Source organism: Neomonachus schauinslandi, chromosome 2 (genome assembly GCF_002201575.2).
Source record: "Neomonachus schauinslandi chromosome 2, ASM220157v2, whole genome shotgun sequence".
NCBI classification, from domain to species: domain Eukaryota; kingdom Metazoa; phylum Chordata; class Mammalia; order Carnivora; family Phocidae; genus Neomonachus; species Neomonachus schauinslandi.
In genome coordinates this window covers 183,469,916-183,526,195 of record NC_058404.1, presented here as the reverse complement: position 1 = coordinate 183,526,195, position 56,280 = coordinate 183,469,916, and the positions used below count along the sequence as shown (strand labels likewise).

At 39.9% G+C, this 56,280-nt stretch overlaps 1 protein-coding gene across 2 annotated transcripts; it reads left to right on the top strand.

Annotated features, from left to right (window-relative positions):
• Nucleotides 1–10,935: 10,935 nt before the first annotated feature.
• On the top strand, nucleotides 10,936–55,966 carry ZCCHC4 (zinc finger CCHC-type containing 4). Of its 2 annotated transcripts, none has more exons than XM_021679413.2 (13): nucleotides 10,936–11,062; nucleotides 11,831–11,949; nucleotides 12,731–12,813; nucleotides 25,162–25,437; nucleotides 26,119–26,199; nucleotides 35,303–35,375; nucleotides 40,015–40,165; nucleotides 41,388–41,488; nucleotides 49,097–49,218; nucleotides 49,454–49,529; nucleotides 51,241–51,292; nucleotides 51,809–51,953; nucleotides 55,588–55,966. In XM_021679413.2, exons 1-13 carry the CDS (start codon nucleotides 10,936–10,938, stop codon nucleotides 55,721–55,723), a joined length of 1,542 nt encoding a protein of 513 aa, XP_021535088.1. In that variant the 3' UTR covers nucleotides 55,724–55,966. The 2 variants fall into 2 exon arrangements, with proteins under 2 accessions (XP_021535088.1, XP_044768694.1); XM_044912759.1 differs by having other exon boundaries at nucleotides 55,597–55,763.
• The last annotated feature ends 314 nt before the right edge of the window (nucleotides 55,967–56,280 follow it).

Below are 56,280 nucleotides of genomic sequence, written 5' to 3'. Positions count from 1 at the left end.
ATGCAATAGATTTGACTTTTGTCGTTTCAAAATACTGTAAACTTACTTATGTTCTAATGTTGCGTATCTTCAATAAATGGAAAGTCTGCCACGATTCTCTTTTGACTAAGAATTTTAAATTGGAATAGACCTGTATTTAAGTACTGGTTCTGCCCCTTATTAGCTCTGTGTCCTTGGACAGAACTTGCAAATCTCCCAAACCAGCTTTCTCGCCACATGTAAAATACACAAGCTAATGGTAACTTCAGAGGTTTGTAACAAGGACATTTAAGACACATTTTGTGAAAAGTGTGAAAAATTCTGGTAGTTAGCGGCGCCTGGGTGGCTCAGTTGGTTAAGCAGCTGCCTTCAGCTCAGGTCATGATCTCTGGGTCCTGGGATCGAGCCCCACGTCGGGCTCCCTGCTCAGCTTGGATCCTGCTTCTCCCTCTCCCTCTGCCTCTCCTCTGCTTGTGTGCTTTCTCTCTCTCTCTGTCAAATAAATAAATAAAATCTTAAAAAAAATTCTGATAGTTATGGATTGGGTTTCTATCCAAGCATCTGCCTGTATGCATTAATGGCATTTTTGGATTTTCGGCTTTAGATGATGAAATAAGGCTATTTCTGTGTTTATGGGTTTGGATTATTGCATAAAGAGCGTATGTGCATGTGCAAATATATGGATTTGAAAAACATCTTTCCTGGAGCATTGGCCACAGATTTGGAATCAAAAGGCTATCTTCAAGCTCTCCGGGGTATGTGAGAGGGAAAGGCACCTGAGGTCACTGGATGAAAGTAAGCGATTTCTCCAAACCTGATCCTCTGAGAAACTAAATGACATCTCAAAAGGTATTTGTTTCAAATCCTGACGCCAAGTTCCAGCCAGTGAAATGCTCACGTGGCCGTTGATGGCTGTACTTCTGCCTGTGGGTTTTTTAGACCTAAAAATTGAAAGCATGTGAAATCAAAAAGAAGCAGCGAGTCTACTCTGTATACAAAGAGGTGTTCATTTTTCCTTTGACTCCGAGAAGCCTGGGCTGCTCCTTGGCTCTGTTACACAGTTCCCACCTGACAGTTCAGGCTTCTGAAACTACGGAGGCTTGCGGAAAGAGTGGGAAAAGCAGATAGCCCTGCCTTTCCCAAGAGTCAGACAGTCGTCCACACATTCAAGGCTGATCCCTTGGCTGCCAGGGAACTGGTTTAACCGGATTCAGAGATGCTCATGCCTGAATGCCTGTCAGGACAAATACGATGGCCTTTTATCTCAGTGGGGCTTTGGGAACCAATCCAGAAAGCTGTTCTATCCTTCAAGTGCTTGTTTTAAATTGCACTACTTAAAGGTAATCAGGAACTGTATTTAAACCAAGGTACTGGTTTAAACCAAGGTCGCCACTGCCCTAGCATAGGTTATTTTTGTTTTTTTTTTAAGATGTTTATTTATTAGAGAGAGAGAGAGAGAGCATAAGCAGGGGGAGGGGCAGAGGGAGAGGGAGAAGCAGGCTCCCGGCTGAGCAGGGAGCGCAATGCCGAGCTGATCCCAGGACCCTGAGATCATGACCTGAGCTGAAGGCAGACGCTTAACCGACTGAGCCCCCTAGGCGCCCCCCAGCATAGTTTCTAAGCGAGTTAACATCTATAGCTACACTTGCTATCCGTGCTGCGCGAGAGGAGTTGGAAATGCCGAATTCCCGGAATCACTAGCTAAAATGCTGCTCGTTTTTCTGGATGGCATCCCCCTTGATATGTTTCAAGGGTAAATATGAAGTTTCAAACATCTGTGGTTCAGAGAGGGCAAGTTTCATTGTTGATACAGAAATTTAGCATAATCTGTAGAAGAATGCAGTTAAAAAAAAAAAAAGAAAAAGCCTTTTGTCTCGGACTTGGAAACGTGTTTCATATGTAAATGCTTAGCGTGACCTCATTGTTACATTATAACAAAGTAGTCAGATGCACATGCTTTCTTATAATGAGTACACTTAGATTTAAGATAAGTAAGGTTGAAAGGTAGCAGAATAGGCCACTCCCAAATATGTCACTTTGGCATAAGGATGATCTTGAGCTGAAGGCAATTGAGAGGATGCAGATCTAAGAGCCTTCTGCCTTCCCCCTATATTTGCCTAAAAGCAGGACATAATGTAAAGATGCCACCCCCTCCCTCCCCCACACACACCTACAAGGACAGAACTTAATCAATGCAGACAATTCTAGACCCTTACCATTGTTTCCGCATATCCTTGCTTCCCCCCAGTTTGGGAAGCTCAAAGTCCTTTTCCTTTGTTTTGTCATGTCTCTAAAAATACACTGTTCTTTTGTGAAGGCGCTAAGCCCCATTTCTAACCAGCCCTTTGAGATACTCATCTCTAAGCTCCCCTGTGTATGCTAGACACACCTGCTAATGAACTTCCGCTTGCTTTTTCTCTTGTTAATCTGTCTTTTGTTAGTCTAATGTATGGGGCCTCAGCCAGAGAACCCAAGATGGGTAGAAGAAAAAGATTTTTTTCCTTCCCCTCCAAGGTCAACTAGATTCTAGTGGAGGTTCTATTCATAATTCGGAGTGGTATTTGAGTTTCCCATGCATGTATGTATGTGTGTACGTGTGAGTGTTTATCTAACAGCGCTACCACTTATAAAGTCCTTACTTTGCCATGGGCTGTGTGGAGTGTTTTTCATGCTGGACATCTTCTAATTGCCCATCCAGATCAGCTTTCCACTTTTCCCCTCCTGCTCTGTGCTCTGGCAGGCTGACCTCCATGGACGCCGTCAACAGGCACCCCCACATCTCATCTCTGTTGGTTTTTGCCAGTAGGAACCACTGACAGATGAAAGCTCTGGGGTCCGAAGGGGGAGAGTGAGGTTGGAGTATTTACCCCCAAGCTTCTTCCCTGTGGGCTTGTCATGGTTGACCGAGGTCCTGTGCTGAAGGTCATGGCTCTTGTACGCCTGCCCCTTCCATGTCTTCCCTCGGCCCTGGAGACCCAGGGTGGGAACGGCACTCTGCTGCTAATAGCCCTAAGAGAATGCACAGTCCCTGGGGAGCTGAACAGACCTTAGCCCCTAAGCTGGTGAACAGCCCCCTTATAAAACACCGCTCCACTTCCGCACTGGAGCATGTCCTCTGTTTCCTGCCAGGATCCTGAATGTCCCACACATGATCTCATTCCATTCTTCTGGCAAGCAGGAAGATTTATATTGTTACCCCATAGTATGCCAGAGAAAGTCTCGGAGATGTTAAACAGCCTGTCTGAACTTACACAATTCGTTTGTAGGTGACGGGGCAGGATTCGAAGGAAGGTCTGTGTGACTCAGTCGTGCTGCCTGCCCCTCACCCAGCTGCACGATATTGCATTACCACTGTGGTCCCAACCTTTTCCCTTTGTCTTCTTTCTGTAAAGAACGCTTTGTAGACCCCCTTGATTGTCGTAAAATGAAGTCATACATAATAGATCTACCTCAAGGCCTAATTTTAAATAAAATACATAAATTTTTTTTCTTTCGTTCTTTTCTTTTTTTAAGTAGGCTCCACACCCAGTGCAGAGTCCAACATGGGACTTGAATTCACGACCCTGAGATCGAGACCTGAGCTGAAATCAAGAGTCGGACGCCTAACCAACTGAGCCACCGAGGCACCCCTGTAAAATATTTTAAAATAAGAGGACAGTTACTCTTATTTTAAACACATATGAAAACATGTGTTTCATATGTAAATGCTTAGCATGACCTCATTGTTACATTGTAACAAAGTTAGATGCACATGCTTTCTTAATAATGAGTACACTTAGATTTAAGATAAGTAAGACAAAACTGAACTTTTTACTTATACAGGACATTTTTTTTAAGACTTTATTTATGTGAGACAGAGTGTGTGAGAGAAAGAGAGCATGAGTGGAGGGTGGGGGTGGGGGTAGGGGCAGAGGGAGAGGAAGAAGCAGGCTCTCCGCTGTGCAGGACCCCGATGCGGGACTCAATCCCAGAACCCTGGGATCAGGGCCCAAGCCGAAGGCAGGCGCCCGACCGACTGAGCCACCCAGGTGCCCCTATATAGGACATTTTAAAATCAGAGCTAATTAGGAGATTCGTGTAGGATCACTCCTAAGCTGGACTCAATTTTTTTGCTCAAAAATATTCACTCTATCCCTCCACCTCCAAGGCAGGAGAATACTTTTATTTTTCCAACCCTTGATTTTTGGGCTTGCCAATGTGGCCTGCTTTGACCAAGTGGCATAATAGCAGGCAAGACTGGAATAAGGCTTGAAAGGTGCTGTGCAGTGGGACTTGCCCTCTTGTACCTCTGCCCTGATCGTGAGAGGAGCTCCTCCCAGCTATCTGCTGGCCCTGCAGCCTGGGCCCATGGTGAGACACGTGGGGCAGACCTGAGCCCGACCCAAGTGCGGAGCCAAGCGCAGCAGACTGAGTCTGAAACAGAACCGCCCAGCTGAGACCAGCCTAGATCGGCCAACCCCCAGCCAACCCAAGATGCATGGGGGAGAATGACTGCTCTTTTAGCCACTTTGCTTTGGACTGGCTTGTTCCCCAGAAGTTGCTGACAGATATAATATGATGACTGTAACAGCTATAAAGGCAGGTACAGAGGGATTGTTTGGGGGGCACTCAGATAACATGAGCCATGTGGCTATTGTTCATGCGAGTTTTCCACAAGGGTGAACGATTCTTTTTTTCTATCTGGACAAAAGCAAAGTATAATTTCCCCCTTGATATGCACAGCAGTTGCATTCCTGGCATATTCAGGTATGTTAAAATGGTACAAAAATATTTTGTGTTTGTGTAAATCAAAGTTAGATTCTAGGTTCAAGTAAGTAGCAATATATTATTTGCCTACATACATGTCTTTCCAGATTCTAAAAAAAAGTTGTGCAAGACTTAGTGGCATGGGACTGTCCCAACTGTTACAAATCATTTGGGACCTAACCTTCCAAATTCCAGTAGGGCTCCCCCAAACCCTGTGACGACCAAAAACACCTCTGCACATTTCCAAAATGCTCCCTGGGAGGTGGCATGGCCCTTGTTGGAATCACTAGATGAAGAGACTCAGTGGTCCCTTCTGAGTCTGATTTTAGTTGTCATTTAATCAGTAAATATGTATTAAATGTCTGTTATGTGTTAGTACTGTGGATAGAAGAATATACAACCATTGCTGTCAAAGGGCTTACAGCGTAGAGGGAAACACAAGCCAGCAATCAGACAATTTTAATGTGGAGTAATCATTAAAACCACTGAGGTACATTCGGGCTGCTGCAGGAGCACCTAGGAGGAGCACCCAACCTAATCTTGGGGGCTCGGGGCTAAATAAAATCCTAAAAAAACCAAAACACGCAAGTAGCTTAAATAGATGAGGGTTTATTCTCACATAAAAGAACTGTAGTCAAACCAGTTCCTCCTATCTTTTTGCCTTCTTTCTCTCGGTTACCTCAAGGTCCAAGGTGGCTGCTGGAGCTTCAGTCATCACAACTGCATTCCACCAGAAGGAAGGCAAAGGGGCAAAGAATAAGGAGATAAATCTCCCAGTGGAGTCAGTTCCTTTAAGGGTCTTACAGGGGACGTCTTCGTAGTCTGGGGCTGGGATTGACTGATGGTGGGGTACAGTCGGGCTCCCCTGAAAGCAGGCAACGCCACGGGGCTGGTCATACACCAAAGCTCCCTGTGCATCAGGCTGAAGATCGACTCTGGCTGCAAGGACATCTCTGCCTCGGCTCTACCCTTGCCCTTTCCAGCTCCCCTCACTTCTTTACAGGGTTTTTCCTTCCAAAGGCCACTTGCAAAAGAATTTACATCCCAGGGTCTGCGTGCAGGAACTCCATGTTCATTTTTAGCCTAAATCTGCCTTCTTATAATCTCACCTGGGATCTGGAATACATGGAATTCTCTTCCTTATAGTGGCTCCCTCAAACATTTGAGCACAGCCATAAAACAATAGTGTATTAACTAATGTGTACATATCACTGGGCTGTTGACAGAGTGCTCCGTGTTCTTTTTGTCATGTCCTCCAATGCGCCCAGGCCTTGATGGTAGTCATGGTTATTTCTACAGGCGAGGACACTGACGTTCAGATAGCGACCTCCCCAAGGTCACTTGGAAGATAAACGGCAGAGCTGGGCTCTCTGGGAGGAGGACTTAAAGCACCCGATGAGGTATATTACTTTGCTAGGGCTACTGTCACAAAGTGCCACAAACTGGGGGGCTTTAAACAACAGAAATGTATTCTCTCAAAGCTCTAGGGCTGTCAGCCATGCCATGCTCCCTCCCAAGGCTCAGGGGGACGATCCTTCCCTGCCTCTTCCTAGATTCTAGCCACCCCAGGCGTCACCTGGCTGGTGGCCACAGGACTCCCATCTGTGCCTCCCCCTGTCTTCATGTGGCTTTCTCTGCGTGTCTCTCTGTGTCCTTTCTGCTCCTCAAAAGGTCACTCTTGTCAGATTCAGGGCTCACCGGAATCCAGTAGGATCTCACCTCTATCCTTAACCCATTACATCTGCAAAGACCCTATTTCAAGGTCACATTCTGAGGTTCTGGGTGGGTACAAATCTTTGGGGGAACACTACTTAACCCACCACCCATGGAGCTTTGCTTTTCATAGATTTATTTATTTTTAAGTTTCATTTCTTTTCTTTTCTTTTTTTTTTAAGATTTTATTTATTTAAGAGAGAGAGAGAGGGTGAGCGAGAGAGCCCAAGCAGGGGGAGCAGCAGAGGGAGAGGGAGAAGCAGGCTCCCCACTGGGCAGGGAGCCAGACGCAGGGCTCAATCCCAGGACCCTGAGATCATGACCTGAGCTGAAGGCAGTCGCTTAACCAACTGAGCCACCCAAGTGCCCCTTAAGTTTCATTTCTCTGTGTTCCCAGGACCAGTCACTGTCACGCACGTAAGCACACATTCTCTCCTGCCCCTTGTTCTCAGCTCTCATGCTAGAGGGGCGAGCGCAGGCAGGAAGAGACAGGTTGGTACAGCCCCTTCTGAGCTTGGAGTGCTTCCCAGGGGCTCCTTGTCTCTGCTGTTCTCTGAGGCCCCTTCCCCCGGGGGCTCCTGTCTGTCTGGCCCCAGGATGCTGGCCAAGCCCGGCACCTCAGAAATGACCAGCGAGCCTCAGTAGCTTATCCAAGTGTCCTTACCTTCAGGGTGTTTGGTTCAGCAGTGTCCTTGCTGTTTTTCAAAGATCTGAGGAAAACCGCACGAAGTCCCTTTGGATCCAAGTCCTTCCCCAACCAGGTTGTCAGAGTTCATGCTTTCCAGGGGTGGGGAGAGGTTTGGTGAGCTTTTCCCTCAGAAATCAAAGCAGAGAGGGAAAGTCAAGGGGATGCATGACTCTCTTGGTCAAGGGGTTGCCACAACAATACCACAGACCCGTGGCTTAAGCAGCAGAAAGTTATTTCTCACAGTTCTAGAGGCTGAGAAGCCCAAGATCAAGGTGCTGGTAGATTCATTCCCTGCTGAGAGCCTGCTTCCTGGCCTGTGGGTGTTATGCTCCTTCCTGTGTTCTCACAGGGCAGGGAGAGAGAGAGAGCCAGAGAGAGAAAGAGACAGGGAGGGAAGAAGAGGGAGGGGGAGAGGTATGGAGGGCGAGCAAACTCTGGTGTCTCATCCTCTTCTTATAAGGGCATCAGTCCTATTTGGGGGTTCACCCTCATGACTTCATCTAAACCTAATTATATTCCAAAGGCCCCACATCATAACATTGGTGGTTAGAGTTTCAACATATGAGTTTGGTGGGGTTTGGGGTGGGGGGGACACAATTCAATCCATAGCAATGACCCTGTGAGCAGGGAAGCTAGGATCCATAACCAGAGAGCAGAGACAGCCACGGTGAAGTCTTTGTAGATTTCCTTCGTTTTTGATGGTCTCCCCCGACAGTTTTCCCTTTAAAAAGAACGAGGTCTGTGGGGTGCCTGGCTGGCTCAGTCTGTAGAGCATGCGACTCTTGATACCAGGTTCGTGAATTGGTGTAGAACTTTAATAATAATAATAATAAAGTAGGTCTGTGTACTTACTTTGGGGCAGCAAGAAAAAGGGCAGGTGGAGAGACAGGGTTCCATGACAAGGGCCAGAAAAGATAGCTGGGGAGGAGGACAGGCAGACTGACAGGGGGTGTGGCAGGGAGAATGGAGAGCAGGGTTGGCTGGTCTTGACTGGCAAAGGGTTTCGAGGCATATTAATACACGGATACATCCATCCCATATAATGGCTACAGCCATAGAGCCATAGATTTGGCGTTCTTGGGTGGTGATTGATAGAACCAACCCCATCTCAAACTGGCTTAAAGAGACAAAGGAATTTATGACCCATATAAGTGAAAATTTCAGGCATGGCTGGATCTAGGTGCTCACATGGTATCCTCACACATTCCTATTTCCTAGTACTGCTCTGGCTTTTCTGCCAAGGCAGGTGCTCCTTAAGTGGTGGGAAACCACAACAACCATAACTACCACAAAGACAACAGCCACGTGGTTGCTGCAGTGAAAGGTGCTTCAGGGACGGATTGTACCACTGGCTTCACCCTTCACCCCCTTCTGACCCACGCCCTTTGCCAGGCTTGCAGTGCTTGCCCATGTGACTCGCTTGACCCAAAAGCATATGGCGGAAGTGACAGGGGCAGCTCCAAGCCTAGGCCTCCCGATTCTTGTCCCTTTCTCTTAACTCTTGTGCTCTGGCCATTCCCATGAGAAAGACGTTTCCAGGCTGGCCCACTGGTTCCAGGAGGGGGATGAGAGACACATGGGGCAGAGACGACTTACCCCTGCCAAGGCAACCCTAGACAAGCCAGTCACCTGGCCCAGCCAAGATGGGAAGGCTGAACCTGTGTGACACGTGACCAATCAACATGACAGATGCCACTAAGATGACAAAATTTAACTATTGTAATTTCTTTCCTAACCATTCCGGCAGAGGCCCCCAGTCATCTGCCCAAACCCAAGCCAGCCCCTCTGGCCCTTTGTATTTCTCCCACTACATGAGCTAAAACTGGGGAGGGTTGGATTTCCAAAGGGAAACTGGGGGTTGGTTATAGAATACAGAGAAGTCGCTCAGCTGTTACTTACCAAATGCTCCTTGGGCTTGAACCATTTTCTCTGCAGTAGCTTTGGAGGTGGGAGTGCTTCTACCCCACTAACCAAGTAAGGAGTGAGTCTTCCTCCTGTCCTGTGGGAAGCTCAGGGGTTTGTCCACATCCTCCAGAGGGGGAGTCGCTGAACCCGAGCTCATTTTAGTGGCTTCAGGGATTCTGCTCTGTGAGATGGCGCATACCCAGGGTCTGTCTCTGCGCTCCAGCCTCAGGGGACCCGTTTCCAGCTCTGCCACTGGTTTCCTTTGAACCTCCTGCTGATGTCCCTCAGCTTTCCTCTGCTCAAGGATTTTCCTGTACAAGTAGACAATAAAAAGAAACATTCCCAACTTACTGTTGTGAGCTCCTATTTATGCCCCTCTCAGCAAATATTCAGCATACATGACTTTTACCATATATGTCTGAATATGAGGTGAGGTGGTGTTTGTTTGTTTTTCTTCCCAAAATTATGCCCCAGAAAAGAGGGAACTGCCTTATTTTTGAAACCTTCACATTCTCTCACACTAAGGGGTACTCTCTCATTTGCCTTATTTGGGTCAACCCTTGTACATTTACTGTTTGGGGAAGGTTACCTGTAAAGCCTGCAACTCCATACTGGTTTGGCCTGCTTCTATAGGTCACCGCACAGAATCAGAGTTATTTAAGAAAGATTCAGAAAATATAGATTCAGTGACTATTTTTGGTGGTATGATTTCATGAACTCAACCACAAATTTTGTAAAGAAGTCTTTCAATGACCACAAATTTGTACCTACAAGAAATTTTTTTTAAAGATTTTATTTACTTGAAAGAGAGCAAGAGTGAGAGTGATCACAGAGGGAGAGAGAGAAGCAGACTTCCCACCGAGCAGGGAGCCCAATGGGGGGCTCCATTCCAGGACCCCGAGATCATGCATGACCTGTGCTGAAGGCAGAAGCTTAACCAACTAAGCCACAGGCACCCAGGAAATGTATTAAACTTGTACATGCACTAAACCTGGGGAGAACTGACATCTTCACTATGTTGAGTATTCTTAACGTAGTAACACAGTCTCTACATTTATTTAGATCGTTGATTTTTTTCATTAACATTTTGTTGTGTTCTCCATACAAGTCCTGTACATATTTTGTTAGATTTACACCTAAGTACTTCATTTATCTGAGCAGTTGTAAGTGGTGTTTTATTTCCAGTTTGGGTGTTCATTGCATCATTCCTAGTACATAGAAGTATGATTGGGTTTTTATGTTTGTTTACCTGGTATCTTGCAACCTTGCTGAACTCAATTTCAGCTGGAATTATTTTTGCAGATTCCTTGGCATTTTCTAAGTAGACAATCATGTCATATGCAAAGAGGGAGTTTTATTTCTCTCTCTCTCTGATGTATAAATGTCGATGGATATGCAACTATAACGTGCAACGGGTAGCGTTGCCCAAGAGGTAGAAGAGAACAGTGTGACTCTGACTTTGGGGAAAAAAAGAAGAGGATGTTTTCCGCAAACGCGGTTGCTGCAGCCATCTCTATTGTCAGGTGCTGGTGGTGGTGATGCTGCCTTTTGGTCTTAAAACCCTACCAAATCTTTTCTCCGAAGAGTCATCTCATCTTCTGGCTGTATTCTTAGGAGAGGAGGGTACTTGCGGTGCTGAGGGTAAAGCAGAAAATAGGTGAGCTTACAGCACAGATCCAGTAAATTGCCTGCAAACACCCCCAACCCCGTCCCCTACTCCCAAAACCCCTACCCCTGCCCGCCCGCCAGGGATCCCATAGGGGTAGCCAGGGCAGAAGGGACGGCTTTTCGGGGCTCAGTTCCTCCTAGGCGCGCGGGGGCGCTGTGACTTCTCTCCCGGCGCGGCGGCACTCTTTCTCAGCCTCCTCGGTATGGACTGAGGCTTTCGGGACGGTGGCGGGAAGATGGCGGCATCCAGGAATTGGCTGGGAACAGTGGAAGCAGAGGGAAGCGCGGGGCGCCAGGCGAGCTCAGGAGTGGAGGTGGTATTTCCTTCCGATCCCGCCACCCCCGCCCCGCTGTGTCCTCACGGTGGGTGTGCGTCTGGGCTCAGCCGAGCTGTCGAGCGCGAGGGGCGGAGGTTAGCCTGAAGATGCCTTGGGCTTCTTAGGGCTCCCAGATTTGTATCTTCCTCGGTTTCACCATGTGTGATGCCAAAAAACGCCCTTTCCTGGGGACGTAGTGTTTTCAGTTTACTTAAGAAACTGTCATAGAAAGTCCTCACTGTGGTGGTTTTTGCTCCGTGGCTGTTACAGTCACCCCCCCAGGGAAGAGGCAGAGTCTAGGCAAACGGGATGCATGTTACTGAGTAAATCCATTGCCGAGTACTTGGGGATTTCATTGGTTGTTTTGCTTTTTATTTTAAAAAGTTAGGGGGAAGGATAGCATGAATTATTGCTCAGAGACCAGACCTAGTTTTTCTCTCAATTGTGGAGAGGATGTGCGCACATCCGACTCCAAAAGCTCAGATTTTCATTGAAAGGATAACTGGGTGGAGGTGGCAAAGTGCTCCGTTCTCTGGATCCCTTCCATATTTTTCGTCTCAGGACCCAGATCATTCACCATGTAGACAGCAACTGACAATGGCATTTTCTTTCTGCAGAGACTAGTTTTCAAGAGTTATGCCTCAAGTAATCAGTGCCTAAATGTGATGGGGGGGAAAAAGTAAACAGAGTGGGCTTAATTATGACAAATTGTGCATAAAACCAAATCAAGTTTTATTTAAGGGCAGTGAAAACTAGGAACTTGATGTAGATGACTATTGTTTGACATGTTTTTTTTTCCCCATTCTGGAACTAGGACCTACTCTTCTGTTTGTAAAGGTGAACCAAGGGAAAGAAGAAACACGGAGATTTTATGCCTGCTCAGCCTGTAGAGATAGAAAAGACTGTAATTTTTTTCAGTGGGAAGATGAAAAGGTATATCAACTTTTTAGACATTTTTAAAAATTTTTGACGTATGTGACAATTTGAGAATGTCTAAACCAATAAAAACATGCAACTTGAGCATTAAATGAGGTAAATCTCTTCAGATAGATGAAGATACTATGCTTTTTGATTCGACAGACTGGAGTTTATACTTACTCTAAACTTACTCTGAGTGCTGATGTTGTAAACGACTGTCTCAAAGACCGTTCCCTTTTAAGACTCTGAGGTGTCAATACTGGATGGCTGATCTTTTATTTGCAAATACAAATTTCTCCCTAAAGAGCTTAGGTTGTGATCATTCCAGGCAGTGTTTTAGAAAAACATTTTTTTTTTTTTTTTAAACATTTGCATTGACCATCCATTACAGCTACTGTATAACGGATGAAGGCACTTAGAGATATAGTTATGAGCTTGGTATCCTCTTGGTATCTAACTCAGCTCCAGTTAAAGTTTCTGAAAGTTTTGTTTAGAAAAATTTCAGCTTTGTTAGGTTTATTAGAAAACCGTCTTGTTTACAACTCTTCTGCACACCTGTTAAAATCACCATGTGTAAGATAATCTCTCAGTGCTTTAATATGTTAGGTATTGCTTCATGCTCCTCTAGAACTTTCCCAGTTTAATGTGTTTTGTTTTTGTTTTTCCCGGAAACAGATGCTTGTTTACAACATGGAGCTGCTTTAATTGGCTTCTTGATGTCAGAATGTGATACCAGTTTTTCTAGGATGATAGCAAGTTTGATAGTTTATTAAATGGTGCTTTTATTCCTTTTCAGTTGTCAGGAGCTAGACTTGCTGCCCGAGAAGCTCATAACCGAAAATGTCAGCCTCCTCTGTCCCGAACGCAGTGTGTGGAAAGGTGCTGATGTGTTGTCATTTTTATTTATTATTTTTGTTTTGTTTTGTTTTTCCCTGTGCCTTTGCACTTACTTTCATTTAAAAAAAAATTTATTGTGGTAAAATATATGTAACATAAAATTTGCCATTTTAATATTAAGTATACAGTTCAGTGGCATTAATTATATCCACAGTGTTGTGCCATTTCCACAATTACCTATTTCCAAAACCTTTTCATCACCCCAAAGAGAAACTCTGTTACTATTAAGCAATGACTCCCCATTCCAATTCTTCCCAAACCGTGGTAACCTCTACTATACTCTATGGATTTGACTATTCTAGCTACCTCATGTAAGTGGAATCATATATTTGTCCTTTTATGCCTGGCTTATTTTACTTACCATGTTTTCAAGGTTCATCCATGTTGTAGTATGTGTCAGAACCTCCTCCTTTTTATGGCTCAATAATATTCCATTATACACACACACCCATCTTGTTGATCTCTTCATCCATCAGTGAACACTTGGGTTGTTTTCCTCTTTTGGCTGTTGTGAATAATGCTCCAGTGAACATTGCATACAAATATCTGTTTGAGTCTCTGTTTTCATTTCTTTTGCGTATATACTTAGGAGTGGAATTATTGGATCATATCGTAATTCTGTGTGTAGTTTTTCGAGGAACCACCAAACTGTTTTCCACAGTGGCTGCACCATTTTACATTTCCCACCAGCAATGTACGAGGGTTCCACTTTTTCCACATCCTTGTCAACACTTATTATTTTCTGGTTTTTTTGGTTATCTTAGTAGTTGTGAAGTGATGTGTCATTGTGGTGTTGAATTTTGGGTCCCTAATGAGTAATGATGTTGATTATCTTCGTGTGCTTATTGGCCATTTGTGTATGTTCTTTGGAGAAATGTCTGTTCAAGTCCTTTGTTAATTTTTTTTTTTTTTTTAAAGATTTTACATTATTTGAGACAGAAAGAGAGTGAGAGAGCACAAGCAGGGGGAGCGGCAGGCAGAGGGAGAAGCAGGCTCCTTGCTGAGCAAGGAGCCTGATGCCGGACTCGATCCCAGGACCCTGGGATCACAACCCGAGCCAAAGGCAGACATTTAACTGACTGAGCCACCCAGGCGTCCCCCTTTGTTCATTTTTAATAGGATTGTAATTTTTGTTGATGAATCATAGGAGTTCTTTATATGTTAAGGGATGTTACACCCTTAACAGATACACGATTTGTACAAGCTCTCTCCTGTCCTGTAGATTGCCTTTCACTTTCTTGATGATGTCCTTTGATGCACTAGAGTTTTTAAATTTGATGAAGTCCAATTTATCAGATTTTTGCTTTTGTTTTCTTTGCTTTTGATGATATAGCTAGGAATCCATTGTCATATCCACTATTAGGAAGATTTACCATAATGTTTCTTTTTTGAAATACTGAAAGAACTAAAACATTTTTTGGAAGTTGTGAACATCTCTTTTTAAAAAAGCTACATTGTTGAAATGCTTTATTGGGTGACTGGGAATTGAATCCTAGATTTAATTCTTTGGAGACCTGTGAAAAGCCACCTTCTCCTGTGTCATAGGCCTTGTTTGTAAATGCTGGGGGAAGCTCCTTAAGAAGGTGCTGGTCTGGGTTGCTGGTAACGAATAGGTTTTTACTCTCAAGGCAACTCCTTTAGTTACCCGGGCTGCTGTGTTCAGAAGGATTCTGAGGTCTTATCTATGTTAAGTGGAAAGGAGAACTGGGCTCTATTAAAAATACCTTTCTTGAACTTGTTACATTGTGAAGTCTTTTGATGGAGGAGGCTGTTTCTTAAGATAACTTGATCACTCCTAACCAAAGTACTTAATCAGTGATAACTACTTGCTGTATGGAAATTCAGTCAACAACAAAAAATATTTACAAGGGAATTAATGTAAATTGAGCACTACTGTGAGCCAGCTAGTATGCTGTGTTTGACAGGAGAATTATGTAATCTTGCTAAGGTGGGTCACTTAGATGAGAAAATTGAGGCCTGGAGAAGTTGAGTGACTTCATTAAGCTATCACTATTAGAATGACTTAGCAGTGACTCTGACTTATGCCTCTGATTTTAAAATGTTGTTTTTAGACATAAAAGCAGATCGTAATTAACATATGGTGCGTAATGATTTAAGGAGATTTAAGAAGATAAAACGTGAGTTACATAGAGATACAATGAGATTATCATAATGACATAAAATAGAATATCAAAGTTGTAGAAAGTAGAAAAACATCACCCATTGTTTCTCCCTTTGAACCCATCACCTTGTTCATTTTGTAGTATTTTCTCCTGGTCTTTTGTTTTACCTGTGCCAAAGTTTGTTTTACAAGATCGTAGCCATAATGTATACATAGTCTCTTGTACTTTGCCTTATGGATTTTATCTGATAAGCCTTTTTTTTATGTTATGACATAGGATATTGGTAATTCAGTTAAACTCTGTAAGAAACTCTAGGTGATCTTGTTTCCTTGTGTAATAAAATTTTAGTCGGGAGCTAAACCACTGTTCTTTGTACTGCCAGGGTGTGTTTTTTTGATAATAATTTTGGAAATTCATATTTCATGTTAACTAGAAAATAAAAACACTGGCTAAAATGTGAAGTATTAAAGAATTTTCAAAAGGTCATTTCTTGGAGGTCATACTTTCATCAGTAATCTAGTGCTGATTCTTGAGAGCAGGTCTTAATAAAATAATTCTCCATATTTTAAATCATCTGTAACCCATAACCTTGGATTTTGTTGCCCAAGCTTGCTTGCTTAATTGCTTCCTTCTTTCCTTCCATCCATGTATTCATTCTTTATTGAGGGCTCAAAAAGAACTTAAAATGCTGGTAGTGGAGTTGAGATATGCAAAGATAATGCAATGCTAAGAAGATTGTGCTAAATGTAGAAAATATTGATAGGAAAAACTGAGTGCTCTGGAAAGTCAGCAACGACGCAGCTACCTCGTGCTGTCGCCAATCAATACAGTTTAAGGACTTGAGCAGGTTTTGAAGGGTGGGGAGAAGTTGAAGCTTTTTGAAATGTATCATTGATTTCGCTGCCTCACTTTGGGATTGATGCTGTCATGCTTGCTTAGGGGCCTTCTGTGGAGAAACATTTGAAAGCAGGCATTCCTCTAAAAATTTAAACTTTTGGCTTTTTAAAATCAAAAGTTTACTAACTTACTTATTCCGTGTTACTAAGTTCCCTCTTCTCTTAGATGAGAAAATGGAGACTAGCCGTTCATCGTTGTGTGTAAATGAACCTAAGGATGATGTACTATTACTTGAGATTGTAACCGTTTTCAAAGTTAACTTTCTACAACTCATTTATAAATATCTTATGAAATAAGTAGTCCATTTGAAAGTATTAAAATGCATTTAAACATATTCCTGTTCTATAATGCAAACCTTCATCTGTCGCTGTTGAAGTCACAATAGCTTTTCATTGATAATTCCTTCTCCAAATTGTTAGAAAGGAATTGTGGTAGCTAGCAAGATAAATTGGCCCATGTTACTTGATTTTTATTATGGAGCTGGCAGTGCTCCGCAGATGTCTGTGTGCTACAGAACAGGATTTGATATTCGTTTTTTAATCTCACTCTTTGACCCATGCTTTATATTTCATGTGTTCAGTTGACAGATTTACATCTTGTGTCTGAGATTTGACTTCCTGATAGTTTTTAGCTGCCTCTTAACGCCCTGAAATGTCATTCTGTTATGTAGTATGTTGGCACCTTATTGTGACCTATGAAGTCTTAGAGAAGATATATTTTAATGCTAAAATAGGCATTAATTTATGTGCATCCATATAGTTTTGTTTAGTTGATATTTCATTTGGTTATGTTTTTTCAGAGCTCATTTAAACTCAGATTTTCAAGGTCTGCTATTAGGGAAATGCCATAAACATAATTCGTCTACTCCAAGAAAGGCAAATGGAACATCAAACGGAGATCAATAAAAATGACATTTCAAAATGCTAGCCTGCAAATTGTGAATCATGCTGAGCCATGCAGTGGAATGAATTTCCTCTGCCCCTTGGGTATGTGTAGAAAGTACAATGAGGAGAGAGCGCTGAGTAAGCCTCAGCCCTTACGCTCTCATGTTCTTCCTACCATACTTCTAAAAAACCTTGTTTCTGAATGTTAAATTTAAAGCAGTATACTTGAATGATTATGATGTGCTTTTGAGTAGAAAGAAGTATGCATGAGATCTCCGTTTATCTTCTGTCAAGAAAAGGTTAATAAACTAGCAGAAAAGCTTTCTGAGAAATGGTTTTGACAAGGCACAAAGGTATATAAGTGGAGGTTCATTTAACAGTATTCTTCTTTTCCTTTGTTTCAAAGTAATTAAACTTGGTGTCCTAAGCACCATCAGAGAGTCCTGTGTATGAGCGAATTGTACCCCAGTCCTTCATGGTTTCAAACCGTCTTTCATCTCTTCCTGGTGATTTGGCAGCTTCTCCTGCCCTCAGTGGGCATCACTTGGTGAGGGATAGGCAGTCCTTCTGATTGTGTTTAAGTAACAGAACCTGACACAGCTTTACCTATGGGGATCTTCCTTCTCTTTTTTCCTTTAAGGCCCTTGATTGTTGTTGTCATTCTTTCAAGGATGAGTGTTTGCTTCCCTAATATGAAACGTACGCTCTGTTGCTCCGTTTTAGTTCTGACTACATGTATAATACTTTTGCGTTTTGGGGACTGAAATTGTAGGTGATGGCAGTGACCCTCGCGTGTAGTTCCAACAGTGCACTGTGCCGAGTTCAAGAGATGACAGCATGAAGGCCTGGGACAGGTTTGCACGTGGGGGAACCATCCCAGCTACGTCATGACCTCTGTCTGGCTGATGGCATTACATATCATATCTCAGTGTCATAGATGCTAAAATGTGAAAGCATATGCGTCTTAGAAGCGATGAAATGGAGGGACTCCTGGGTGGCTCAGTTGGTTAAGCTGCTGCCTTTGGCTCAGGTCATGATCCCAGGGCCCTGGGATCGAGTCCCGCATCGGCTCCCTGCTTGGCAGGAAGCCTGCTTCTCCCTCTGCCTGCAGCTCCCACTGCTTGTACTCTCGCTCACTCTCTCTCACCCATGCTCTCTCTCTCTCTAGCAAATAAATAAATAAATAAATCTTAAAAAAAAAAAAAAAAGAAGCAGCGATGAAATGGGATGGTTGGATTTTGCTTTGTGATCCAGTCTGATGGGCTTTCTTTTCGTGGGTTGATTTAGCTCATTTGCAGAGTGGATATAACAGACATGCTTGATGTTGGTTTTGCTGTATTATTTTATGCTTTCTGGTTTTTTGCTTCTCTGCTCTCTTTCACTATGTGGCATATGTTTTCTTTTTTTAATGTGTATTTCTTCTATTTTTTTGTTCTTATGGTTGCCTTTGTAGCTTTTTATGCTATATTTAATCCTTCTGTTTTTTTTAGATTGTCTTCATACATCTAAAAATGAGAAATGATGAACTTGTATATTTCTTTTTTTTTTTTTTTAATTTTTAAGATTTTATTTATTTATTTGTCAGAGAGAGAGACAGAACACAAGCAGGGGGAGAGGCAGGCAGAGGGAGAAGCAGGCTCCCTGCCGAGCAAGGAGCCCGATGTGGGACTCCATCCCAGGACCCTGGGATCATGACCCGAGCCAAAGGCAGCCGCTTAACCAACTGAGCCACCCAGGCGTCCCGAACTTGTATATTTCATCTTCTCATCTCTTTCTCTACAGTCACTATCCAGTTTTGGTTGATTATTTCTTTTTAGGGATAACCTTTATGCCTTTCAATATTGCTTACAACTTTTACTTGATTTTTCAGTTTTAAATGTTATCTTTTGGCCTCTGACTCTTAACACATGAGAAAATCAGTATACTTACATGATCTCCCACTTTCTCTGGGACTTCCCCCACCTCTTATATTTGGATTTATATTATTTACATTTTATACTGTAACTATAATACTCATATTGTTCTGTTTTTATTCTGTGGTTAAGTGGATTCGGTGCTTACTGACAGCCCCTTTGCTGTAGTTCCTTCATTTATCTCCTATTTGGCTAAAATTCATCCTCTAGTGTTTTTTTCTTTTTAAATAAAAGTCTTACGGTAATCAGAAGTTTTATTTATTTATTTATTTATTTATTTTTAAAGATTTTATTTATTTTTTGACAGAGAGACAGCAAGAGAGGGAACACAAGCAGGGGGAGTGGAAGAGGAAGAAGCAGGCTTCTCGCTGAACAGGGAGCCCGATGTGGGGCTCGATCCCAGGACCCTGGGATCATCACCTGAGCCGAAGGCAGACGCTTAACAACTGAGCCACCCAGGCGCTCATAATCAGAAATTTTAAATCAAAATCCCTATGTGGCTATTGTATGTTTCTGTTTACATGAAATATCCTAAACAGGCAAATCTATTGAGACAGAAAGTAGATTCGTGGTTGCTAGAGGCTGGGGGTTGGGGAATGGGGAGTGACTGCTGATGGGTACAGGGTTTCTTTTTGAGGTGATGAGATTGTTCTGGAATAAGATTGTGGTGATGATTACTCCATGAACGTTCTCCATGAACATTCTAAAAACCACTGAATTGTACACTTTAAAAGGGAGATTGTAGGGGCCCCTGGGTGGCTCAGTTGGTTAAGCGACTGCCTTCGGCTCAGGTCGTGATCCTGGAGTCCTGGGATCGAGTCCCGCATCGGGCTCCCTGCTTGGCAGGGAGTCTGCTTCTCCCTCTGACCCTCCTCCCTCTCATGCTCTCTGTCTCTCATTCTCTCTCTCTCAAATAAATAAGTAAAATCTTTAAAAAAAAAAAAAAAAAGGGAGATTGTATGGTACGTGAATTAAATTTCAGTAAAAAAATAAAATCTGTATGTGGCAATGGAATCAAATAGTTCAAAAACCAAATAGAGGCTTTACAAAGAACAACACCCCTGCCTCCACCTATGCATTTCCCCTTCTCTAGAAGCAACTATAGTCAGCTCTTTTGGCTAATTATTTTAGAACTTACCTTCCTGTCTCTGAAATATAAAACATGCTCATATTGCTACTTCCTGATTTATCAAGTTTTGAAATTATCTATTTCCTATGGAAGTTGAGGGTTTATCTTTCTTTCTCTCCTCTCCTCCCCTCACCCCCCCCCCTGCCCCCCCCCCCCATAATCTGTACCTTTTTCCTACCCCATTTGAATATGGTTATATCACAATTTTGGTTAGATTCATGTTTTAGTGTTTGCGTTATTATAACCATATAAGTGCTGCTCAGAGTTAAACCGTGTAATAAATCAAAATAAGTTTTTTCTTTTCTACACAGCTTTTTGTTTTCTTTGGAGTTAATAATAGTCTTGGGTTTTTTATTATTGTAGCTGCTATTGGCTTATTTATGTGCTTATCACTGCTTCAACTGCAAACTCTCTGCCAGTTGTCTAAATCCTTTAAGAACATTCAGATATAGCATAATCCATTGGTTTCATCTTCTTAGAGAAATCTGTCTTAGGGCTTTCAGAAATGCTCTAGTCTGGAATGTCCTCTTTACCTGGCACCCAGCTGTCCGTCAGTTTCTTCAGTAAGGACCCAGATTATATGATTACCTAACCTGAGTTCTTCCAAGTCCCAAAATATTTGTTTACCCAGCTGTCTGTCAGTTTCTTCAGTAAGGACCCAGATTATATGATTACCTAACCTGAGTTCTTCCAAGTCCCAAAATATTTGTTTACTTCCTTTATTCTTGAATGGCACTGATCCAACTATAAAATTATTCAGATTACATGTTTTCCTTGGGGCAATTGCGGGATTGCTTCACATCCTCCAGAGCAGTACTTCTTAAGTGATCTCTGTGAAAGGATCAGTCTTTCGTTTGTTTGCTTGTTTTATGTTCTTGTTTTTATTCTCTACCCATTGGGATCAGATACTTCTGTAAATATAATGAAAATAAATTACTAGAAAATAAAATGAAAAAAAGAGAAGACATACAGACTACAAGCTCACATTTTTTTATTAGTTTGAACAGACATAAAAGTGCTCTAATTGGTATAAAAATTTCTAAACGTAGACTCTTGATATCTGTCTTTGTCTCAGTTGTTTGTAACTGTTGACCGCCGGCACTGGTGCGTGGCCAGTCTGTGAGGAACACTGTTCTAGAGTTAAATTTGGTTTTACCACCCAAGAATTCTGAAATCTGTGTTTCTGCAGATACCTTTATCTATGCTGATACTTGGTTGATCCCTATGCAGATGATGGAATTCTAGGTTGGAAATATTTTTCCCTCAGGATTTGGAAGGCAATGTTCCATTTACTTTTGTCTTCATTATAGCTGTTGAGAAGTTCAAGTTCAGAAAGTTCATTCCTGATCTCATAAATGATCTGTGAGCCATTTGATCCCTTTGTCTTTTTTTTTTTTCTTAGAATCTTACTATTCCTACAGGTGTGACATTTCATGATTACCTATCTTGATGTGAGTCTGTTATATCCTATTTTGCTGGGTATTAGGTAAATCCTTTCAAACTGGAAACTCGTGTCCTTCAGGTCTGAGAAATTTCCCAGATTATATTCCTGTTGCCAAAGAATGAAAAACCAAGTCGCATGTGATTTAGGGCTGAGTACAACCCATTTCTTGCTTAGTATTTTCTGGGGTCCTCTTTGCTTGTTTTCAAAGCAAGCAAATTCTTGCTTTTTCTTTAAAGTACTTTTAAAAATCTTTTATTATGGAAAATTTCAGGCATATACAAAAGCAGAGAGAACAGTATAAAGAATCTCCCACATCCACACAAAGCTTCATCAGTCATCAGTATGTGGCTAATTTTATTTCACTTATACCTTCTACCCTGACCTTCAGTGTAGATATTATATAATTGTACCCATAAATATGTTTCTATGTATCTCAAGAAATAAGGCCTTTAAAAAAAACATAATCACAGTACTGTTAAAATACCTAAAAAATGAAACAATTCTTTAATGTTACCTAACATGCAGTTAATATTCACATTTCTCGGATTAGCCTGTAAGTGCCATTTTATAATTGGTTTTACAAATCAGGATCCAGACAGGGTTTGTGCGTTGTAATTTGTTCATATCTTTAATCATTTGTTGAAGAAACAGAGTAATTTGTCCTATAGAATTCCTCACATTCTGGATTTGTTGATTGCATGCTGTAATGTTTAACATTTATTCTATCCCTATATTTCTTGTAGTGCTATTATCAGACTCAAGTTCAGTTTTAGGGGGCAATACTCTTTTGTAAGTAATGGTGTATATTTCCTTTTGTATTACATAGATAACGTCTCGTTATTCACTTTGTGTGATTTTAAGATTGATCATGTGCACATTAGCCAGTCTATAAGCAGTACAATTGCTTTTGTATATTAATCTTTGAGTTTATTTACTAGTTGTAGCAACTTATTTATTTATTTATTTATTTATTTATTTGACAGAGAGAGACATAGTGAGAGAGGGAACACAAGCAGGGGGAGTGGGAGAGGGAGAAGCAGGCTTCCCGCCGAGCAGGGAGCCCGACGTGGGGCTCGATCCCAGGACCCTGGGCCCATGACCTGAGCCGAAGGCAGACGCTTAACGACTGAGCCACCCAGGTGCCCCATCAACTTTTTAAAAAATATTTCCTCAGGACTTTCTACATATATGATCATGTTATCTGTGAATAAAATTTTTATGTTTCCTTTCCAGTCTGTGCCTTTTATTTCTTTTTCTTGTCTTATCAAAGTGGTTGGAATCCCAGTCAGTGTTGAATAGAAATGGTAAAAGTAGACATCTTTGCTTGTGTCCCAGTCTTGGGAGGAATGTGTTCAGTCTTTTACCAGTATGGTGTTAAGCTACAGGTTTTTCTCAGATGCCCTTTATCAGGTTGTGGAAGTTCTCTTCTGTTCCTAGTTTTCTGAGAATCTTTCTCATAGATGAGAAAGTGCTTTTTTTCTGCATTTAATGAGATGATATATATATATATTTTTAAGATTGTTAATATGGTGAATTGCATTGATCAAATGCAAACATTGAAGCAGCCTGGAATTCCTGGGCTAACCTGCACTTAGTCATGCTCTTTTACCTTCTTTATATATTGTGGCTTTGACTTGCTAAAATTCCATTAATTTTTGAGTTTGTGTTTATGAGGCTTATTGTTCTTTGGTTTTCTGATAACATTTTTTTTCTGGTTTGGTATTGGGGTCATGCTGGCCTAATGAAAGGAATTGGGAACTGTACTTTCCTCTTCAATGTACTGGAAGAATTTGTGTAGAATTGGTATTGCCTCCCTGTCTTCTTTTTGGCATTGTTTCCAGTGAGAAATCTGATATTATTCTCTTAATCTTTGTTCCTCTGTACATGTCTTTTTTCTTCTGATTTTAAGATTTTCTCTTTTTCACTGATTTTGAATAATTTTATTATGATGCATCTTATAGTTTTCTTTGTGTTTCTTGTACTTGAGGTTCTCTGAGTTCTTGAATCTTTTGATGTAATTTTTGGAAAATTTCAGCCATAATTTTTTCAAAATTTTTTCTGCCCACCTTCCTTGGGGGTCCATTTTCATGTATTTTGGTCCCTTGGTGTTTCATTTTGGATAATTTTTTTTTTTTTAAAGATTTTATTTATTTATTTGACAGAGACACAGAGAGAGAGGGAACACAGCAGGGGGAGTGGGAGAGGGAGAAGCAGGCTTCCCGCTGAGCAGGGAGCCCGATGCGGGGCTCGATCCCAGGACCCTGGGATCATGACCTGGGCTGAAGGCAGACCCTTAACGAATAAATTAATTAAATATATTGAGGGGAATCACGGCAAACCGTGCAGCTCTCTCTCTCAGTGTCCTGCTTTCTGGCCTGTGGGCTCCATATATGTATTCTCTAGTACTCGGCCCTGTGAATTCTAGCCGCCCTCGCCTCCACCACTTCTCAGCTCTGCCTCTTCAGTTTGTTGAGCCGTGTTTGGGTTCTCCGTGCCCGTACTGGCTATAGCCACAGGCAGTAAACTGGGCGGGTGTAGACTCCCTCATCTGGTCCCTTCTCTTACTCACGTTGGGCTTCCGGTTCTCCATTATGTTACTTTGTCTGTTTAAAAAAATTTTGAGGGCCAGGATGGTAAATCTAGTCTCTGCGACTCTATCATGGCTGGATATGGAGGTCTTCGACCCTTAGCATTTAATAACGAAAGGTAAATTCAGTGTTTCTGTTGCTGGAGAATGTCCTGGTTCTTTCTACTGCATTTCTTGTCTTAGGGGCCCTTTTCTCTACTGACATTCTTACTTTGAATTACTATAAAATTTCCCCTGATACCGCTTTCCCTTTTCTTCCCAACCACAGATAAAGCTGTCAGAGGCACAGTTGTCATGGAAATAGAAACATTTAAATTACTGGCACGATAAGCTTATTTCTTGCTGTAGCCATTCAGAATATCGATTTGTCACTGCCTTGGGTGCTTTGAAGTGAAGCTCTGCTTAGATATAAAAAGTTTTAAAACACTTTGATTCTATGTGAAGTTCACAGTTTTTACAGTGCAGTTCTAGAGGTTAGTTCAGTTGAAACTCTGTGACTCTTCTTAAACTGTTAAGAATCCTTTAGTGCACTATTTGACATGCTTAGATTTAGACATTGCCGACCTGCTGTAGGCCTTGATACTGTTGTTTGTTTTTCTTTGGTTTTCTTACTCTGATTTCATATCTGGTACAGCAGTTTTAAAATAACGTACCGTGATTATTTTCTCTCTCTAATTATCTCTAATAAAATGAAAGGAAAAAAAAAACCAAAGTGGTAACTTTGAAATCAGGTAGGAGTATGACTTGAAAGAGATCAAATGGGCTATCAGTATGGTTTTTTTTTAAGGCTTTGGATATTGTCTAGCTTTTTTGGGGATGACCTTTTTCAGAACTGCTTTCCTCAGTGCTGCTAAGAATAGAGGAACTTTGTAGGAACATTTTTTCTTTTAGGAGGTAATTTTTCTTGCTAAGTATGCCATAAAAAATTGAAGAATGACCTTAATTTCTCATTTTAAAATGACTGTCATATTGAGCCAGACTATTTAACACTTCAGAGTTAGAACACATGGATTTGTCAATAAATTTAAACGTGATAGTAGTCTCCATTACTACTAAGTTGTTTGAGTAATATATTATGTTCACATTTTAAATGGATATTGATCCTCATTCAGTGACTGAATTGGAGCATCTCAATTCTTATAAAATTGCTGATTCTTTTCTACTTTGTAGGTATGCAGCTGGACATAAATTCTAGCCAACATTCCACAGATTTTTTTTTTTTACCTTGGCTTCTTTACACAGTACTCTTAAGGAAGTAATAGTACTTTGTGCATACTAAAAATAGCAAACAGAAATTGTCTTTAAAACCACAAACTTAAAATATATTACTTTGTGTTTAATTATGTCTTGAAGGTACTTGAAGTTTATTGAGTTGTCCCTGTCTCAGAGAAAGTTTTGTCAACGATGTCAGCAATTGCTGTTGCCAGATGATTGGGAGAAGCATCAGGAGCATCGAGTAGTAGGCGATATTTCTATCACCCAGTTGAAAAGGCCCAGTCAGCTTCTTTATCCATTGGAAAACAAGAAGACAAATGCCCAGTATTTGTTTGCTGATCGGAGCTGTCAGTTCCTGGTAGACCTACTTTCTACCCTTGGATTCACAAGAGTACTATGTGTTGGAACACCAAGGTATGTTGTATGATTTTTTAAAAAACTTCTACTATGCCCACTATTTAAACTGTAAGAAAAAATTACCAAGTAGTTATTTACTATGTTCTGGGACATAGCATTGCAGTTTTAAATATACAAGAGAAGTATAAAGCACGGTCCCTCTCTTGAGGAGTTTGTAATCTATATTACATTTGAGAGAAATCTTTATAGATTTCTGATATATGATAGGAGATTCCTTCTGATTTGATTTTTTATTTTATTTTATTTTTTTTTAAAGATTTTATTTATTTATTTGAGAAAGAGAGAATGAGAGAGAGAAAGCACATGAGAGGGGGGAGGGTCAGAAGGAGAAGCAGACTCCCCGCCGAGCAGGGAGCCCGATGCGGGACTCGATCCCGGGACTCCAGGATCATGACCTGAGCCGAAGGCAGTGGCTTAACCAACTGAGCCACCCAGGCGCCCCTGATTTGATTTTTTAATTGCTTATAATTTTAGACTTCTCCTTTTCAAATAAGTTCTGCCTTTTAAAAAAATATTTGAAAAACTGAAACCTTGGTTATATCTGCCAAATTCTCTTCAGTGTTTCATTGAAATATTAGAAATACCAGGAGAACATTGGTGGGGTTGTTTTGGTTTATTTGCTTATTATCTGTGACATTTGTAATTCCTTATTAAGTTTGCTTTCATTAATTGTTTTAGGTTGCATGAGCTGATCAGATTGAAAGCATCAGGTGAAAAGAAGTCTAACATTAAAAGCCTTTTATTGGATATTGATTTTAGGTAGGTTTATAAAGTATGATATTTATTCTTACTCATTGTCTCCTGTTTCTGTTTAATGTTTTTCTCTTATTGTTTATTACCTATTACAATCCTTTAATGTTCAGAAGTAGTAATTGGTTAGAAGCCACCTTTTTAGTCATATAAACTCCCTTGTAATCTTCCATATTTCAAACAGGAAGGCGGTGGATTTCTTTTTCTTTTTTTTTTTTTTGCTTGGTGTGCTTCCTAAATTTTTTCAGTGAATGTGTCTCATTGACTTGGGCTTGTAATTTAGAGATAAATTCTTACTGAGTGAAATTTCTTCTCATACATTTATTTTTCAAAGATAATTCTTTGAAATTTTTCAAAGATAAATTCCAGGGTTTTGTTTCATCATGATGTTTTAATGTATTTATTTTAATATTTAATTAATTAATTTTAATTCATTTTATTTGTTCTCATTCTTTTAATATATTTTAACACATTTTATTCATTGTAATTTATTTAAATATATTTTACCAGATGATGTGCATATTGTCTTTCACTGGATATAGCCTGAGGTCAAGGGAGTGCAACCAGGGAACAGACAGGTCTTAAAGCAGAGGATTAGCAAACAGATGGAGTCTGTGGGAGAGGGTCAGAATTAAATGGCATCTGACGTGTTGGGACAAATAGCGATGAGACTGCTGGAGGAGCACAGGTTGTGGCTCCCTTTAGGTGGTAATTTGGTAGCATATGTGTCCATCCACAGTCTCTGGGATCCTATAAACTTGGAGTAGTCTTTCTACTTTCTATAGTTGTTTGAATTCCACAAGATCGTGGTGAGACTCTAAAACACTGTGTTGTTAGTATCTTTTACCGGTTCTTGAATATATTGAAGGAGGCAGGTACTGTGTTTCTTTTTATTTAATCTGACAGGGTCTGTTTGGCCAATATTCCAGTATTTGTTGGAGAGAACTTATGAAATTACATGTGCTTTCTCTCTAAAAACAAGGTGGACAGATTTTTGAAGTGTAAAAAGTCACAACAAGAAGAACAGCTTTTATAATTTATTTTTTATTTTTTTTAGATTTCCAGGTCAACTTTAGGGTGTCTAATAGAATCAGCTACGTTTCTCAGAAAGAAGCCACACTTTCTGTAGCCTTTCATTCCCTGTTAACAGGACTGGCACAGTTCACTAATCTCTGCTTAACATGAGTGATGCTTGGCACAATGGAATTCCATAGGTGATAATACAGACTTTTTAAAGAGAAACTCAGTTTCTTTTTCTTAAATTGAGATACAGTGCCCTGAAGACCCACCAGGTTAAGGTGTATATGCCAGTGGTTTGGGGTGTATTCATTATGTTTTGCAGTAATCACCCCTATCTGGAATGTTTCTATCACACTGGAAAGAAGCCCTCTCCCCACGTGCCCTGACGATCAGGGATCTGCTTTCTGTCTCCGTGGGTCTGTGTGTTCTGTGTGTGTTCTGTACATGGCATCCTGCCATATGTGACCCATGCTGTGTCTTCTTTCACATGTTGCTGTGTTCGTCCAGCTCACAGCACATAACAGGACTTCACTCCTTTTGTGGCTGTATTAACGTTCCACTGAATAGATACATCAGATTCTTGTTTTACATCCCTTTCCTAAAGAATGACTGTTAAATTATTGTAAATGCATTATTTTAAAGGTAGACGTTTAACTTTGGGGTTCTTATCGTAACAATACCAACAATAAATGGTGTTTGCATTGAGTGCTAGTCCCCTGTGCAACCCTGCTCTACCTCAGTCAGTCCTCACAAAAGCCTCTCCTGTACGGTAGATGCTGTTACCCTCCTCATTTTCCAGACGAGAAAATCAAGGTATGAAAGAGGTGAAATAACTTGACCTCACAGTGATGAGTGGCCAAGTCAGGATTCAAACCCAGTCAGTGTGGCTCCAAAAATTAAGATACCCTCTGGAAGTAACTTTGCTTTTGAACTTGTATATAAGCCTTTTTTAATATAGCCCATTTCTCTTTTGTTGTCCTAATGTCTCTCCCTGTCTCCATCTACCCTCATGCCTATTCCACGAAGATTCACATGAGTCAATAATGGGTTTGCAGGTTATTCGTATATTTAGAGTAAGGCACTTCTTTATCAGGCACGTTTCATTGGAGCCCTGGAAATCTGTTTATGTCGAAGAGGACGTATTGGCTCACATGATGAGCCTAGGATATAGCAGGCCTCGGAGCAGGCGAGATCCTGGGCTTTGCCCATTGTTGTTTGGGCTCTGTCTTACTCTCTCCAACTCTCGTTCTGTCTTTCTCTGGATTGGCTTTCTGCTCCAGTTTGCTTCATGCTCCCTGCCAAGGATTTTGGCAGCAGCAGCTTTCAGCTTCTGCAGTCTCAGCTTAACTGTCCAGGAGACATGGCTCTCTTTCCTGAGAGCCCCAGCAACACAGCTCCCGGGAAAGACTGGCTTGACGGGGTCCATATGCCTGTTCCAGAACCACCTCTGTGGCCTGGCAGGTAGGGTGCCCACACATGGAGTGGGTTCACCAAAGGAAACCCCTCTCTGACCATAGGTGCATGAGACACACACACACACACACACACACACAAGTCACATGTCCAAAACCGAATTATTTAACATAATGCGTCTCAGTTGTCAGCAGCGCTCACCTTCCTCCCTTTGGGACTTTCACCCCAGTGAAAATGGTACAGTGTTACCTAATAGTATGGTTCTTTGAAGTTACCATACAATTTGTATTCTGATTTCATTCAAATCAAGCTTTTTCTAAGCTAGTTGTGGTGGACTGGTTTATACACAACCCAGAAAAAAATCAGTGATTCATCTTGTTCAGATTTCAAGGATCTCTGGTTTACTTTTTTTTTTTAAGCTTTTTAAAGAGACATGATCGTTAATTCTGTCACCCAAAACATTGTGGATTTTGGCCTTTTAGAACTTTTTTATGCATATAAACATTTTAAAAAGTAAGAATCAGATAGTCTTTTTTCCCCCCACTATGTATCAGGCATATTTTTGTCTTTTAAATTGAGACATATATATTTCACAGAGAAAAAAGAGGTTTTTAGTATTATTCACAGAGTTGTACAACCATCACCACTACGTAATTCCAAAACATTTCCATCATCTTTGATGGAGGTGTCTCCATCAAAGTGGTCCCAATTACTGACCTCTCCTCTTTTCTGAAACCCTCTCCCAGCCCTTGGCCACCACTAATCTATTTTCTGTCTATAGATTTGCTTATTCTGGATATTTCATAAAAATGGACTCATACAATATGTGGCCTTTAGTATCTAGCTTCTCTCATTTAGCATAGTATTTTCAAGGTTCATGATGTTATACCTTTTTATGGCTGAATAATACTCCATTATAAGGATATACCAAATTGTGTTTATCCATTCATCAGGTTATGGACATTTGTGTTGCTTCCACGTTTGGCTACTTTGAATAATGCAGCTGTGAACATTTGTGTGCAAGTTTTGTGTGAATGTAGGTTTTATTATCTTTTGGGTATTGTGTTAATTTGTTAGGGCTGCAATAACAAAAGAGCCATAGATTGGGTGACTTAAACAACAATAATTCATTGTCTTAGTTATGGTGGTTGGAAGTTGAAGATCAGGGTGTCAGTAGGTTTGGTGACTTCTAAGGCCTCTCTCCTTTGGTTGCAGTTGGCCTTTTTCTTGTGTTCTCACATGGTCTTTCCTCTGTGTGTGTACAGCCCCGGTTTCTCTTTGTGGGTCCAAATTTCCTCTTTCATAAGGACACCAGTCATCTTGCATCACAGTCTCCCCTAATAACCTCATTTTATTTTAATCATTCTTTTAAAAGCTCTGTCTCCAAATAGATTCATGGTCTGAGATACTGGGGTCTAGGGGTTCAATAGATTAATGTTGAAGGGTTACAATTCAGCCCATAACAGGTATTTATCTTAGGACTAGAATTGCTGGGTCTCGTGGTAACTGTACATTTAACTTCTTGAGGAACTGATAAATTGTTTTTTAAGGTGACTACCATTTCACATTTCCAACAGCAATATATGGGTGTTCCAATTTCTCGACATTCTTGTCAGCTCTTGTCTTGTCTGTATTTTTAAATTATTTATTTAATTTTTTGAGAGAGAGCATGAGTGCACACAGGCAGGGGGAGGGGCAGAGGGAGATGGAGGGAGAGAATCTTAAGTAGGCACCATGCCCAGCACAGAGCCCAATGCAGGGCTTGATCTCACAACCCTGATGTCATGATCCTGAGATCATGACCTGAGCTGAAATCAAAAGTCAAGCGCTTAATCAACTGAACCACCCAGGTGCCTCTATTGTCTGTCTTTCTAATGTGGTATCTCATTGTGATTTTGTTTTGCATTTTATTGATGGCTCATGATGCTGAGCATCTTTTCATGTGTTTACAGGCCATTTGTTTATCTTTTTGGAGAAGCATCTATTCAATCCTTTGCCCATTTTTTAATTGGTTACTTGTCTTTTTTGTTGTTGTTGTTAAATTGAAAGAATAAATATATTCTGGATACTAGACCCTTAATAGATATATGATTTATAAATCTTTTCTCCCTTTCTGTGGGCTGTCTTTTCACTTGATTATGTCCAGTTTTCCTCCTTTTTCTTTGGTTACTTATGTTTTAGGTGTCATATCTTGCCAAATTCAAGGTCATGAATATTTGCACAGTGCTTTCTTTGAACAGTTTTATGATTTTAGCTCTTACATTTAGGTCTTTGTTCTGTTTTGAGTTATTTTTTTTATATATGGTGTGAGGTAGGGGTCCAAGACCTTCATTCTTTTGCATGTGACTATCCAGTTACCTCAGCACCATTTGTTGAAATGATTATTCTTCTCTCATTGAATTGTCTTGGTACCTTACTGAAAACCAAATGGCCACAAATGTATGCATTTATTTTTAGACTCACAATTCTTTTCATTTGATCTATGTTTATCCTTATGCCAGTTCCACACTGTCTTGATTACAGGTGTGAGTCTTCCAGCTGTATTCTTTTTCAAGATTGTTTTGGCTGTTGTGGGTTCCTTGAATTTCCACGTGAATTTTAGGATTAGCTTGTCAAGTTCTACAAAAAAGCCAGCTGGAATTTTTATAGGGATTTCGCTGCATTTTTTTTATCAGTTTGGGGAATAGTTTTAAATATTAAGTCTTCCAGTTCTTGAACATAAGAGGTCCTTCCGTTTATTTAGGTCGTTTTTAATTTCTTTAAACAATATTTTGTAGTTTTCAGTGTACAAGTCTTGCTTGTCTTCTTTTAACTTATTCCTAAATATTTTATTCTTTTTGTTGCTATTATACATTAAATTGTTTTTTAAATTTCATTTTGTATTGTTCATTGCTAGTGTACTGATTTACTTCTTTAAAAAAATTGTGGTAAAATACACATAGGTTAAAATTTACCATGTTAGTTATTCAAGTGTACAGTTCAGTATTGTTAAGTAAATTAAATGCCTTCACGTTGTTGGGTACAACCATTCACCAGAACTCTTTTCATCATAGCTGAATTACTTTTAATTTGAAAGATTTACATGGACCCTTAACTCTTAATTTAACCTATATGTCTTGTAGTTTTACCTTTCTTGGGCCTGTATATTGAAATCTCCTGCACAGAGTAGGGGATGTGGATAAAGTTATTTTGTAACTTATTGAATATACTGATATTTTTTTTCTTTTCATATCAATAAACTTCTGTGTATGTGTGGAAACAAAAACTGAAGGGGTTGTATTAGTTAGCTTAGCTTCTTTTATGCTGAGTCAGTTCTGTAAAAGGTCGACATTGGGTATTAAGAGAGAGCTCGTTGGGGCACCTGAGTGGCTCAGTCGGTTAAGCGTCCGCCTCTTGATTTCGGTTCAGGTCATAATCTCAGGGTTGTGAGACTGAGCCCCCAGCGTTGGGCTCTGTGCTGGGTGTGGAGCCTGCTTGGAATTCTCTCTCCCTCTCCCACTGCCCCCCCTCCAATAAATTAAAAAAAAAGAGAGAGAGCGAGAGAGCGAGAGAGTGAGCTCATTTATTGAAACATGTTAGTGGCCAGAATCAACTGAGTCTGTTGCCCGTACACACAATATTATGGGGTGTGGAGTTGGTTCAGATTTCTCAGAAGGACCACAATTAAATCAGGAACAAATTCCTATGTGATATAGAGTGACAGCGAGTAGTTAAGTTTTGGCACTTCGACTTTGGTTTATTGTTGCCCTACAAAAGGTCTGTCCAAGGCTTCAGAAAACCACCTCAACTCCAGTGTTACATATGCTATAAATATCCTCTTCGGGGGGTCTAAAATATGAAGTTAACATTTGCTAAGATGGATTTTTATATGCTCTAATTTTAGCATGAAAGATGTGAAACTCTATTTGGCAAACTATCATCCAAATAAAGTTATATCAAAAAAATGAATTTCTTAGGTTCATTTCATGGACTAATTTTATTCAGCTCTTGATTACATTTCCTGTGTATAGAGCATGTTTCACACTTGGTAACTGACTCTCATTTAAAGAGAATGAATGGCCAAATTAAATGAATGTCCTTTTGCAGTTTTCAAGTGCATGCATTTCTGATTGGTTTTGTTTGCCTTATTCAATAGAGAGAATAATTCTTCGAGGCCAATTTCATTTTAAGAGGGTAATGTTCAGTGATTTTTCATAATTTAAAATATGAAAAATTATGCTCCCTTGTTTGTATCTGATGGAAACTCAAAGCTGAAATCTTGGCTTTTTTCTCTCTCTGACTCTGCCTACTGCTGCCCAGAATGTTTTAGACAAGCGTGCTGTGCTGAATTTTATGTAAATAAAATTTCTTTTTTAATTTTTAAAAAACAGACTATTGTGTCTTTGAGAAGCAATACGAAAAAGTGGAGAGGGGGTAGAAATATATTTTTAAAGGGATTGTATTTTCCTTTGCTCACACTTACAAAGCAATACAAGAAAGAAGAAGATCATCAAATGATAGTTGATCCACGGCATTACTACTACTGAGATACACCTATAGATAACTGATATATCTATATTATCAGTTACTTGGAATTGAGTTAATTAGGAAGACATTTGTTTACTAACGCTAATTGACATTTTCCCACAGGTTTTGGAATGTTCATCAGGTTACAGTCTATAGTTTAAATGTGTTTTCAGTTATCTAAACCTTTTGTTTCTTCAGTGCAAATTTATGTTTTATGAAATCAGCAGATGTACTAACAGTATCTCAAATGATATTAAGGGACATTGTACTTAGAATGAACAGCTGTTCTTCTGTCTCTACAGAACAAGAAGAAAGGGGTTTAGATTATAGGAGAAATTTTGGTTGGACATAAACATGATTCCCTAATATCAGGGGCATTAAGACATAAATCTTTATAGCTGATATTTATTAAAATAGCGATGCCTAACATTTTAGTATATGGTATGCAGCTGCTTTGTATTAAGCACTTTACATATATTATCTCACTTATATTTACCAAGTCCTTTGGAGTAGACACTATTATTTCTTCCATTTTGTAGATGAAGAAACTGAGGCTCAATAGGTTAAATAACTCACTAAGGTTACATAAGTACTAAGTGAGACACCCAGGCTTTTTTTTTTTTAAGATTTTATTTATTTGAGAGTGTGTGAGTGAACACAGGGAGGGGCAGGAGGGGAGGGAGAGGGACAAGCTGAGCGCAGATCCTTTTGTGGGGGCTCAGTCCTATGACCCCAAGATCATGACCTGAGCCAAAATCAGGAGTTGAATGCCTAACCAGCTGAGCCACCCAGGCGCCCCAAGACCCAGTGTTTGGAACCAGACCATCTGACTGTAGAGCCTGTACTTTTTTTTTTTTTTTTAAGATTTATTTATTTATTTATTTGACAGAGAGAGACACAGCGAGAGAGGGAACACAAGCAGGGGCAGTGGGAGAGGGGGAAGCAGGCCTCCCGCGGAGCAGGGAGCCCAGTGGCGGGGCTCGATCCCAGGACCCCGGGATCATGACCCGAGCCGAAGGCAGACGCTTAACGACTGAGCCACCCAGGCGCCCCTAGAGCCTGTACTTTTAATCATAGTGTAATATGAAGAGGATAAAGCAGGGCTGCCTGTTAGACGAAATAGTCACCATGGGTGGTCAGTTATGGACAGTAAGGGAGGAGTAGAAGTAGAAGCAAAGTGCTGCTCTCACGATTTGGTTAAATAAGTTGTGTAAAAAGCATGTGTCCCTGATTTTTTTCACTAGGTTATGAATTCTGTAGAAGGATGGTGTGGTTCCTATGTGAATTGTTTATAGCAAAATTTTGGAAGTTCAGAATCCTATTGTGATAACAACATTATACAAAAAACTCAGAATTCAGCCAGAACTACCAAGACCCATATATGTAAAAATGGGGAAAACGTAGAGACAGACAATTAAGGTGTAAAGAAAGCTCAGTCTTATAAGAAATCAAATAAATGTAAATTTAAATCATAATGTGCTATGAGTTTTTAGTAAATTAGCAAAAATTTATAAAATGTTAATGCCCAAAGCTGGTACTCTCATTCATTACTGATTGCATTTTAAAGTAGTATCTTAGAAGAATAAAATGGTTCAATCAGTAAATAAATATCTCTCTTTCCTGGCACTAATTCAGTAAATATGAAAGGCACGTACTTACTTTTCTTATATATTGAGAAGCATATTTTATTGAGCTAATCTGCAATAGACAAGAAATGCTTTGTATTAAATATTTTTTTTGTTAACCACAGAAGAAAATAATTAACAGCTGTTGAGCAGAAATGTTGATTCAGTGTTTTTCTTAAAATTATTAAGTATGAAATGTATTTTAATTGCCAACCCATCTCAAACTTAAATTGCATAACAATCTATCAGTGATCTCATTGTTTCTGTATTATTCTGTGGTCTGAAGGAACATGTGAACTTTATATATGAGTCTCCTGTAGTTTTGTCACTAGCTTATTAACTTGGGAACATAATTTAAGTTTGATATTCATTCATTGTGACTCACTCCCTGAGATTTTGGAGAAGTATTCTTTATATTCCAGAACACTAAGGAATGATGAAATTGCTTTTATTAAAGGTGTGATTTCATAGTTTTAAAATTTAGTTTGTATTTACTTACTATATAGCCATAACTGGACAAATAACTACAGTAATAAATTATTTTACAGGTATTCACAGTTTTATATAGAAGATAGCTTTTGCCATTATAACATGTTTAACCATCACTTCTTTGATGGAAAGGTAAGAATTACGACCGTTATCCTTCTTATTGTGGAAGAACAAATTCCAGAGTACCCTCTCTTATTTTCTTAGAGTCCCTCAAGATCATATCATGGCTGTTCCACCATTTATTGATTGGCATTTTTTTTTTTCTTCATCTACTGAGTGTGTATCGAGCATCTAGAAGTGAATTGTGCTGTTCTTCTTTTGTGACTTTTCACTGCTCTTTGGATACAGACCCACTTTCTTACCAAGGCCCCCAGGGCTCTGCCTGATCTGACCCCTGCCACCCTCCAGTCTGTCTTCTTGTTCCCACTCTGGGGTTTGTTTGTGTTCTGGATGTATGGCTTTCATCTGGGACTGGCTTTTGTCTTTTCTGCCAAGTGGGCTTTTGCCCATGCTGTTCCCTCTGCCTTCTAGTCTTTGTTAACTTCACCTTGTCCTTCAAAGCTCTGTTCCAAGTCACTTTCTCTAGCCTCCCCTGACCCCCAGACAAGGTCAGGCTCTCCTCTGTAGCTATATGATACTATAATTAAAAAATTCTGTGGATTGGGCGCCTGGGTGGCTCAGTTGGTTAAGCGACTGCCTTCGGCTCAGGTCATGATCCTGGAGTCCTGGGATCGAGTCCCGCATCGGGCTCCCTGCTCAGCGGGGGGTCTCCTTCTCCCTCTGACCCTCTTCCCTCTCGTGCTCTCTGTCTCTCATTCTCTCTCTCTCAAATAAATAAATAAAATCTTTAAAAAAAAAAATTCTGTGGGTAGTTGTTTGATGTCTGCCTCCCTGGTAAATGTCATGTACCAGTTAAAGGGATTTATAGTTTTATTTTTTTATTTTTTTATTTATTTATTTATTTATTTTTTATTTGAGAGAGAGAGAATGAGAGACAGAGAGCATAAGAGGGAGGAGGGTCAGAGGGAGAAGCAGACTCCCTGCCGAGCAGGGAGCCCGATGCGGGACTCGATCCCGGGACTCCAGGATCATGACCTGAGCCGAAGGCAGTCGCTTAACCAACTGAGCCACCCAGGCACCCCGGGATTTATAGTTTTATTAAACTAATTCTTAAAAATTAGACAGGGTCAAGAGTGACCCCTAATCTGTTTACTCTGGGTGATAGTGATGTGTCAATGTAGGTTCATTAGTTGCAGCAAATGCACCACTCTGGTGGGGGATGGTGATAATGAGGGAGGCCGTCCATGGGTAGCAGGGGGTAGCTTCTTTCAATAATACGATGTTATTAATGTCACTATAAATAAACAACATAGCAGAGCTGATACTTCTAGTTTGAGCTCTTTGCCAGTTGTATTACAAAATAAAAACTATACCCAACCAAGTAATCACACCTGACAGGAAGTTGGCCGCAACTGTTTGAAATGATCAAGACTACCTGAAGCACATATCCATATATGCACGTATATTAATTTTTTCAAAAATTGTAAACCATGTATAAGTATATATTGTGTTTTAAGATGTTAATTAATGATAGAACAAAAACCAAGCAAAACTAAAAAACTACGTATCTAGGAAATGAAAACAAATTTTAAATTGTTGGTTGGGATTGGAAAATGAGTCTCCTGGTTCAGTCTAGCCAATGATGCACTCCTTCCATGAGACTCAGTCAGCATTGAAATACATATTTTTTTAGCTGTGATAGCCATGTAAACCAAGTATTGAAATAAATAGCAGTTTAGAATTAGACATAGTTAGTTTTCCAAAGGGCTTATGTGGTCGATAATTTCTAGGATTTAAGAACTGATTAGATGAATGTGAAGGAGAGAGGAATTGCAAACTCACTTGACAACAGACGATGGTGGACTTCTCAGCTAGGCCAGTGGTGATGAGGAAATGAGAGAGGTGGGTTCAGTAGGCATTTCACAGATGGAAACTGGAAGACTTGGTGGTAAGTGTACTGGGGGAGAAGTCAAAGATGACTTAGTGGTCCAGCCTGGCTTTGTATTTCATTCTTCAAAACAGGGTAGGAAAGGTTGGAATTGAAAATTGGAAATGTTGGGTTTGTGGGGCAGGTGGAATATTGATGTAGAGGTATTCAGTATGGCTTCTTGAAACTCTGGGGCCTCAAGCTCCAGGGTGTGGTCAGGGGGCAGGTGCAGTCAGGGCCGGCGTCAGAGTAGGTAAAATAACCACGTCTGTATTACTGCTGGATGCTGCAGTCGTGCGTCGGCTTTGTTTATGTGCTTATTTGTTTTTCATACCACGACTTTGCTTTCTGTCTTGAACAGTAATGGTGAGATAAGAGTGAAATGATGTTTGAATACCTAACAGTTGGCTAACCGTTGTTTATATTTTAAGAATGTAACATGTAATTAGCCTTTTTCTAGAAAATTCTTTTTAACTTTTATTGAAAGCTTATGGAATTACCTTATAAGTTTCTAAAATAATGGTTGGAATAAGCTGCCAAGACTGGGCTCCACTTTATTTTTCCCGGAAGAAAACAATCATCTAGCTCAGGCTTTCCTTTCTCTATATTTTATTTTATTTTTTTAATTTTTTTATTTTTTTAAAAATTTTATTTATTTATTTGAGAGAGAGAATGAGATAGAGAGCATGAGAGGGGGGAGGGTCAGAGAGAGAGGCAGACTCCCTGCTGAGCAGGGAGCCCGACGTGGGACTCGATCCCAGGACTCCAGGATCATGACCTGAGCCGAAGGCAGTCGCTTAACCAACTGAGCCACCCAGGCGCCCTCCTTTCTCTATATTTTAGGAGCGGCCTCTACATAGCACTGCGACTGTAGGGATTGATCTACAGAAAACTGTTGTCTTGGATGATTTTACTCTCTGCCCTTTTTCTGCCTACTTCCTGAGTCAGGGTTTTCAGTGGAGGCTTACCATCTACTTACCAATCCCTGAGTATTGAAGCGTCTACCAGGCGCCTGTGAAGGTGTACAGGGTGCTTTGGGGTATATAAGCTTCTGTTGAGGCCCGTAAGCACTTCACAGCGCACTGGATTAAAAAGCGGGAGTTCCCTGTGCAGGATTTTCTCATAGAAAATCATATAGTCTTTCAGGTAATAGAAAATGTCATATGCCTTAATGGTCAGGGAGGTTGAAGTATGTACAGGGGATGGTTATTTAAAGTACCAAGCACTCTTGGGGTGCCTGGGTGGCTCAGTAGGTTAAGCGTCCGCCTTTGGCTCAGATCATGGTCCTGGGGTCCTGGGATCGAGCCCCGCCTTGGGCTCCCTGCTCAGTGGGGAGTCTGCTTCTCTCTCTCTCTCTCCCCTTCCCCTTCTGCCCCTCCCCCCGCTCGTGTGCACACCCACACACACTCTCTCTCTCTTTCCCCCAAACAAATCAGTAAATAAATCTTAAAAAAAAATAATAAAGTACCAAGGACTTTTCTAGTGATGATTGAGATGGAGGGAAGAGGTAAGGCACTGTCAACATGGGTAGCATAAGCAAGCATCTAGTTTCCATAGGTGGTCAACATTAGGACCCTCAGCGGGTCAAGACTGGACGTCACACCATTGATTCTTACCTGGAAACAGATGTACTCTATGGTTTTTTAATTTGGCTAAGAGTGGAGGTTTCATTTCCTTGTTTATTTTCTTTTCCTACCTTTAAGTCTAAGGAACTGGAAGGTTTTTCAGTAACATCATCTGTATTTTAAGTCCTTGTTCATGTAGGCAGGTTAAGGAAGTGCCAGGCAGCACTTGAAAAATGATTAACCTTCCTGACACACCATCCCTCGCTCTAGGACTTCCAGTAGGAAGTTAATAAAGACTCTCCTCAGGAAAGCGGATTAGGATGTTGTCGTTTTTCCTGTCATCAGCTGAGTCTTCTAAATTGATTTAGTAGTAGAGCAATATATATTTTATTATAAAGTACATATGGGTTTATTAAAGTTTAAAATGCCATTAAACTTTAAAGTCTTAGACTATTTTGTATACTGTGCTGATTTGCTTTTATAGGTGAGTGCTTGAAAAGGACTACAGAGTCAGTAGACTGGAGTTAGTATTATAGGTATATCTCTTATTATGTCTTCTCCCGAAGCAGAAAATAATAAATAGACAGTGCGTAATGTTAATTTTACAATGACTAAAAACACTCCACTTGGTCTGTTGGGAAAATGTGTTAATAGCCTGGTTTCATGGCCTGGCTGAGCTTTGTTATTTGTGGACTCTCATTCATTTACTTACTGTGCGTGTCCGAACACGTCTGTCCAGTACCTGCTGCTCAGCAATGTGTGCGAGGTGACTGATAATGTGTGAACTCGTGGTGGTGGACAAACCAGACAGGGAAAAAATAGGTCTTATTTGTCTTTGTGTCTCCAGTGTTTAGCTCAGTCCCCGCTTCTGTTTGTGGGATTGAATTCAGCATTTTAGATAGTCTTCATGGGTAATGAGTTTTTCTCTCTCAGGTTACTAAATTTAGTTTTTTAATTTAACCATTTGAAATGTGTAGTCCTCTGATAGTGATGGTGCTTGAATTTGCAATTTTAAAAACCCACTTATCAAGGAACCCAAAAGATAAAATCTCTTGGGGGCTGAATGGGAGAGGCTTCAGGACGTCACTGAGGGACTCTGGGGTGGCAGGACGGGTGAAGTTTCAGTACAAACAGTGGGAGCGAGCCTAATGCATTCTCTGAATAGGATGGAGTGTCTCCCTGTAGTCCTCATTTAGAAATGAATTTTTATTTGTTCCAGGCTGCCCTTGAAGTATGCAGAACATTTTTACAGGAAGATAAAGGTGAGGGAGTCATTATGGTGACAGATCCTCCTTTTGGTGGCTTGGTTGAACCTCTGGCTGTTACAATCAAGAAGTTAATTGCTATGTGGAAAGAAGGTCAAAGCCAAGGTGTGTAATTTATTACTTACTGCAGAATAAACATGTATCTGTGTATCTACTTCCTGTCAAATATTAGCAGAGCTCAGTGAATCGGAGCTCTGATAAAATATACATGTCTTGGGTTCTTGTGTTTTTTTGTGTGTGTGGTTTTTTTGTGTGTGTGTGGTTTTTTTTACCAGGCTTATTTGAGAATGTGGCAGACTTCATTATCATGATACACTTTGTATTATCCTAATCACGTGTTCTCAAAATGACTTGTAGGTGAGCATAAGGGGACATTATGAAGAATAGCAGTAAACTGTTGTCATTTATTCAATAACTATTTACTGAGTGGCCCCTGTGTACCAGGTACTGTTTAGGTGCTGGAAATAGAGTACTGAACCAGACGGACACATAGTCCTGCCCTCATGGATCTTACATTCCATGTTCCTAAAGTCTTGCCCACAGCTCTAAGAGGGTGCCCAGCCTCTGGCTCAGAGCTCTAAACTGTGCCAAGATTTAGGTAGGAAGATCGGATATGCACCAGCCTTACCGTGGTTATCAGTGACAGATAGACACCCACACAGTAGAGGTGGGTTAGTGGCTGGGGATTATTATTCAGCTTAAAGTGGCTTAGGCCTTCAAAATATTTTATTTAATTAATTGTTTAATTAGTTGGTACAATCATTTTTTAGTTTCCAGCTTGCAAATTGACGAACTGTAAGAGTGTCAGGAATTTGTGATCGAGCTTCTCCTTTAATTGTGCTACATAAATAGTGTGCTTTGGAGACAGAATGCAAAAGAAATCCGAAACATGACTCAGTGTTAAGTATTCCACTTATTTTCAGTTCTTAAGTCCACTGATCAGAATGGATACAGTCAGTGTTACTGAGGAAGCAATGAAGAACAAATTACTTAAATCTTTTGGCTTCAGTTGCCCTGTCTATAAAATGGGATTGTTTATTAATTAGTGATATCTTTGCCTTTACCTAGAATATAGTGATTATGTGTGTAAGGATTACTTTTATATACCCTTTATACCTGCGTTTAGGTGTAAAAGAATGTTTCCATTGACTTTTGGGAAAGGTCAAGTTGTAAATGGCATTCTGGTAAACGTTCTCTTCTTTTGTATGATTTAAGTGTATTGAACAATTGCAATTTCTCCCAATATTAGAAGTATTTCAGTTACAGCTCTTTTATTTTTTTAAAATACCAATTTCTTACTTTCTTTTCCTTTTTTGTGGTCCATTAGATAGCAGTCACAAAGAACTACCCATATTCTGGATTTTCCCTTATTTTTTTGAATCCCGAATTCGTCAGTTTTTTCCAAGCTTCTGCATGCTGGATTACCAGGTATAGTAAATATTTTGTTTTCTGGCACAGTTGATGAATGGATATTCCACTTAAATAAATACTCTGATCAGACTGTCCATCGATTTTAGGAAATGAAACTATGGTAAGCTGTATTAAACACTAAAATTGTACCATGCATTGCTTAGTCCAGAGGTTCCTAAATGTAATTCTTAGGGGTGTTTATTAAAAATATAGATTCTTAGGTACCAAAATACACCTACTAAATCAAAATTAGAGGGTAGAGCCCCAAGAAAGCACATTTTACCAAGCTTCCCAGGTGACCCTGCAGCGCGGCTAGGTTTTAGACCCACTGACCTAACTGACCCCAGAGTCATTGTTATGAACAGTTTTGTCTGTTCAGAGATTGTAGAGAAGTCAGTTGCTTTTTCTGGTCAGTGGAATGTCAAGTACACTTTACTGTAGCACTCAGAGGATGCTGGCAGCTCTGAAGGGAGGTGTGTCCAGGTTGGCAGGTGGCAGAGGAGCAGAGAGGCTGAGGCCTGCGCGTGGGGGCGAGTGTGCTGATGTCAGGGTGGAGCTGACCGGCCCTCCCTCCCACCTCTGCCCTCAACTCCTGCTGCTTTAGTGTCCACTTCCTTCTATTCATTTCCTTGGGTTTTGAAGTTAACCCCTGTCACCAGCACCGTGTGGGGTCGCCAAGTGGCCATTGCTTCCTCTTTTGTAATGACATTTTTCTGTTTGAGCTTTCTGAGCAATGGACTACCTTGATGAAGGCTTTTCAGCCCCAGAACTGAAAATGAACATGTCTTCACTACCTGTTCCAAGCTAGCACTTGGATCTCATCTTTCTAATCTTGAAGGCATTTACACTTAGGAAAATTATCTAGAAATTCTGAAAGAAACAATGTTATCAAAAAAATGAGAGGACAGACCCCTACCTGCCATTCACCCCAAGTAGCAAATATCATAATTTGACACGTTTTGCAGGTTTGTAATCATAGCAGATGAATCCGAATTTCGCTTTCTTCACTGTGTCTTATGTACGTAAGTGTACATTTTTATTTATTTATTTATTTATTTTTTAAAGATTATTCTATTTTTTTCTTCTTTTTCCCGGATATAACTTTTTTTTTTAAATGTTTTTTATTTATTTATTCATGAGAGTCAGAGAGAGAGAGAGAGAGGCAGAGGCAGAGGGAGAAGCGGGCTCCGCGCCTAGCAGGGAGCCCGATGCAGGACTCGATCCCAGGACCCTGGGATCGTGACCTGAGCCGAAGGCAGACGCTTAACCATCTGAGCCACCCAGGCACGTAGCTCCATAGTCTTTATGCTTTTAATCACTTTATTTTTTTTTTAAGATTTTATTTATTCATTTGACAGAGAGAGAGCAAAAGCAGGGGGAGGGGCAGGCAGAGGGATAGGGAGAAGCAGGCTTCCCACTGAGCAGGGGGCCCAGTGGGAAGTTCGATCTCAGGACCCCGAGATTATGACCTGAGCCGAAGGCAGATGCTTAACCGACTGAGCCTCCCAGGCACCTGCTTTTAATCACTTCACATTATTTCATTAGCAGGTTATATTATCAATTGTTAGCACTGTTTTTCTTAGACACACAGGTTGCTTCTGCCTTTAAGGTACTATAAGTAACACTGCCATAAACATCTCTTATTCACATAAGTTTTCCATATTTTACATAACTTCCTTAAAATGAATTTCCAAAACTGAAATAGAATTCCAAAAATTATGTTATCAAATTTAATGGACATTTTTATGGCTGCTGAACCATATAACAGTTCCTTTCCAAAGTTTATAGCACAAGCCATTTTAACCTTAACTTCTTGAGCTCTGCATTAGGCAAAGTCCACATCATAATTCTTCCCAAATCTGGTTTACTTTCCTTTTTAGAGCACATAGTTTTCTGTTTCTTGTCTGAGGGGTACTTCTAGTATTGACATTTGCAGTGCAAAGATAGCAGACATATCCTAAAGACGTTAACTAAATAAACTATTTTCAGTTGGCAGGAGCGCCCGCTGCCTTCGACAGTGAATAATCATCTAGAACAATGTCTGGCACAGAGTAGGTGCTTTACACATGTTGAGTGAAAAATAGCATGAACTCCAGAGTTGGAAAGGAACTGGGTTTTAATCCTGGTTCTGCCACTTACTAGTTAGGCCTACACATTTTATCTAACTCCCTGCAGCTCATGTGACCTGTTAAATGAGCAGAGTAATAATATACCTGCCTCATAAGGTTTTAGGAGTTATATGAGACAATACATGAAAAGGCTTAGCCTTGTCCCGAACACACAGCAAATGTAGACCAAAGGTTATTGCTCTCAGCACTGTTGAGACCATTCAGATAGTCCCCGGGTACGGGTAAAACTCTTTTTTGGGGCTTTCTTTTTTTTTGTACAGTATATGAAACATAGGGTCCCTCAGAAAACTGTTCCATGCACATTTAGAAATGCGTTTTCACTGTGGGCAAGAGTTTGAAATGGCAAGGAGGCCAAAGAAGGCAGATCCAGAGTAGAGTGGACGAGAGAGGTTCATGTGGAGAAACCAGCCATGGCTTGTTTCGACGGTCTGTGTTACTAGAAAGGAACTTGTGGAAATACTGCAGTCTCAGTTTTGAGAAATAGTTCCAAGGTCCAAGCTTATTAAAAATAATTATACAATTCAGTGTATTGGTGAAGAAAGTTTCTAACTAGGCCTTATCAGACAGGGTATCAGACAAGGTGAAAAGCAGTCTTTTTAGTAAAGAGAAAGCCAAACTTTGAAAGGAAAAACTAGAATAAAATCTGTGAAACAAAACAAATCTTCGTTTTTCCTGATTTCTACTAAAGATAAGAACACTACTTGCCCATTGCATGCTCAGTTGGAGAAACTGATTTTACCGTATCTTCTATTGGGTTCGTAAGTCTTACTTGTTGTACCTCACCTTGATGATCGGTCTTTCGTGCTTTTCTTAATTTCTTTCTTTCTTGAAAGTTTCTCTGGATTTATTATTATTATTATTCTTTCTGAAACTTTTTCTTTTTTCCTTTTCTTGTTATTTTAACCTTATTTTGTAGTAATTTCTTTTCTTGTATATTAGCTGCCTTCATCAAATGAAAAATTTGAAAGTCTCTTGTCCTCCTTCACAGGTCTTTTGCTATACACCTCGATTAGACCTTCTTTCTCACATTGCCTAAGGTGATTATGAGCCCCCAAACCACAATGCAGTAAAAAAAAAAAAAAAAAAAACCCCAAATCACTAAATCTTTTTTTTTGAGATACTTTTCAGGTAATAGGGAGGCAGAAATGCCGCAGATCTCCATAAAATATAAATTATGTAGACTGTTCAGTGATAAAGCACTTGATGAATACAGAATAAAACAGTCATCAAAGACCTAGAAAAGCAAGAGTTTTATTAAGGGCAGATTAGAAAGGAAGGATGTGATAAGGAAAAGAAATTTTGACCCAGAATCAAAAGTGTGAGTCCTAGCACACTGCCTTTTAGAGGCTCTTTAATCTTTTTTTTTTTTTTTTTAAGATTTTATTTATTTATTTGAGAGAGCGAGAATGAGAGAGAGTACATGAGAGGGGGGAGGGTCAGAGAGAGAAGCAGGCTCCTCGCCGAGCAGGGAGCCCGATGCGGGACTCGATCCCGGGACTCCAGGATCATGACCTGAGCCGAAGGCAGTCGCTTAACCAACTGAGCCACCCAGGCGCCCCGAGGCTCTTTAATCTTAAGAGGGAGAAGTCAGTTTATCTTTCTTGGCCTCTGTTTCCTTACGTATAAAATAAAATGATTGGATCAGGAAAGAGATGGCAGATAAGTTTCACTTTTAGTGCTTTAGTGCTAAGCCTGATAAATTGGTAGTGACTTTCTGGAGAATTTGTGGAGAATACCAGGCTCAGTGGCGGAGGGGGTAGTGTATGATTGATTAGTGATGTCTGCCATGGGCCGGGTTTGGGCGTGGTGGAATTCAGGTCCTGTATTTACCATATCTGAACTAGATCTCACTTTCCTTCCACCAGGAACATGCTATGATGTCTTGTTCCTACTTCATCTGGGGCATTTGTCTGGATCGTTAAAAGTAGAGCTTTTTTTTTTTAAAGCTGTCCCTTAAAAAATCATCCTGTGTAGAAAACTGTTTTTTGAGGTTAGTTTCATGTTCAGAAGTGAAGATATTTTGACAGGAATTTCTGACAAGTGATTGCAAGTTACAAGATGACAGCTGAAATTCTTAAAACTTGATGTGTAATAAACACAAACATTTAATGGGTTTGGAATGACAAGGGCCATAATATATATATAATATACATACATATAGATATAATTTTAAATAAGAGGTAAGAGGGATATGGGCAATATGACTAAAAGACCTTTTTGCTCTGGTGGAAGTTGGCTGATGGCAATCTTTTGATGCACTGAAATTAAATAGAACACAATCCCGAGGGAGTTAGGAAAATACAAGTACTCTGTCTTACTTCATCTTTGTTTCCCGACCGGATGCCTAGAACATAGTAGGTGCAAAATAAATGTCTGTTGACTTGAACATCTTGGTTTCCATATAACTGGTTTCAGTCTCATGTCACAGAAGAAATTTGCGTATAGATAAAATTAAAAGTTAAGAATTGCAGAGATTCTTTGCTTTCCCTCATTTCTATACAGTACTTCATCACATTAATCAGTTCCATGGGAGAAATTTTCTATTTGAAAATTCCTCTCATCATTGTGAGTGAAATGTCAGAGATAATGATGGGAAAATGGTGTATCAGCTCTACCACTAGTGATATGCAATTTGCAAAATTGTGTTTGCTTTACAGCGCTTCCATAGGACGTTTATTTGTGTGGATGAAGCTATGAAATATGGATGTATGTTAGAGGTACATTAATTTACCCTAGCAGCATGCGTTTTACATACCATATGTTTATAGTTAATTAGCACAACAAACCTGCATTTAAAAATAATAATAATCTCAATTAGGTTATGCAAAATCAAGCAATCAGCCACCTTCCTGACACATACGTTCTCCGACTCCTTGGGTAACCATAAAGAGATTGTTCTTTCTTTCCTTCTCTTCCATCTGCTATGTATTGTATTGCATGGAATATTCCATTTACTAGAAATCTTCCTAAGGCCCTCTTTTCCAACATTTGAAGATCTTTGAAAGGTTTTCTTGGGAAGAATTTTTTTTTTTCTTATGACACAAATGTTCAAAATATCTTTGTTGAATTTAATAAAGTGTCATATATTTATAAATTACATAGAGGAGTGCATTAGGGAAAAATTATGAATTTAAATCATTTTGAAAAAACTACTTAATGGTACTATTTTGAGGTGATTTTGAAGTAAAATCTGCTTTTGTATCTTAGCCTCTAACAGGTGACATATATTCATAGAATTTTAAAGTTGGAAAGAACCATGAGGGGTGTACCATAGGCTAACTTCCCACTGTAATAATCCTCTCTGCTAAATTCATGACAAGCCGTCACCCGGCCTCACTTGAATGCTTTCAGCGAGCAAAGTCCTGCAGCCTTACAAGGCAACTCAATTTATTTAATAGCTCTAATCGTTAGAAAATTTTCTCATATTGAGATAAAATATGCTCCCTATTAACTTCTAACCATTGGTCCTACTTCTGTTCTCCAAAGCAATAAAGGCTAAGTCTCATTTTGATTCCACCGACACCGCTTCAGTTATAAAATAGCTATCAGATCCTCCTAGTTTGCGCTTTTCTGAATAAACACCCCCAAAATGTTAAATGACAAATCCTCTTCCCATTACTTTCGGTAGAAACGAACTGGTTTTATCAGGGTCTCCCTTCAAATGCAGTGACTGAATGCAGGGCTTCACATATGATCTGACCTCATCCTTTGCTTGTTATGGTATTACACTTCCGTACAGGGTGGCCGTGAGCCCGTGACAGCTTTAGTACAGTTAGCCAGACTGTGGACTCACCATGCTGACAGTTAACCAGAACCCCCAGGTTTGGTTTGGTTTGGTTTACCCACACTGTCCCTTGTCTAGCTGGGTCTCCTTGTATGGCACTTACTTTTCCCCCCACTGCTAAAGCTTATTGATCAGTCTTCCTGAACTCGTTCACCTGTTAAAGTGGTAGCCATGGGCAGGGCCGTATGGAGAGCTTAGGAATTTCTCATTACAGCCCTCTCTTTCCATTGTCAGTAAGTCCTTATATTTTTGTGGTTTGCTTATTAGAGCTAGCTTGCGAGCCAGTTCTTTTGAAAAATTCTTAAGTGTATTCTTGTTTAGAATCTAAATAGTTCATTATAATGTATTTGAAAGTTGGGTTCTGCCTTTACTGACTTCATAAAAACTCACCATATTCTTGTGGATAATCTAGAACAATGGTTCTCAAACTTTAGTGTGCCAGGAGGGCTTAAGAATACAGATTGTGGGCCCTGACCCCCGAGAGCTTCTGTTTTATGAGGTCCTTTGGTGGGGCGATAATGTGCTTTTCTAACAAGCTCTCAGGGGCGACGCTGGTGTTGCTGATCCAGTCCCCGCACTTGGAGAATTAGTGATCTAAAGAAGGATGGACTTAGTGACCAGGTGGATTCAGAGCAGGCTTAAAACCAAAGTGAGAACGTGTGTGGATAGCAGAGAGGTTGGAGAAGGAGACGAGAGCAAGAAGCTAATAGACATTGAGCCTGTTAGCTCCAGCTTCCTTTCAGGATGATCTGCCAAGGCTGAAAGCTGAGGTAGGGGTCTTGAGGAGAGGTTAATATCCGAAATAGTCACAACTGTTGCTGAATCTCTCTCTTCGTCCGCATCTTTCTGTCTCTACCATATGCCAGGCCCCGAACTGGGCGTTGTACACACATTGTCTCATGTAACCTTCCCAGATCTCTGGGGCAGGGCTCAGTAACCTCTGTTTCCAGGTGAGAATTATGTAAATTTGCCTCACGGCGCAACAGGTGAGTGGCAGAGCCTCTCTGGTCCCCAACCCTGTGCTTGGCCAGGACGTGAGGGGTCAAATGGTGAATGGTGGGGGGCGTCAGAGTAAGGCTGTACTGAGACTCGGTGACCTGCGAACTGACAAGTAGCCCATCTCACACACAAAAATGAAAAGCCCCCACTGAGGCATCACACATCTTCAAGGATGGAATTCTTTAGCGCCAAAAGCCAAGCTTGTAATTCCATAATAGGCCTTCTTGCGAAGTCTGTTGTTTTGGATAAAAGATTACAGTTGTTCTCTTAAGACCAGGCAATATGAATTTATAACAAAGTTTACCTTTTCTTTCTTTTTTTTTTTTTTAAGATTTTATTTATTTATCTGAGAGAATGAGAGACAGAGAGCATGAGAGGGGAAGGGTCAGAGGGAGAAGCAGACCCCCTGCTGAGCAGGGAGCCCGATGTGGGACTCGATCCCGGGACTCCAGAATCATGACCTGAGCCGAAGGCAGTTGCTTAACCAACTGAGCCACCCAGGCGCCCAAGTTTACCTTTTCTATAATGAAATTTCACCGCCATAGAGGCCTCTCTGTTGATTAATAAGTAAACTCTTGCTTTTAAGAACTTCTTCTTAAATACTTTGGTTTAATTCCTCTATTGGCATCAGCTTGTTCTTTATTGGTTAAAGAATCTTGATAGATGTTGACTCCTTTGAGTAAATTTTCTTTTTCAATTTTTTAAACTTTCTAGGTAGATTATGATAATCATGCACTTTATAAACATGGGAAGACAGGTCGAAAACAGTCTCCTGTGCGTATTTTCACCAATATTCCACCCAACAAAATAATCCTTCCTAGCGAAGAAGGGTACAGGTAAGATCCTAGTGGGGCCTTGAGATATATGAGTCACTGAGAATAAAGTTCCATATATCCAACATGAAAATGCTTTTAATATTGACTCATGTAGTTCTTCTGCTACCTTTAAATTTGGTCTGTAATTTTGAATTGAATTTGGATTACACTCCATTTTTATAACAAGTGCCATTTATCTGCTCTCTGAATCTTCTTGAAAATATGCAGCTGATTTAAGTCTTTCTTTCCTCCTCAGATTTTGCCCTCTGTGTCAACGATATGTTTCCCTAGAGAATCAACACTGTGAGCACTGTAATTCTTGTACCTCCAAGGTATAGTTTCTACAGAATGCATTTTTATTCATATATATTCATTTTATTTTAGCTTACTTGTTTCATTACATTTGCTTAATGTTATTTTTTAAGAGATTTTTTTATTTGAGAGAGAGAGAGAGCACGTGCACAAGCTGGGGGGAGGGGCAGAGGGAGAAGCAGACTCCCCGCTAAGCAGGGAGCCCGAAGCGGGGCTTAGTCCCAGGACCCGGGGATCATGACCTGAGCTGAAGGCAGATGCTTAACTGACTAAGCCACCCAGGCGCCCCTAAATTCACTTTTATGTGAGGTACTGTATGACTGTATGACTGCTAAAATCAGGAATATTTCAAATAAGGCATGAGGTGAGTGCTAACCTTTGTTGAGGGTAAAATTAAGATGTTTCAAATAAGGAACTGAACTACGAGATACCGTCCCCATTCTGATGAAATAATAAAGAACATATACTGTGCACTTTTTATGTGCCAGGACCTTCCCTAAGGGCTGTACATGGATTAACTGAGTCACTCTGCACAAAGCCCTAGTAGATAAGTACTCTCCAGTTTTTACAGGTCAGGAAGGACAGGGACACACCTCCTACTTATTGTTTTAAGGAGGTGGGATGACCCGTAAGGTGGCCTATTTATTTTAACTAAATCCAGTCAGAAAGAACAGGTGAAGTTTAGTTTGGCTAATACGCACAAATGCTTGTCCAAAGGAAAGCCTGTATTTTTATAACTATCATAAGATACATTTTGCATAACTTTACAATTTTGTTATTGGTTATACTTGTTTTTAACTGTGGTAGCACATCTGATTACATGTATTTTCAATCAGTTTAGATATTATCTGTGTTCTTTATTTAAAAAAAATTATGCCCAGGTCATTTTTTTTTTTTTTTTTTTTTTTTAAAGATTTTATTTATTTGAGACAGAGAGAATGAGAGAGAGAGAGAGAGAGCACATGAGAGGGGGGAGGGTCAGAGGGAGAAGCAGGCTCCCTGCCGAGCAGGGAGCTGCCCAGGTCATTTTTATAAAGCTCAAAATGAGGAAACAAAACTTTATTATTTACCACATAAGTGGTAAAAAAACAAAAGCAAGGAAGTGACCATCACAGAAACCAGAGTAGGTGTTACTCGGTGGGGAAGAGGAATGCTGGATTGGGAAGGGCTACCCGAAGGAGTGTCTAGGGGGCTGACAGTGTGCTCTTGACCTGTTGGGATTCATCAGTGTGTACTTTATAAGACTCATTAAACTGGACATGTAAGTGTCTTATATACTTTTCTAGGTAGTTTTGTTTCACAGATTTAACATTACCCAAACAGTACCCTATAATCTGTATCTTTTTAAATTATATAAATGTCTCAAATATGAATTTCATTAAGGATTATGCTGCATAGACACGTAAAAGTTATGAATCATTAATTCTCTTGAAATTTTCATTGAGTCCTTCTTTGTGCCGATTGGGTTGCTTGAACTGGAGTGGACTTTCAAGATCATGTAGATAAATCCCCTGGTTTTCCAGTTAAGGAAATTGGGGCCCATCAAGGAGGCATTTGAGTTGAGTGGAGAAATGCATAGATTAAAATCAAAGTATTTAATTGTGAAGCCCACGAAAGTGAGAAATAAGCAATGAATAATTTACACAGATTTTAATAGGACATTTTAATTTTTAATTGTAGAACTTGATTTTTAATGATACATTAAATATAATTTAAAAATTATTTTTGTAGGATGGCAGGAAATGGAACCATTGCTTTCTCTGCAAAAAGTGTGTAAAACCTTGTAAGTATTTAGACTCCGTGTTTGAGATCCTATGAAAACATCTCAGAGTTTTTCTTCAGCTAAATGGGATTTTTATTTGTGTTTATAAGAGAAAAAAAATTAATATAAAGACCTGCATTGATTTACTTGCTTTTTAATTTTGGCAGTTGCCAAAATACACACTCTCTCTTTCATAGGGAGACATGACTTTGTAACCTGTTCACTGTGGCATTTGGTTTGGCTCATTTTATTAGGGCTTTGTGTCACTCAGCCAGACCCCATTGTGTCAGTGGGGCTCTCTGCTCATAGCTCATTGAGGAAGGGCTGCATTGGTTGCCATGTATCAGAAAGAAGTTAGTTGCTTTATGTGGGATTCCAACCTCTTAACCTTGGCGCTTTAGCCAAATTATAACCAGCTATGCAGACCGGTCACAATATTTGAAGTAAACACTATTCATGCTTCCCTGTCATAAAGGTTGATCAAAAGAAAAATTATATTAAATGAACTTCTTCTAAAACTTAATTTTTATTTTATAGCCTGGATCCACTGTAGCATTTGTAGTCACTGTGCTCTTCCAGATCATTCTTGCGGGGGCCCTAAAGATGGCTGCTTTATTTGTGGTGAATTAGACCACAAACGCAGTACTTGTCCTAAGATCGCTGCATCTAAGAAAGTGAACAAGTAAGTTGAATTCTTTTATTGCCTAGAAAAAAATTTTCCTTGTGTGATTTGTGTAAAGCAGTCCTCCACAAGAGTATACAATAGAGGATTCAGAAGTGCTGAATTATTTGCTGTTTATACTGTTACTTACTGTTTGCATAGATGGTGGGGTGGGAGGGCACGAAGATGAGTGAAAGAGCTAACATTTTACAGGTAAGACATGAAAATCACCAAAGTATAAGGTAGAAACTGATTAACTTTTTATCTCCTGTGGTTCATGTGAAATTACAGTTTGTGGGGAGAGAGTCCAGCCTCTATTGATGGACATGATATTTAAGTCGGGACAGATCAGATGCAGACATGTGACAGCAGGCAAGGCTGGAGAAGGCATTTCAGGTGGAATGTAGTGTGTAATCCCACAGTGAACACATCGGAAAATGAAGTTATCTCTTTAAATTATATCAGACTTCTAAAAAACATTGACTATTTAAATATGTAAAATTTTAATTTTTACTGTTTTTTTCTATGCTTATTTTCACTTCTTCCACCAATATTTGGTGTTGGTTATCACTCAGAACAAAGTTATACCAATGACAACAGCATATTTAGAAAAACCATTGCTATTTCAGCTGGGCTCATTTGAATAATTACACTTAAAAAAAAAAAAACTAAAAGGGATGATAGTTGAGACTTCTTGTTTTATTGTTATGAAAACCAGATAGCCAAATTTAACATTATGTGAGAATTGGGATCAGCATAAAATTTTTGAGCTATCTTATAACTTGTGATAAAAATAATTTCTTAGTATTAGAAATATCTGATGTTACTGTAACTATTTATGATCGTATTAGAATTCTTTTCCATTTGTTCATTTTTTTTTGGTCAGTGGCAATTAATTTTTCCCATTAAGGCCCAGCCATTTGAATTCTACCTACTGTTTTATTTTTCCATTACTTTTCATCAAATTCACTTTAGACAATTATTTCCACTAAGTAATCCAGGGTAGAAATGGAAGTTTCTAAATTAAGAACTGTATTGAAGAATCCTGTAAGAGATTTTTTCTTAGAAACCTTTAAGAATAGAGGACCACCTAATAAGCTATTGGTCTGGGATTGTTGCACCAGGTACAGGGTAATTCTGGTTGCAAACAGAGTTAGTGACATGCTCAGACTTTCAGTCTGTGATCTTATGATACAGGGAAACTGAATTAGTATTTTGGTAATGTATTGTAGGCTCTTTGTTGGTCCTCCATGGCCTGGGCTAGTTGGCTTGGTGGTATTCTGTTGTTTTCATTAAAGGAAACCATTTAGTATCTTTCAGTATTAGATTTTATCAAGTTTAATTCAAGGAGCAAATCCATTAGGATGCGGTATACCTGAAAAATCTTAAATAGTATTACTTTTTTCTCTCAGAAAAGACTCCTAAACTCCTGTGAACAGTTACCTTCAGGTTTTGCTTTCAAAAAATTTTCCTAATGAAATTGACAAGGCAAAATGTTTTTTTTTTTTTCTTTACAATAGTAAAAAATAATTCTAATCATCTTTTTAGCATATATGGCATAGAAGATACCTCATAGCTGTCTTATATTAACTTGTTTTTCTTGAGTTTAATTTGCCTTTTCTCCTGAACTGGAATGGTGCTGGCTCCCTCTTGTGGTTAATCATTTTTATCATTACACGAATACCTATAATTTAGAGGACAAACACTAGGTCAGTTCAATTTTAAGGCAAAACAAAACAATGAATTGATTTATACTCAGTTCAATTTATACTCCGTTGACAGACTTCATCTCTGGAAAGTTTGTTTATTCATATTAAAATGAATATTTTCTTTTGCTTTTGTTTACATATCCACTAGTGAGGTCTGGTTCATGTTTAGTTCTTCTTATAAGTGGAAAAGCCAAAGAAAACGTGTTTAAATTTTGTATACATACACACACAGCTTCATTGATTGTGCCATCAAGAGGTTCTACTTCATTAAATTTGCTAAATCATCACTTATCAGGACATAAGCTTTCTTAAAATAATGGCTGGAGGGAAAGGAGATTTATATAACATACCCAGAAGAGTATAAAGATGGCTGTGGTATTTGTTTTATTTTTGAACTGATAGTCTATAATCCAAAACCTAAATATGGAAAAATGGAAAGTTGTCAAGCAAAATTCTGAAGAATAGTCATGTGATGCCCCTAATAATAGCTAATATTTGTTTAGTGATTACAATATGCTTAGCATGTCACATATCTGAATAACTTATAGCAGAGTATATAGTATCAAGGTAATTAAGAGCACAGGTTCTAGAATCAAGCTGGTTCTGCTACTTTCTCATTGGAGGATTTCATAGCCTCAGTTTCTTCCCCAGAAAAAGAGTTGGAGGAAGGAAAATGAAAGGTGACATTTGCCTTGTCTCAGTCTCCCAGATCCTTGGAGTCAAAGATGATGCCCACTCATTTTTGTATTTCCAACACTTACTATGTATGTTGTGTGAACCAAAAGTGAGGCCAGAGTTTTGAGGGACTATATTCTGCTTGTGAATCGCAGATTTGGGTCCTGGAAAGATAAAGAGTAAGCTTTTCCCCAGGACTTGTGGTTTAGGAGAAGTGAATCTATGATATCACCAGTTACCCGTGGGGATTTTCCAGGTTTGCTGGTGCTGGCAGCCCCAGCCCTCTCCTCGGTTCGCCGTATGATAAATTGCATGATACTGCTAGCTTGGAGAAAGTGAATGAACAGACCAGTAATCTTTCTCAGCTATAGATCATCTGTAACCTAGTTCGGAGAGCACCAGAAGCTAAGGATCTGTTTTGTTCTGGTGTGGTTTAGTGTCTTTAGAGTGTGAGTTCCAACTCGTTCATTGTGAAGCTAGTCTTTCAAGAAGACAAAGACCACAAAACGTGGACATCCTGTGTGGCACCTGTCCAGACTTTTAGACCCACTGAGGAAAGGGAAATTAGTGGTAGGGCTTATAAGATGGGCCTTTGTAAGTGTTGCCCATTTTTCCATTGTGCTATTTCATTTCTCTGCCTCTGCTAACTGGCAAATATATTGGTCCTTCTCCTGAAAAACGTCATTCAAGGATTTGGAGACTGAAGTGCTGAGCTGAGCAGTACAGATGTACTGAAACCAAAACAATAGCAAGGAAACCTCCTAACTCATTGGCTTTCCTATTTTTAAAATTTAAATAGTATATATCCCAAATGTTATTCGAACACACAATCAACATACAAATTATTGACAAGATACTTTGCATTCTTTCTTCAACATCTGGTGTGCATTTTACATTCAGAGCACTTCTAACTCGCTCTCACCACATCCCAGGTGCTCCGTTGCCACAGGGACTGGGCTAGAGGCTACCATACGGTTCAGCACAGCAGTGGTTTTTCCTGGCTTGACTCTTTACCTCTGTGGTGGGTTTGTCCCAAATAAATCTGTGGTAACTGTCTTTCAAAGAAATTTCTTTACTCAAGCATTTTGCTTCGTCAGGCCTCTCACTGTCTCCTTGTTATTATGGTTAGGATCCTGAGGATTTATGCTTATGATACGGTAAATTCTTTCCCTTCTGTTTTCTTATTTGGTCAGCTGGTTCATTAAATTCCAACATAATTACTTAATTCACTATGCTTATTCTACAAAATAATTTAGCACCTTGTTTTTCAGAGCTGTCAGAAAGCAGAAGCAAAGAAAAAGTAATAAGATGAAAATGGGGACCACTAAAGGACAATCCATGAATCATACATCTGTTACAAGGAAGAAGAACAGGAGAGAAAGAGCCCATCAATATCTTTGCTCTTAAATGTCCAGTGACTTGAGAATAAGAAAGATTTATAGTCCAACCTTTGATGCCATTTTCTGAAAGTGCCACACTGGACTTAAATTCTGTCGCTTTCAAAGGTATGCACCTTTCTAAGGCAGATAATAGGCAGGTGGTATTTGCTGGTTTATGGACCCCTCTCCAGCCTCTCTGGGGACCTGGGGAGGTGTTCCATCCTGAACTGGTTGACCAGATCTCTCTGTGTGCCTTTTTTTCTCCCTTTAAATCTCACCCAGTCATATGATTTTGGCCTCTTTTGAAAAATGGGCATGCATGTTCTTTTGCAGAAAATGTCAGAAGAAAAATGAAAGTGAAAACTTGAGGTCTTGTTTACATTGAACACACGTATGTTAAATTAGGTCCAGAAATGTTTTAAGTTAAATATCAAAACATTGTGTGATGACTTAAACACCACTTGCAAAGAAAAGTACAATGAACAATTATTTTTATTTTTTTTTTAATATTTAATTTAATTTATTTATTTGTGAGAGAGAGAGAGAGAGTACAAGAGGGGGCAGGGTCAAAGGGAGAAGCAGACT

Bases quoted from the DNA above. Each gene is read 5' to 3' on its own strand.
- ZCCHC4 (XM_021679413.2), top strand. From the start codon at position 10,936: ATGGCGGCATCCAGGAATTGGCTGGGAACAGTGGAAGCAGAGGGAAGC. The intron at 12,814-25,161 runs GTGCTGATGTGT...TATGTCTTGAAG, and splicing joins CGAACGCAGTGTGTGGAAAG to GTACTTGAAGTTTATTGAGT. The intron at 26,200-35,302 runs GTAGGTTTATAA...ATTATTTTACAG, and splicing joins TTATTGGATATTGATTTTAG to GTATTCACAGTTTTATATAG.